This window comes from Aotus nancymaae, unplaced genomic scaffold (assembly GCF_030222135.1).
Source record: "Aotus nancymaae isolate 86718 unplaced genomic scaffold, 86718_ANA_hifiasm-v0.15.2.pri h1tg000002l, whole genome shotgun sequence".
Classification (NCBI taxonomy): domain Eukaryota; kingdom Metazoa; phylum Chordata; class Mammalia; order Primates; family Aotidae; genus Aotus; species Aotus nancymaae.
The window spans coordinates 49,605,167-49,672,051 of record NW_026988413.1 but is presented as its reverse complement, the minus strand read 5'-3'; the positions used below and the strand labels follow the sequence as shown (position 1 = coordinate 49,672,051).

Sequence of the window (66,885 nt, the reverse complement as noted above, 5' to 3'; positions counted from 1 at the left end):
CCTTGTCCAAATGTGGGTGCCTGGAGCAGACAGTGCATGTGGTATATTTGGTCCAGCTACAACCTTGCATGGAGTTGGCACCTGTGCTGGCACCTGGAGCTGTCTGCCCTACCACAGCAGCTGGCATGCCTGGCTGTGCTCAGTGGCCGGACCCTACACTTACTCACTCACACACCCCTTGCCACTCTGCACCTGGCTTGCCCTTGGCAGGTGTGGAATCTGGGCCCGTGAGCTGAGCATAGTCTGCATCGCAAAGTGGTCAGAATGAACCCAGTAGGTATGAGCAATGCTCAGGCAGAAGGGGCTGTCAGCCACAGAGGTTTCCACCTGATGAAGTGACACCTCAAGGATCCTGTGACACTTTTACTACACCTCTATACATATTTTGGTGAAATATCCTTTGGTTTTGCAAAATAATGCAATGAACTGAAACCGATGAAAATACTAACATAAATGAATAGTTAATTAAAGAGTCTTGCTGGAATTAACAAAATTTTTTACTTTGCATATATGCATAAATGAAAAATTACTCATCTTGTACTCCATGTAAACTTTTGTAATAAAGTTTCTGGTATGTGCCTACAAAATGGTCTCATGTTGTGGGATAACCTAAAGGATTCACCAAAAAATAAATTGTTAAAAAAGTGAGAGCAATGGAAAACACCAAATCTAGAAAAGCAATGAGTAGAGTTTTGTTGGAAAGAGTTGCAAAGAAATGAGCAGTATTTGGTGGGATAGTGGGGTCAAAAGAAGTTTCCTTACTAAGCAGTAATAATTAGTTTAACAGATTTATGAAAAATAACACCAGGCACTGAACTGATGGAGCAATGTCTTCAAAGATCTGAGAGGAAAATGCTTTTGAACTGAGGTCTAAACAAACACATTATTAATAGAGGATGAGACCAAATGGATGCATTTTGAACATGTAAGAACTCAAAGATTACCAACCACATATGCTTTATAAAAAAACCTAGCTTTTATTCTACATGACAATGTACAAAAAAGGGGACTATATTGAGGACGAGAGACAATGGCAGCTGAGTTATACATCCTCAGGAGAAAATAAAGCTAAAAAGAAATTGAGAGAATATATTAGAATTTGACACTTGGAAGTTTCTCTTTTGGGAAACAAGAAATACTTTGTTTCATGGATCTAGTTACTTAATTTACAATGAAGTTGTTTGCATTATCATAAGTGTTTTCCAATCAGTTTATAAACAAAGAAGAGAGGATTCAATTATATTTATAAGATAATCATATGAAATATACCTAACGTCGAGAAATGGAAGGAGAAAGGAAAGGGAAGGTGAAGTGTAAGCAAAGATTAGTGTATTATCTCTCATAGTAGGTAATCAATTGACTATGTCTAAAGTTATAAATCAAAGACTGGTGATTTAAGCATTTTAATGACAACCAGAAGATCTGACAATTGATACAGGTAACATGATAGCTTTTAAGGAAAGTGACTGGGAGTCAGGGGAAGATTTACTTTGCATTTTACTTCAATTTGTAATGTTCACATTTTTGTTTGTGAATGCATGTTTCCCATATTAGTGTGTGTGTGTATATTTCCAAATGGTTAGGCAACTGGAACACATTAGTATATTTTTAAGGAAAAAACAACAACAGCAAACTCTGGTGTTTCAGTAAGGATGCCTGCAGCATCAGGTAACAGAAAACCCTAAATTAAATTTAATAAATAAAATCAGCTGAGCAATAAAAGGCTTATTTTCTTCTCTAGCGAGAAGTACAGAGGAGGTCAGGCAGCTCCAGGAGTGGTATTCCAGGAATCTAGTTTTGCTTCGTAGTAGCTGTCTTGGCTCTGACCTCTCTGTGTGTTGGCCTCACCCTCAGGCTGGTAATAAAATGGTTATTAGCAATGAAACCTTTTCTAGAATGTCCTCAAAACACTTTCCCTCCCATCTTTATTGGCTAGAAATGCTACCTATTGTTTTAAGTCCATATCCAAACTAATCACTAATAAGGGGAATATAATGACCACAATTGATGTAGGTCAGCAGTTAAGAGCTAGCATGGTGGTCTGGTCTAGTCTTCTTTGAAACTCATCATCATCTGGGAAAGGATGGTGTTTTAGTCTGTTTAGTGCTACTATAACAGCATATCACAGACTGGGTAACCTATAATAAAGAGATTTTTTTTTTTCTCACAGTCCAGATGCTGGGAAGTTTAAGATCACTGCAAGACATTTCTTGCAGTGTCATAACATGGCAGAAGGTATTATATGAGAGAAAAAGAGAAAGAGAGAGAAGACTCATCTTCTTCTAAGAGACCCACTCCCATGATAATGGCATTAATCCACTTATGAGGACAGAGCTCTCATGACCTAGTCACCTCTTAAAGGCCCCACCTCTTGACATTGTTATATTGGGGATTAAGTTTCCAACACATGAATTTTGGGAAACACATTCAAATGGTAGCAGATGGATACATAGAAAAAAGGTATTATATTAGAGGGGAATGAGAGAAGGATGTATATCCTACAACCAATTGAATATTAAAACTTAAAAGTAGACTTCAGTGATTCTTAACATCTTTATTTTCTTCATGATTTCTTCTTTACTATTAGATTATTTAGATGTTTTTAAAGAGGATGGGCTCTTTATGTACCCATAAATGATTTTTTTTCCAGTTAGGAACCAACTTTACCTTAAATACTGTGGACTTGGCATTGGTAGATGACATTTTTGGTTCCAACTATTTGGGACAGATTCCAGAGTTCCATAATGTAATAATTTATGATTTTTTTGAAGTATAAAACCAAATTGCACGCCTTAATAGTCTACACTTCAACAGGTAGTAAGTGAAAATAGCTCCCAATTCAACATCTATGTATAAAGATGTCTTTGGGTGGTTTGCAAATAAAATTATCTTTATCTTTTGATAAAGATTACTTTAAGCATTGATAAATAGTGTTCATTATGTTAGCGATCCCAGTCTTTTTAATCAAGGTCAATATTATTATTATTTTTTTTGGCCTGGAGTTGGTTGTGATCATGGCTTCTTTACCAAATCAGATCTTTTACTGTCCACCTCTCTCCACTCTGCCTCATCCTGCCACAGTCACACTTAAATTTCTCTCATCAATTTAAATACTGGCTTTGAATTTGAAACTACTGGCCTTTAGGGAGTCAAATCTACACCTGGATTATTTCCTTTAGCCTTGGCCCTGGAAACTCCTTGGTTTCACTCTCTCCCAAGCAATTGATGCTGTTGAGGTCCCAAGGATGCCTCATGGTCGAGTCTTTTTGAGTTGTGACACATTATGCAATTATCGCTCACTAAATTAGCAGTTTCAATCAGTATTGCAAACACTTTCAACTGTTCAATTTTAAGCGTAATTTCCTATTATTTAAATATAATTTCACATAATAATTACTTGAAGAAGCATTACATGATTCATTACACATATTAGGGAAAAGTCATTAAAATTCCCTGCTGACATTTCACAATTTACTTTTAGTTACAACTAAATGTATTAATACGTAGGTAATAATTTAAAAGTATGACAACATTGTCTTGTTTAAGTAAATTTTACCTTAGCATATTCTACATGGCTATTCTAGGATAGGATAGGTCTTATATTACATATTTCATAATTAGAAATGGAAGGGATGATGTTTGCTAATGAATATTATTTGGTTCTTTCTATTTATTTTTATCTTTTGAGTAATACCGGTCTTATTCCCTGACACATAGATCAGTAATATAGACCCATATAGATCTGGGACATAAGATATGGAGAGCAACATTTTTCTTTGCTTCTCAGGGAGGGTTATGACCCATTCATCTCTGTTCCCTTCTCTGTGTAGGTAAAAGAGTCTATTGGTCAGCATCAGTTAATTGATTCTGTGATAACCACCCCAAAATCTTAGTGACTTACCACTATAAACTTTTTTTCTTATTCATACAAAATCTGCTGTGGGTCTAGGTTTCTTTCCATGGCAACTGTCTCCCACCTGATGAGACATCAGTGCTGACACATAAATTATGGCTCTACCAGCTTAATGAAAGCCTTTTTTTTTTTTTTTTTTTTTTTTTTGGCTATCAGGAAAAGAAATAAGAGTCTTCCCTTGTCAAATGCTTTGGCCTGGAAGTGACAATACACTTGACTCCACTGGCCAGGTATGGTCTTATGATGCTGTCTGAGAGAAGGGATCTGGAAGTATAATCTATGTGACTGAGAGGTAGACTAGAGTTGGGAAATGGTAAATGTTAGCAGTATCTGCCTCAGAGAGGTACTTTGTAGGCCACAGAACACTTTTCAGGAGACAGATGATCTCCAGTTTTGCAACACTCAATACACACATCATAGTAATTGTGTGAAAGTAAACAGGGCTACACCAATGGAATGTATACGTTTTCTATACAAGAACAAAATAGGTAAGGGCAATAGAACATACTGGAGTAAAATATTCATTTCCCTAAATGATGGAATAGTACTATTGAAATAAAAGATTTCTAATGATTTTATTATAAATAAATTCTATATTTTGTATTATTGCATAAAGAATAGCTGTAAATTAGCATTTTCCAAAGTGTGTTATATTTATGTTCAATGAAAATAAGAATTTTATAGGCAAGTATGGGAAATTCCATATACTTGCCTATAAAATTCTTATTTTCATTGACTATAAATAAGAAAGGTTTGAAAATTTCCTTATTACATGAAGATTTCTCAGAGTGTTTAATATGCTAATTTTCATTGGATGTCTTCAAGCAGATACAGTTTGAGGCATTTCTAAAATCTATAATCAAGAAACCTTTCTTCAAGGAACATCTTTCTGGACCAATTAGGTTCAAGAATAATTCTGTGTGATGCTCTTCGCAAACTCTCAACTAGACATACCTTTAAAAACCTAATTAAAGAACAAGCTTTTGTCATAAAGGCAAACTCCTAAAAACTTTACTCTAAAAGTTTGCCACAAACAACTGTTAGGATGAATGTTTCTTACAGAGGTACTATGAGGACTAAAGAAAATTTACTAAACGAGTGATTTGACAAGAAAGTCATGACGTTAAAAGTGCAAAGAATGTGTGCACATTATTACTTTGCTTTTGTTTGTTATGAATACTAGGAAACTCCAGATTAAAGTTAGATATTGGTCCTAAAGACAGAATACTTGTGATTTGAGAGACACAATATACATGCATCATAGTTAGCAAGAGCATAAAAGTCTTTCTTTTCTTATTCCTGGAGTGCTCATTAGCTTCTGTGTTTGTCTGCCATCTGGAAAATGATATAAAATTATGAATATAAAAGGCTAGTTCTGGGGAAATTAGAAACTTCACCTAGATGGAACAAAAGGGCAAAAGTAATTGCACTCACTCATTCATAGCTGGTGCTCTTCTTTCTTCATGAAGAAATTGAAGAAAGAACTAATCTAAAAAGAACTTCCCAAGTTTCCCTATCATACTTCAATAGCAGTGGCTTCACTTTCTCTGTCTTTCTGTAAGTCCCACTACCAGTAACAAACTCTTCATGTTCCCACCTACAGCCCATTCCTCTACTATACACTGGATCACATCACTCAGGGCTTTCAAGGGCATTGCTCCAAAGATTATTCCTTCTTCTCCTATGCTACTTTTTTCATTTTTTTTTTCCTATTTCTTTCCATTCAATAATTCCTCAGCAAACAAACCTGTTTCTATTTCTGCCAACAAATTTTTCTTTGGATCCCACTTATTCAACCAATTGCTGTCTCATTTATTTGCTCTCCTTTATAGCAAAACTTTTCCTAAGAGTTTTGAATCCCACCATGCCACCAAAACTTCCCTTGTCAGGGTTATCAGTTAGCTGCACATTGTGAAAGCAATGTCAGATAACAAATAAATTGGTAATTTCTCAGACCTAATCTTATATACAGTTCAACATTTTCCTCCTTGATATTCTTTCTTTACTTATATCCAAGAACACTGATCTCTGGGTTTTTCTTTCTTCCACTGGTTGCTCTTTCTCGATGTCCTTTGTTGATTCCTCTTCCTCTTCTTTGCATCTTCTCCGTCTTGGTTCTTTCTGTTTTCTCTCTCCTTAAGTTCTTTCTTATCTCCTCCTTTTCTCTCTTCTGCTTCTTGAGTCTCTTCCCCTTCCTCTTTCCCTATTCTCCTTCCCTTCCCCTTCCTTCCTTTTCTCCTTTTTTTACTTCCATTCTCTTCTACTCCTGGTTATACTCATTCCTTTAGTGACCTCTTTTCCTCCCATAGTTTTAACCATCAAATATGCACACCACTTCTAAATTTTTTTCTCCAGCTAAGGTTCAGCTAAAAACTCCAGATTCAGAGACAACAGATGCTGGAGAGGATGTGGAGAAACAGGAACACTTTTACACTGTTGGTGGGAGAGTAAATTAGTTCAACCGTTAAGACAGTGTGGCGATTCCTCAAGGATCTAGAGATAGAAATTCCATTTGACTCAGCAATCCCATTACTGGGTATATACCCAAAGGATTATAAATCATTCTATTATAATGCACACATATGTTCATTGAGGCACTGTTTACAATGGAAAAGACCTGGAACCAACCCAAATGCCCATCAGTGATAGACTGGATAGAGAAAATGTGGCACATATACACCATGGAATACTATGCAGCCATAAAAAAGGATGAGTTCATGTCCTTTGTAGGGACATGGATGAATCTGGAAACCATCATTCTTAGCAAACTGACACAAGAACAGAATACCAAACACCGCATGTTCTCACTCATAGGCAAGTGTTGAATAATGAGAACACATGGGCACAGGGAGGGGAATGTCAAACACTGGGGTTGGTTCGGGGGTAGGGGGCTACGGGAGGGACAGCAGGGGGCGGGGAGGCTGGGGAGGGATAACACTGGGAGAAACTACTGATGTAGGTGATGGGGGGATGGAGACGGCAAACCACCATGGCATGTGTGTACCTACACAACAATCCTGCAAGATCTGCATGTGTGCCCCAGAACTTAAAGTATAATTAAAAAACCCTCCAGATTCATATATCCAACTGTCCACTTAATTCAATATGTCTAATGTGGTACTATGGATGGTAGAACTCCAACTTGCTCCAGCTCTGCTGATTGTAAATCCATCTTTCCAGTTGCTTAGGTTAAAATCCCAGAATGATTCTTGATTTCTTTCATGCTATTAGCACTCACACTCCATAGGCAATTGCACTAGCTTTGCTTTCAAAATATTTTTGATATCTCATAGCTTCTTATCAACCCTAATGTTAATACCAGCATCATCTTTCATATGGATTATTAGGTAAAATTAAGTTTTCATTCTTTACCCCTTATTAGTCTGTTATCGAGTCAGCAATGAGAGTTATTCTCTTTAAAGATAAATGAGAACTTGTTATTTTTCTGCTTAAAGCCTTCCATTTACTCCCCTCGCCAGCAGTAAAAGCTAAATCATTAACAATAATCTACAAAGTCCTACGTAATCAGCTTACCTTCCCTTTATTTCACTGATTTTATCTTTGACTACTTTTCCCCTTTGTATTAGTCAGGGTTCTCTAGAGGGATAGAACTAATAGGATATATATTATAAACAAGGGAGTTTATTAAGGAGAATTGACTCACATGATCACAAGGTGAAGTCCCACGATAGTCTCTCTGCAAGTTGAGGAGCAAGGAAGCCAGTGGTGGATCAGTCTGTGGCCAAGGGTCAAGAGCCCCCGGCAAACCACTGGTATAAGTCCAAGATTCTAAAAGCTGAAGAACTTGGAGTCTTATGTTCCAGGACAGGAAGCATCCAGCACAGGAGAAAGATGAAGGCCAGAAGACTCAGCAAGTCTTCTCTTTCATCTTCTCCTGCCTGCTTTATTGTAGCAGCAATGGCTGCTGCTTAGACGGTGCCCACCTGGATTGAAGATGGGTCTGCCTCTCCCAGTCCACTGACTCAAATGTTAATCTCTTTTGGCAACACCTTCACAGAACATCCAGGAACAATACTTTGCATCCTTCAGCCCAATCAAATTGATACTCAGTATTAACCATCACACCCTTGTTTATTGTGTTCTAGCCAGACAGGAATCCTCACTCTTCCAGGAACATGCCAGGCAAGCTTTTGCTTTAGGGCCTTTGCACTAGCTGGTTCCTCTGTTTGGAGCATTCTTCCATTAGACAGCCAATACCTTCAGCTTCTTCCAGGCTTGGCTCACCTGTTACCTCTTCAGTGGGCCTCCCTCACACTCTCCATCCCTTCATCTCACTCTATGTTTGTTTTCACACAGCACTTATCACCTTATTTTATTACTTATTATGTTATTATCTGTTTTCTCCTAATAGAACATAAGCTACTTGGAGGTAGGGATATTTCACCGTTGTGTCTCAAGTGCCTTGATCTGTGACTCACATTGGGCAAATTTTCCATAACTGTTTAGTGAATAAATAATTTAGATGTCTTATGTGTATATCTCATAATTTGATTTTCTGAAACATTACAAAATCATTTATTTATATGATAAAATAGGTTCATCTGCATTGGGACATCTTCGTTATACCAAATAAATGATATCCATTCATAAAGATCCTGGGATACTGATTTAGTCATCCACGAATTTTTTTTAATTCCAAATGATAACATCTCTTTTTCTGTAACTTTTCTATCATTATTTTTCTTCCAGACATTTTAGTGTGAGAAAATAATTTTCTGTTTAGATGCCATTGTCCAAACTGTCAGCGATACTATCTTACAAAGAATTACGGTTGGAAGGAGGCAAAATCAGTTTATTTATCAACATTGGTGGAGCTTGAGATACTTAGAAAACTAGGATACATCTCCTCAGTTAGAAGATGAGAGGAGAACTCTGAAAAGAAGACTTTTATGTTGTTAGAAAGTTAAAATCAAGTGTGAACTCTTTTTATGTAGACACCATTTGTGTGTTTATTTTTTAAGTACATACATATATATATATATATATATTTTTTTTTTCTTTTAAATACAGGGTCAGCTGGGCAGTGGTATGATCATGATCATAGCTCACTGCAATCTTGAACTCCTGGACTCAAGCAATCCTCCAGCCTCAGCCTACTGAGTAGCTAGGACTGCAAGTCACATGCCACCACACCTGGCTAATTTTTTAATTTTTATTTTCTTCTTCCTTTTTTTTTCTTTTTTGTAGAGACAGAGTCTCACTATGTTGCCCAGGCTGGTCTTGAATTACTGGCCTCCTGACCTCAAGTAACCCTTGCATCTCGACCTCCCAGAGTGCTGGGATTACAGGCATGAGCCACCATGCCCAGCTAAGGACCTTTAAAAGAGCAACTCCTCCCGGTCTCAATTCTTCTGAGCTGCCTATATTGGCACAGTGACATCCAATTGAAATTTCATTTTCAAGCCATAATAAATGGTATATTGAAAGTTTTCCCTATTTGTTAGTTATAAATGAAGCAATTCTGTCTTTTCCTGCACTGCTAGAATATTTTCAAATTGATCATATAGGAAACCAAAAGAAATCTCTATGAATTCATGTTTAGAGAATCTATAAAGTATGCTTCAGCTGGGACTGCTAACAAAAGACTGATGTAAGCCTGATATCACCAATGGCTACTTTATGGGACCTGAAAAACAGCTTCACAAGGGATTTCAGAACCATTAAGCCCTAGATCCAGCTATGCCCAAAGCCATCTTTTCTTAACACTTCAGTTATATGAGAAAAAAAGTCTCCTTTTCACTGAAGCCAATCTGAATTGAATTCTAGCACTTGCCACTCACATGGACCTTTTATCAAGTGTCAGGAGCAGCAAAGAGTTACACTGAGGTTTCCCCAGAGAAGGAAGGAGGAATATGGAAGTACAAGGGAAGCTAATGTTTTTATAACAAGATGGAAATGTGCTGCCCAGGTGGAGAGAGAAATCTCCTGAGGTTGGGAGGACGCCGGGTGTCTGATTAGTGAATGTCAAAGGTTTCCTCCCAATCAGCTGCCCTGGAGGATTTCATAGAGATGGCACATACGTACCAACATAATCTGTTCCCTAAGTGCCTCAGCCTTAAGAGCAGTAGTAACCCCTGAGACCAATCCTGTGGTCAGTGTAGGGTATAGGGCTTCCCAAATATTGTGCCATATCCTAACAGGGTTATCCAGTTGCCTCAGTGTGCTGTAAAAATAGTTTCATTTTTACTGTAGTCCCCAATGTAGGAAAAGAGGTTGGAAAGCACTAGAAGAGAATTGCCATGTGAGATTTCTATCATAGAGCTTGTAGCAGGCAAATCATCATCCCCTAAAGATGTCCATGTCCTAATTAATCCCTAGAACCTGCAAAAATGTTTGGTTACCTGGCAAGGAGGAATCAAGGTTGTAGATGGAATTATGTTTGTTAACAGATGACTCCTGGAGGTAACAGATGATTGGATTATCCATGTGAACCTAGTGTAATCACAAGGGTCTTTAAATGGGAAAGAGGGAAGCAGAAGAGTTAGAATCTCTGGGAGATGGCATTGTCCTGAGAAAGACTGAAGTTGCCATTGCTGGCTTTGAAGACAGAAGAAGGGGACACTAACTGGGGAATGCAGGCAGTCTCTGGAAGCTGGAAAAAGTAAGAAAATGGATTATCTCCCATGGCCTCTAGAAAGGAACGTGGGCCTGCTTGACACCTTGACTTTAGACCAGTGTGGCCCATTGTGGACTTCTGATCTTCGGAATTGTAATGTAATAAATTTGTGTTGTTTCTGTCCACTGAGTATGTGGCACACTGTTACAGCTGCAATTGGAAACTCATAAAGTGTCCTATGGATGGAAGAAGTTCTGTGCTTGATGACAATGCAGGCAACAGCAAGAGGATCAGTAGCAATGATGACAGATGTGGGCTAAGGGTCAGACCTGGCTAATTTTGCTGTTATTGTGTTAGTCCCAGGATTCTTGTACATTTCTCAGAGGGATGACAGGTGCATCCATAATGATGATATTGACCATCCCATGAGTTGGTAGATGGGAGATACCAGATTTAAGTTGATTTGGAAAGTTAGGTTCTTGGACCAGAATGTAATGGAACAAATTTATACCCAATAACATGCCTTAATCAATTAGGTAACATCAATTTTAAACATTATTCACTTACACTCTCTAGAAATCACTTTTTGAACCAATTACCAATATCATATCTTTTTTTTTTTTCTTTTGAGACAGGGTCTCACTCTGTTGCCCAGGCTGCAGTGCTGGGGCATGATCTTGGCTCACTGCAATCTCTGCCTCCCTGGTTCAAGCCATTCTCCTGCCTCAGCCTCCTGAGTAGCAGGGATTACAGGCGTGTACCACCTAATTTTTGTATTTTTAGTAGAGCTAAAATTTTTAGACCCCCAGCTAAGTTTTGTATTTTTAGTAGAGACGGGGTTTTGCCACATTGGCCAGGCTGGTCTCGAACTCCTGGCCTCAAGTGATCCATCCACCTCGGCCTCCCAAAAGTGCTGGAATTACAGGCATGCGCCACTACCCCCAGCCTGAATATCATGTCTTTACAACAGTGTCTGTCTTTTTTATTCTGGAGAATTTCTACTACTTGAAGTTCATGCACTTCTCCCATTGGATGTTATCCTCAGCAGCAGCTACACTACTCCCTCCGTGTCGTTAATTGTTACTAAACTTTGGTGATCTCTTTTTCAACTTGCCTCCACTTTGAGCAGAACTCAATTCACTACAAAGCTCCTTTCTGCTCCTATTATTGACCACCCCTCCTACTTCCACGAATATTATTAGGCTCAAAATCTCCTCACCCCTCCTTCCATTCTCACTTCTGAGTACATTCTGTTGTCTTGCTGTCTTCAAGGCACAGAACATCCTAAAAGATTATGAATTTATTCTCTGTCGTGGTTATGACTGAACTTCTTTCTCTCTAAACTCTGATGTTGCAGTTGGTTTGAAGCTTTCTTTTTATGACATTCTCTGACTTTACTTTCTTCCCACTACTTTTCCACGAATTATAAGAACTACATTATTAAAAATAATTATTATTTTGTCATTGATGGCCTAAAGCTTTTAATGAGAAGTTGATTTGTTTATATAGTTGCTGCTGCATAATAAAAATCCAGAAACATTACATTCAATTTCATTTCAGAAAGAAGCATACTACTAATTGGGCTAGAAAGCTTTTACATTGGTGGTACCTAGTCACATATTCGCCAAAGTCTCTTTTATTTTTCCATTTACTTTGAGTAGTGATTGGAAACTGTAGACTAAACTGTCAGCTACTTAATTTTATTTGTTGACTGTGACTGGGTGGTCAGTGGCTGTTTTTCACTTATCTTGAAGTATTTTCTATAATAAACTACCATGGAAAGAGTAACTTTGCAGTCTTTAGTGCTATTACTTTTTATAAAATCACTTGGTATATATTGTCCTAATTGCAGTTTAAGATGCAGCATTTGTTTGAATCAGATGGATTAAAAAATACATTGCTCAAGGGTAAAAACTTTTTTTCAAAATTGTCAGATTCTTCATTTTTTTCCACTACTACCAGGAAAGAAGATAAAATCGCCCTTATTCTATTTAACTTACTGCCTGAGGGACAGGTTTTTTTTTTTTTTTTTTTTTTTTTCATTTAATTTCGCTGCTGCATTAGCATTTGTGACACAGCAGAAGCTGGAACATTACAAATGTCTGTAGTTGTTTGCATTGCTGGAGGGAATATAATGTTGTTAATATCTATTACTGGACTAAATGAATGAATTAAGTAGCCAGAAACAAATATGATTGTCAAGCATGATTTAGTTGGTGTATAGCTTTGGAACAGCTGCCAAATTTAATATGGAGGGTGGAGGAGGGTTTCACATTTGCAGATACCAATGTTAGACACCTCTGCTTCCCCACTAGATGGGGCCCCTGCTTTGCTGTAAAGCTGTGTACAGCCTGGTTGCTGCAGTGTGGTGTAAAATGAATAGGGATCTGGAGATTCTTTTCTTTTCCTTCTATGTTCTGTTGCTGTATTTCTATTGTTAACACTTATTTGTGCCTTGTGCAAGCTTTTGCCCTTTGGAGTGGACCATAAAAGAGAGGATTAAGTCAGAATGAGGGATGAGAAAGTGGAACCAGTGCTAGCCTAAGTTCCACTGTGAAAAGGCTGAGATTTTCCCTCCATTTTCCTCACTGGTATCCCTTGCCTTGCTTTTGGGTGTACATTGTGCCTGGTTGCCAGGGGCCTGTCTTCTTTGGGTGCACCTGGTATATTTTGAAATATACCTTTGCAGTGTCCTGTTTCCTCATAAAGATTCAGATTCCTGTTTGGGTTCATCAAATACTGCACTCATTGAGCAGCTTTATGTATTAGGTACAGTGCCAGGTACTTTCACATCAGCCATCTCATTCTCACAATTCTGTGGAGCAGAGGTTATGATCCATTTTTTAGCCAGGTGGCAGTTAGCTGTTCTGGAAAGGTAATATGCTGAAAATGTCTTCTAAACTGGCATGCTTGTGGGCATTTTCACAATATTTCAATATTGTGGCCCAATAAATTTAGAGTATGTGGGGACAGACATTATTAAAAAGGCCTATTTATTGAAGGGCTTCCCTGAATCTTTAACAGTGACTTCTGGCCATTGAAATTGCTTACCCACTCACTCATCCCATTAATGGTATTTCTGCTACCTTCAGATGCAAAACCCTTCCTTACGTGTCTGTGGTGTCTATGGACTTCCTACTATAGAACAAACATTTTTCTGGAAGATCAAGTGTTCGCATTAAAAATGCTACTCAGAATATCACTAGCTGTAGCTAGCATCTTCACAGTACTTATGGGGAAGAAAGAGATCAGCAGGGAAACATATCCCCAGAACAGCAGGTGAATTGTCAATCTTCTTGGCAGGAAGTAGGATGGAAGCAACCAACGATAGCATCTCGATTGTGTCACTTTTCTTTTCTTTTCTTTTCTTTTTTTTGAGACGGAGTCTTACTGTTGCCTAGGCTACAGTGCAATGGTGCGATCTTGGCTCACTGCAACCTCTGCCTTCTGAGTTCAAGTGATTCTCCTGCCTCAGCCTCTCGAGTAGCTGGGATTACAGGCACTCATCACCACACCTGGCTAATTTTTTTTGTCTTTTTGTAGAGACGGGGTTTTGCCATGTTGGCCAGGCTGGTCTTTTTTTTTTTTTTTTTTTTTTTTTGAGACGGAGTTTCGCTCTTGTTACCCAGGCTGGAGTGCAGTGGCGCGATCTCGGCTCACCACAACCTCCGCCTCCTGGGTTCAGGCAATTCTCCTGCCTCAGCCTCCTGAGTAGCTGGGATTACAGGCATGCGCCACCATGCCCAGCTAATTTTTTGTATTTATAGTAGAGACGGGATTTCACCATGTTGACAGGGATGGTCTCGATCTCTTGACATCGTGATCCACCCGCCTCGGCCTCCCAAAGTGCTGGGATTACAGGCTTGAGCCACCGCGCCCGGCCCCAGGCTGGTCTTAAACTTCTGACCTCAGGTGGTCCACCCACCTCGGTCTCCCAAAGTGCTGTGATTACAGGCGTGAGCAGCTGCGCACTGGCCTTGTGTCACTTTTCATAGTGTATGTATTAGGAGGTCAGTATCTTCTGGAGTTTCATCAGGTTTAATGACTCGCATTACCTGGAAAGTTCTCCATTATCAATTCTTAGATTATGGATTACGGCTTTCAGTTGTCCTGAATCTAACGGCTATATTTATTGGAGATCATGGATATTAACATACACTTTCTCATCTAAGGGCTGAATTGTGTGAGCTAGTAAACAATAATGTTTCAGTAAATCAAATGCTCCATTTCACAGTGAGGCTTATGGATATGGGGAAAACAGAGCTATGAGTCAGTTCTCCAAGGACAAGGGTCTTTGAAACTCTGTCCCTAGAAATGGTGGAGTCATTTTCAGATAAGACCTAAAATCAGTACCCTCATTGACTACCTGACTTGATGCTGGGCTTAGCTCATAGGCTCTTTTCTTCTCCCTTGGTCATTTTCTTTTTCTTTTTCTTTTTCTTTTTCTTTTAAATCAAGGGATCTTTCTTTGCCCCTTAAGTTTGGTTGGTACCAGTGCAGTTCACAGATTTCAGTGGTGAATCTTGAGATAAAGTATTGGAATTTTGATCCCTTCTTTCTTAGAAGGCCTCTGAGCTACTTATGTAAATTTGTTCACACCCTCAAGGGCACTTCAGCAGTCTCTCTTTGCCACAGCCCCATCCTATACATGTATATTATTTATTATATTTCTGCATCATTGGACATCTCATTATCAAAAGCCCTGGACAAGCAAAAACAACTTCTTGTAACAGGATGCTAAATGCAACGCTTCTTGTTGTGTCAGAGGAAGGCCAAGGCCACAGGGCTGGGAGCAATACAGTAGGGGGTCACGTACTCCCACGGTCTAAAGCAAAGGACTAGACATGCAAAGACATGTGACCTCTGGTTCTGGCGCCATTGTTCCAATGTCCACCTCTGGACTACAGAGGAGAAGCAAGGAAGATGCAGAGTTTGGATGACTCTGTAGACACTTAACTTGGTCCTGCTGTTCCTACCCAACATGCACTTCAGGAAAACTGAAATCTGACTAAAATCTGTTAAAAGATCTCATGGGAGAGGCTATAGCTAGAACTGCCCCGGGACTTTGGGGAAGGAGATAGACCTGTGCTGGGGATGGCCTCTTCTTTCGGGGTTTGGGGAGCAGGGGTGCATCAGTATCTGGCTCGATATGGATACTGTGGAAGGCAACTGGCCTGAGTTGCCTTGAGAGAGTCTCTATCCTAGAGGAATGCTCTGAGGTCAAAGTGATCCCTACATAAGAGCAGAACATTTGGAACCAGGGGGCTGAGCAAGAAGTCGAACAGCACCTGCTGGAGGAGTCCCCAGCATCAAGGGAACTACAGAGAAGGGATACTTTGAGTCATGGGGAGTGGTCTCTAAAGATTCTACTGAAGTCCTCCACAGGAGTTCTCTTGGGCCATTTTCTCAGCCCAGTGGCCCCAAAGCAAGATTACAACTGTACCCAGGTGTAAAGGCTTTGGGGACCTTCTCGCTCCTCTTTTTTCTCTCATTCTGGCTCCATCCAGGGGTCCCAGGGTGTCATTGCAAGGACAGCAAGGATGAAAAAGAAATGGGCCACATTCTGTGCTTCCCCATTGTTGGATTTCTGGCCTGAAGAAGGAAGAAGGGAGTAAAACTGAATAAAAGACTAAAGTGTTAGTAGTAAATTTGGTCAGGTGTTTTATTGCCTAAAATGCTCAGAGGGCTTTAAATTACCTGAGACTGACGTGAAAGTATACAGGACCTGCTTAGGATTTTTTTCAAGGACACAGAAGAGCAAGTCATGAGAGCTGGTGTGAATCACGGAAGGGAGTAGGAAGGGCTACATTCTGCTTGCGCTCTACACCCCATGGGTCCAGTTCATCCAACAATGAATTCTGAATCCTGTAGATGTTTCGTTCTACTGGGAGGCAGTATTCAGAAGGCATTCACTATTAGGAAGTAGCTGAGGCTGGTCCGATTTCCTCTGGCAACAACGTCCTGAGGAAAATCTTTGTGAGGTGCTGGGTCTGTCTACTTACTACAGCAGTCCTGGTATCATGGGGTGAGTTCAGCTGTCCAAACTCATCAAACAGCACACATTCAGCATGTGCAGTTCTTTGTGTATCTGTATCTCAAAAAGTGAGTAAATCCAGGGCCTGAGAGTGAATTAAAAAAATTCTGCATAGATTTATTCTTTCCATGCTTTTCAGAAATCAGAATGATAAGATTTAGAAACAGTTACATAGATAGACTTTCACAACTCAGTTTACCAACTGTCTTTTTTTTTTTAAATCAGAGTGGTTCCCCCTGCTTTTTATCATATAGCTAGTTTTCAAGTCAGAGTGAAGAGTACTAAGATTTGCAACTTAAAAGAAATATTCATGGTTTCTTTCTATCTTGTCCAACTCTTTCTTCCTTGGAGCGTCCCATGGAAAACACAGCAGTACATAGCTGCTGCCTCCTAGTTCCTCAGCTTTCTCAGTAGTGGAAATTAATTCTAATTTAGCCCTTTTAATGAACTTACTAATTTGTTCAGAAAATGTGTTCATAAACTTCTACAACCACAGACTACCCTTAAGCAATTAAAGATGTATAAAATGAACATGTCCTGGCCTATAATGACTGAATGAAGTAGCTCAGGGCCTAAGGGGAATGGGAGGCTCCCCAATCCAGGACTAACCAGCAATATTAATTGATAATCCTTAGTAGTTATCCTCAATTAAAGCTCATAACACTTTTTTGGGTAAGATGTTGTTATCTGTGTTTTTCTTTTTTTTGTAGTTGTTTTACAGATAAGGAAACTATCCAAAAAAAGCAAAATGGTAAAATACTCGCTTAAGCCTTCGGCTTTTTGGTTATGTCGCAGGAAGTATTGAAACAAATATGCATAGTCTCTCCATTCTACCCTTCCTTCTCCCAACTAAGAGGCTGCTTGGAATTTCAAAGACATTTTTTGAAACAACATTACTTTTTACTTTCTTTTTTGCCCAGGTATTTGAAGAATTTAGAAATCAAGAAAAATCTAGCCCTGTAATTAAAATGTGAAAACAAAAGCTATTTGTAGCAGAAAAACATCCCATTAATGTGATTTCCCTGTGACAGATTGACAAGTTCAAAGAAGTAACGCATGTTGCCATGGGCACCAGATTCTATTTGCTCTGCTGGTTCATTTTACTTAGCTGCTGGAGGAGGAGAGTAGCATTCAGCCAGGGATCACTGAGCATTGTAAGAATAGAGTTGCAATTTTTATGTAATATCTTCTCTTTATAAATCTATACAGATAACAACTGTGAACAGCTTACAGTCACTTTAGGGGCAGAGTTTTCAGAATCTCTTAGGAATACAGACTGCAAAAGAGAGGATGGGGGAGTGCTTTTTCTCCCTTCTCAAACATCTCATCCATAAGAGACTGTAAATAGATATTTGTAAAAAAGATGGGGGATGGATGAATGGTGACTCATTGTCATGTGCTAGCTACCTGAATTAAACTTTGGATTTATGGCGGCAGGGGGTGCAGGGTGTTGGGACAGAAATTGTGATGAAGTAAAGAAAAGGAAGGAAAAAGAGAGGAATATCAGAGAAGCAACCAAACATTCTGGAGTGGCTTATAATCATTCAGACACAGGGACACAGAATTAAATCTTTCTGCACAAGTAGAGGGAGAGAGGGCAAGAGTGAATAAAACAGATAAGAACCCTAGGACCACTGGAGACAAATACACAAAAGCAGTTATGTTGTTGATGTTCTGATGTCAACTCTCATCTCTCTTCATTAGGTGCTTAGTGCACCTAACAGGCAGTACGAAATAGGGGAAAAATTTGCCCTATCTGGAGATGCAGGCCTGGTTCCTTGGCGCTGAACCAAAGAATGAAGTTTTGCTTCATTTGTTTCGGGTTATCAGGGCCAGGTGACTTTCGCTTTGAATTATACATTTTTCCTTCCCTGACAAATGAAGCCTCCTGCCAACGCCTTCAAATCAGGAAAGGCTCCTGCTTCTCGCATGCAGCAGCAGGCATTTCACAATTTAAAATGATGGGTCCAGAATTGCAGTGGAAGTGGCAATATTTCATAGTGATTTTCTCCCTTCCTTCTCACTCCTACCCCCATGTTCCGTGTTGTCTAAGCAAATGCTGGCAGTGTCTTTTGTATCTGCAGGATGCTTAAGTAAGCAAAAGACAGGGAAAAGCAAATGTCTTCCAAATCTTCATTTATCATGAACACAAATTGTAGCTTCAGCTCTTTTGCTTGATGCAAATAAGCTGACAGATGTGTATCATTGGCAGTAAATCTTATAACTGACGTGGCCCCGACTGCTGCTGAACATATGTCTATATTTTTCCTGGGAAGGGATAAGATTGGGAAGGAAAATTAATTGGTGTTAATGCTCCCTGACCTCTCTGCTCCACTTCCTCCTTCTCTGCTTCATTCCTTCTACTCACCTTTTCAGAGCTCCCGTCCCCAAAGGGCTAATGGCTTGGCTGTCCGCAGGGTTCAGGGTACCTCTTCTCAGTTTTCCTGAATTTCAGGCTACTCTTCCTCTCCTTTATGCCTTTCCTCCTCACCACCACCTGCCTTTCCCAACCACCAACTGCCACCAGTTACTCATCTTTTTCAGTTATTCTCTGGCCCTGGTAGGTAAATGATTGATAATGATTTCGGAGAGTCTGGTAATTCACAAGTATTATGGACAAAAATAAAATAGGGCATCGCTCTTCAAACATTCCCCTAAAATCCTTTAATGATAGAAAAAAGTGAATGAGGGTCTCTAAAGTGGCTCAGGGAGATAGGATGGAAGGTGTATTAGTCTTCTATGAAGAAGTACCCAAGACTGTGTACTTTACAAAGAAAAGAGGTTTAATTGACTGACAGTTCTCCATGGCTTGGGAGGTCTCAGGAAACTTACAATCATGGTGGAAGGCGCCTCTTCATAGGATGGTAGGAGAGAGAATGGGTGCAAGCAGGGGAAATGCCAGTTGCTTATAAAACTGTCAGACCTCATGAGAACTCACTCAATCACGAGAACAGCAAGGGAAAACTGCCGCCTTGATCGGATTACCTCTACCTGGTCCGGTCCTTGACACATGGGAATTATGGGTATTATAATTCACGATGAGATTTTGGGTGGGGACACAGCCAAAATCTGACACAGCCATATAAGGAGGCAAGGGAGTAAGTTTGGGGGAAGGAAGACTTGAGGGAAAGTTCTTAAACTCTGTTTTAAATTGCCTACCCTTTTAATTACTTGACCTCACCCTTCTACAATTTCCAGTAAAGTTCACTTTGTAGAAAGACATGCCTTGTTCATCCCGTGCTTTTGCAACACACCTGGCACACTGCCGTGTACTTCTGAAGGTGTGCAGATGTAAACCTTTGATTCAAACAAATAGATCTCTATTTATTATTGATCCTAGGCTTTAACAACTTTTATTAGTATAAATTTATACCACGAAGATCATAGTTGCTTTTTTTCTTCAAATAACACAAAAGAGTGTCAAGAAAAATGTTCTGTCTTCTCAATTCCATTCTTTTAGAGATAACCATTAATAACAATTTGTTAGTTTTTCTTTCAGACTTTAAAAAATGCTTATCATTATATGGTCTATAATTTATTATCAAATACTGAAGTATCTGTATTGTAGCTTTAATGAATACCTTAGGGCTGAATAGTTAACCTCTAACATGCCCTAGTCAAGAAAAATACTCCAGAGATGCTTAGTTACTAATGAAATACTAATTAGAAGGCCACACTCTAGAAGAACCTAGAACACACTACAAGCTTTCCAGTTATTTATTTATTTAGTATAATGGATATTAGAAATATTTTTTACTTAGTAAAATTACTAGAGATTAAGATGTGCGAATTGGCTAGAAATATTATATAGGCACTCCTGTCCTGCGTGAATAGGGGAACAACCATCTAGTTAAGTCCTATTCTATATACTTTGCATGGCATGTTTGGTCTAAGAGTCCATTCTGTCCTCTGTGCATCTACAAGAGAGAATTTGATCATTCACCTCCAACTAGGTTTACTGACTACCGTAGGTAGACCATTGTCACAAATGCCTCTGATGAACCTTTCATACAAGGTCAGTTGGAGTGTGTAAAGGAACAGAGAACTGGCACTTGGTCTTACAAGAGGAGATGGTGACTATGTTTCTGCCTGCCAGCTAATAAAATCTTTTGTTCCCTCAGCAAAAGTCCATACGAGACCTGCTTTCATTGCACTGCCTGATGAGGAGTTGTAGGAGAAGACACCATAACTATTCCCTACTTCTAACTGTTAGAGGCAACAACTATCTATTAAAAACAATCTGAGGATTGTGCACAAATTGACTTGGGTCAGTTTCAAACACATGTATAATAATAGAAATAAAGAATAAATAAACAGACATGAAAATATATGTTCATTTAAAAACAATGAAAAATAGGATTATACAATATATACTGTCTGCTTAAAATCTGTTGTGGAGTAAATCTCTAATTGTGGGAATTTTGGGTGCTTGCAGGATACTGGTGAAAGTGATTTTTGGGTAAGATGGACTTTTATGAAATCTCAAATTTCTATTACCCAAGTGAATGTTTGTTCAGCCAGTGAGTTGAATCATCTCTTCACAGTAGGCCAGGCATTTAAAAATTTTGTTTAATTTTTGAGATGGAGCCTCACTTTGTCACTCAGGCTGGAGTGCAGTGGTACGAACTCAGTTCACTGCAACCTCCACCTCCTGGGTTCAGGTGATTCCCCTGCCTCAGCCTCCTGAGTAACTGGGATTAAAGGTGCAAGCACCATGCACAGCTAATTTTTGTATTTTTAGTAGAATGGGGTTTCACCATATTGGCCAGGCTGGTCTCAAACTCCTGACCTCCAGTGATCCATCTGTCTTGACCTCCCAAACTGTTGGGATTACAGGCGTGAGCCACTGCACCTAGCCTGGCATTTAAAAATATTTTTTTATTTTCTGATTTTAATAGTACAACACTTCACGGAAAGATTAGAAAAATAATCTTTCTTTAAGAAGAAAATTAAAATCATTCATAACTTCCCCACTGGGAGATATGTTATTGACAATTATCCTGGGTATTGTTTGGAAAGTGTAGTTTTCTATAACCTCTTTCAACCTGCTCATTCATCTATTATCCTCCAAAAAATCAACAGAAAACTGTGACCTCATGCTCTGCCATTTAGAAATATTTGAAAGTTTTTTAGAAAAAAAAATTAGGATGTTCTAAATAAGGGTTGGAAGCTATGTTTTTTTTTTTTCCCAAACAAAACAAAGAAAAAAGGCTTTTTGTTCTCTTTCTAGTTCTGTGAAGTGCTGGCTTTCTATTGCAGTCTGACTGCTACCATGGGAGCTTCTTGCTCAGGGTTCTGTTCTGGCTCCATTCTCTCCCTGCCATTATAATGCCATCCACTGCAGCACTATGTCTTCAGTCAGTGAGTTCATCCCTTCCTCCCTCAGTTCAGTTTCCTTGAGAGAAAATAAGCATTTTTTTTTTTTGAGACAGAGTCTCGCTCTGTTGCCCAGGCTGCAGTACAGTGGTGCGATCTCAACTCACTGCCACCTCTGCCTCCCAGATTCAAGCGACTTTCTTGCCTCAGCCTCCTAAGTAGCTGGGACTGCAGGCGTGCCCCACCATGCTGGGTTAATTTTTGTATTTGTAGTAGAGAGGGAGTTTCACTGTGTTGGCCAGGGTGGTCTTGAACTCCTGGCCTCAGATGATCCACTCTCCTCGTCCTCCCAAGGTGCTGGGATTATAGGCGTGAGCCACTGTACCTGGCCAGAAATAAGCATTTAATACTTATATGTGATGCCCAGCAGATGCTAATGGAGAGTCCCAGTCCCAAGCTCTACAAAGTAGGGGTGAGGTAGAGCTAACCTGTTTCACAGAGAAGCAGAGGGATTCACAGCTGTTCTCTGCCAACCCTCATGTCTCATGAGTCTGTGAAGTGACAGTTTCCTTGGGCTCCAAGTAGATGTTGCAAAGCTTTCTAGAGTCCTCTGACCCTGGAAGCTGCTAATTAAAGTGCCACCAAGATGCTTCCAGCGACTCTGAGCTAGTTACACGTATGTTTTAAAGTGCTGACCTTCCCCCTTCTTGTCTCTCGTACCCCATTGTGAGTGCTGTGGGTGGTCAGCAAATAATAACAGTTAATAACTCTCTCCTATTCTTTCAAAGCTCTACAGAAATGCAAATTGCTGCCTTCAGAAGGGAGCACACAGGCCTATGAATTTTATATCAGCAGGAATTACCAATGAGTCATGCTTGATGTTGTAAAAACTATTCAGGTAGGAAGGCAAGCGCTGCAATAAGAGAATAAGATGGGGAGTGCCTCCCTTTCCTGAATGTTCAATTATTGAAGTGCACGCGCTCGTGGGTACACACACAGCCACGCATGCCCAACTCACAAAAAATAGACAATTATTTAAAATATATGCCATAATCTCCACAGGAATGAAAACTAAACTCTTTAAAACCAAATGCTTATCACGATGCTGAAGAGAAGTAAATCTGTAAGGTGGTAAGCAGTGTTAATACGTGGGCTAGTGCCAGAACACATGCAGATGTGTGTTATTTATGCCTTTAATTGTTATTTCCAGTAGGTGTCTGGCTGTCAGTGCACATGAGTTAAGTATTGTAAAATAACAGATGTCACACATCTCACAAGAACAACAGGGAGTCAGTATACTTGGCAGTGTAAATCTGATTACCTTAGATAGTACAGAAAAGAGAAAGAACGCAAACCCAGATGAGCCTATGGCTGTAATTTAAAAAACAAATTATCCCATTTGAAAATGTTCTATAGTAATTATATATCTACACTGAATACACTAAGAGAAAAGCCATCCTGGAAGAACAGAGCCTATTTGGGTAATTGCAGTGAATTCTTACAATCTTATGTTGTGTTGGCATCCATTTTGTATACGAATTTAAGTTTGTTATACTGGAAGCAGGGCTTGATGACACAGTTTCTGGTTCTCCACCACACCCAAGTGGCTCAAGACGTGGCCAGAGATAAGAAGCTAAAGGCAGCTCTTCTGCCTACTAGGGCTCCCTGCTTTCTCACTGATTCCTTTAAATGAACCAGTCAAGCACTTGCCTGTGAACTGAAAGTACCCCACTATCTCTCTCTCTCTCTCTCTCTCTCTCTCTCTCTCTCTCTCTTTCTCTGCGCCTGACTCTTCGTTCTTGAATGACCTGACCCAGGGATGAGGACTGCCTCTTGACTCACTGTGCCCTCCCTATTCAGTATCTGTAAATAAAAATCTTGGAGCTTGTTTCCTATGGTGGTGGTATATTGGAGTTGAATCATCCATCTGAAGAATCAGGGGCTACCCCAGGCTGGGTTTTCCCCAGGAAGCCAGGGAGAGCTCAAGGTTGGGCTCCCAGTGCCAGAGCAATGGTTAGGCAGGCATAACCTGGACACAGGTTAGACAAGAGCCAAAGGGCATCTGCTAGCTTAGACAAGTTTCCCATGTGAGGGACCACCCCTCCACCCACTTTTGGGCACTGGTCAGACTACCAGGCACTAGGCCATCAGCCAAGTATAAGAAGTATCCCCTGAAAGGCCCACTGCAAACACCCTCATGGAGCTTCCCTCTGTTTCCCATTAGGGCAGGCTTGCTAACTGTCCTGGTGCTGGAACCCCATTTTAGCTGGGGGATCTCAGTAACAAAGTTTCTCTTAATTCTCAGAGGAACAAAGAAAAGGGGAGAACAAGTGAGAGAATGAATGATAATGAAAAAAGGGATAGAACCAGCCGGCCAGTGACATTTTCCAGTGAAACACATATGGGATGTAAGAAAAAGACTCAGAAAAGCCTTGGATGTAAATGTTAAAAGGATCTTGAATGACCTGGCAGAAGGTGTGCCAGCAGGGCTTACCACATAGCTCCGAACGATGGTGATGAGGACACCACAGACTGCGCATTTACAAAAGCTTAGTGGAGCTCAGAGATTTGAGAAAAAATAATAAAAAAAAATCACAAGATTCAACTGAGAAAAGTGAACACAAACACATCTGGGGAAAGTAATCTTAAATAAAGATACTCAGTTGGAGAAAAAAAGTGTCAAGCCTGGACCTGGAGGAAAAGCAGATAGAAAAATTCTGAGTTGCAAGGGATTACAACAGCTCAGAAAGGTGAGAATTCCCTTCTGTGGTTTTAAACGCAGAGGTGTCTCATTATGAAACTTTGATAAAGGATTTCATATCTCTTTACAAACACAATGAGATCCTCATTACATATCTGAATAAATGAACCGTGCCCACAATATAGAATGCATTTTGAGGTTTGTGAATATGCAAAATGTAGCTGAAACTGTTCTAACTCCAACTATCATTTCTAGTCAAATAATTTCATAGAAACTTATTTATTCCAAACTGTAATTTTCAGATGGTAAAGAACTATTTAATAACAATCATATTTAGTATGTGCTGGGCACTTTTGTAAACACTTTACATAGTTAAGTAATTAAATTCACGTGTCAAACACCCTCAACAGGTGTAATTGTCCCCCCACTTCCAGCAGATGAAGAATCCTAGTTACAGAGAGCTTAACAACCTTCCCAAGGACACACATTGAATAAATGCTGATTCAGGGATTCAAACCCAGGCAGAGGATCTCCTGAGTTCATGCACCTTTATCACTACACTAGACTCCTTGTTTGTGACAGAAAAGAAGCCTAACTAGGTAATTCTCTTTAGTTTGGAGGACAGACTTGATCTATGAATGAGACTAGAAGGGCGATTGAGATACCCCCAGCCTCTACCATTCATCCGGGACTCTAGCTTCCTGTCTACGCACTTCCAAATATCCAGTTTCCCCTTAAAGGTAATCTGTGTGGGCTGCAGGACATGGGGACGTGGGGTCTCATGTTATATTTTGTGCTCTGGCACCTGAACATGCATCATTTTTGGCCCATTGAGCTGGAGTGGTCATGGAGGCGAGTTGAAGACTGTGAAGAGCTCATCTAGAGCTAAGAATTCTTGATGACTTTTGTGATTTGATTCAGAAATTAGAACTGCAGTTAATTTTAGGAGAGTGTTTAAAGTGACCACAGAAGATAGTTTCTGAAAATTCTCTGTGTAAACATGAGTACCATGTTACTTACAAAATATTCATTTCTTTGGGGACACTATTTGTCTTCCCAAAATCTCGAAGCACAGGTGATTGCTCACGTTACTGTGAGGAATACATAAGACAATGATTACATCAGAATACATTTCTCACTCGGCTGTCGTAGTGCTCTTCGTTTTTCCTCTCTGGCTGAAGTCTCTTACAATTAGAGTCACTACTTTTGTTAGGCAAAAAAGCATACTGCCTCTGGAAGATCATTGTTTAAATCCATACTCAAGGTAGCATGAGTCACGTAGCCAATCACATTCCCCTCTCTGCATTGGCAGCTACGAGCCTCCGAGCCAGAGTTGTGACCCAATCTTAGTAAGTATATCATCACCCTTTATTATCTCAACATCTCTCCTATCCTTATCATTTGCCCAGTTTCTTACTTAATGTTTTACCATTATGTGCTGAATTGTATCCCTTTAAGATTGATATGTCAAAGTTGTAACCCCTAGTACTTCAGAATGTGACTTTATTTGGAGATAAGATCTTTAAAGAGGTAATGAAGTTAAAGTGGGCCCATTAGGGTGGGCTCAAACCTAATATGACTGGTGTCTTATAATAAGAGGAGATTAGTAGTCAGAGACACAGAAAAAAAGACCACGTGAAGACACAGGGAGAAGGCAGCCATCTGTGAGGCAGAAAGAGAGGCCTGACTGGAGGCAACCCAATGGCACCTTGATCTTGGACTTATAGCCTCCGAAATTGTGAGAAAATAAATTTCTCTGGTTTAAGCCTCCCAGTCTGTGGTATGTTATTATGGCAGCCCGTTATGGACTAAATTACGTTCCCCTCAAATTCATACGTTGAAACCCTAACCTGCAGTGTAGACTGTATTTGGGGATAGGGGCTTTAGGGAGGTAATTAAGATTAAATGAGGTCAGAAGGGTGGGGCCCTAATCTGATAGAACTGGTGACGTAATAAGAAGAGGAAGAGACACCAAGAGAGTTCTCTCTTTCCATGCAGAGAAGAAGCCAGGTGAGGACACAGTAGGAAGGCAGCCACTTACAAGCTAGGAAGAGAGTCCTCACTAGAAACCAATCCCAATGGCACTTTGATCTTGGTCTTTCAGCCTGCAGAACTGTGTGAAGATACGTTTCTGTTATTTAATCCACCTGGACTGCGGTATTTTGTGTTAGCAGGCTAACATGCAGCCCTAGCAAATGAACACTTTTACCTTATTCTATTGTTTGGATTTTTTTAGAGGTGCCTTAAATCTTAGTTGGAGCAAACCGTGTTTGTGTTGATCTCATTTTTAGATATGAAGAAAAAGGAGCAAGTGTTAGCCTGGTTTAAACTGCAAATGCAGCGATTTTAAAAAAGGTATCAAAATGCACAAGTCAGCAAAGTGTGGCTGAAAAAAAGTCTTTATCCTTTGTATTAATAAAGTTCATTCTCTTAAACAAAATTAAGTATTAACCTCATAATGTTAAGCTTCCATTTTTCTGAGTAAAGCTTATGATTAAATAAGCCAATCAAAATGAATCCTGCCTTTTTGGGGAAGATGGACCAGAAAACTGAGTTTGAGTCCCAGCCTGGCACTGCTGTGTTTCTGCCTTTCAGAGAAGCTGACTGGCCTCTTCAACTCCTGCACGGGAGCCTTAGTGGTGGTGACTCAGCCCAGGGACAGTCCAAGAAAAATCGCTTTAATGTGAACTTGCTGCTAACCACATGTATCCTGAGGGTGGAATGTCCCAACCATAAGAATTACCTTATTTGGGACTGGGAGAGTTGGAAATGAGATGGACTAAAGGTTTGGTGTCTATTGATTCCTTTCTTTGATCTAAAATTTAGCCTTTTTCTCCCTTTCAAGAGATTGGAATAGAATTCTCAGTTCAATAGGCCCATGTGATGAGGTCAAGAGAGTTGTGTTCAACATTTTATCTTTGCTTTACCTCTCCTGGGTCACGCAGGGACCATCCAAAAAATGAGAGGCTGGAAGCAAACTGATAAAATTAAAATGTAGCACATGGCATATCCAGACAGAAATAACTTGTGCTTAGTATTGTGTCTGGCTTACCTGGTTTTGCCTGCCATGGACATCTTCAACCAACCAGCTAAGATAGCTGGTATAGGTATTCAAATATAGTTTTCATATATGTGTATGTGTATGCATGTGTTTGTATGTCTATCTATCTATCTACCATCAATCATCTGTTGATCTGCCATAATCTCTAAAGGCTATAAAATGTACCAACCAGAATTCTTTAGTTATAGGTAACCTAAGCTAATTCTTGTTAATGCTACCAAAAAGAAAATTTATTGGAGGTATTCACCATAGAATGGATAAGCTTAGAAATGTGTTGGCTTCCACGCTATCACAGAGCAAGAACAGAAACCAGAGTAGCTTGGCAGGTCTCTAGGCAGGGGAAATTAAATTATCTGACCATATTTTATAGGCTCTGGTCCTGGAATGAATGTGTCCTAAACTTAAATTTTTGAAAATGATCTTTGTATCACTTCCCTCTGTGTACAAAGTCCAGGGAAAGAGAACTTCATTCTATGACTTGGTGCCGAATCTCTGGTTAGGGTAAGGCACAGTTTGACTATGGCTGCATGGAGAGGTGGAGAAGTAATTCTCCCAAAAAGGACTTGGTATCATACTAGGAAGAAGGCAGCAATCTTGGTTGGCCAAACGGTAATGATAACAATGACAATAATAACATCAAGAAATGTTCATTGAATTTTAACTCCTTGTTTCTGATTTGGTGATCTGATGAGGGTGGCTCCTCTTCAGTGTGTTTTAAGATGTTTTAAATTAAATTAAATTTGTTTCCTTTTAGAGACAGGGTCTCACTCTGTCACCCAGGCAGGAGTACAGTGGCACAATCACACTCACTGCAGCCTCAAATTCCTGGGCTCAAGCAATCCCCCAACCTCAGCCTCCTGGGTAGCTGGGATTACAGGCATATGTTACCATGCCCAGGTACTTTTTTATTTTTTGTAGAGATGGGTATCTTACTATTTTGCCCAGGCTGGTCTCGAACTGTTGGCCTTAATCAATCCTCCCTATTCAGCCTTTCAGAGTGCTGGGATTACAAGCATGAGCCACTGTGCCTGGCCCTCCTAGGCTATTTTTGGCACCCCTTATCTGAAAGAGAATGTCTATCTTTTTTGCTTTAGGATCCATGCCATTTATCACAGAAAGTAGTTAGCCTTTATTTATACTCTGCTCAGAGTAAGTTTAAAGTACAGAATTATGATCTGCTAATTTGCAGGGTATAGTGTCCTTCCAGTGTCCTATGAAAGCTGCTGGATGCCTGCTGTGTTAGTTTTGGAGGAGGCATGACAGTGTTAGTCCATCCCTCTTCATCCGGCCCCGGGAATGTGTGCTCTTGACTGGCTATCTTTGTGGGACCATGAGGCTACTCTTCTTCAAGGCTGTGTGATAAGGGCTTCTAGCTCTTCCTGTTGGAAATGACCACTTTGGCATAGAGGCTAAGCTCAGGCCACCTTTGGTTTAACCAGAACGTGTCCACACCATGTAGGCTATCATACATTACTTGGGAGGGCAAGAAGATTCTGAGGGTTCATATAGTATGAAGAATGTCTTTCTCAAACTATCTCTCTGAAGAGAGGGCATAGCAGTGAGAAACTGGGTGCATAGCAGAAAGTACAGAATGTACAGGAAGGCCACCTGGAAGGGTCCCCGAGCAGCCCCAGGAGTGCAGGGCTTTAGGATGGCAGGCCTTCCTTGCCTCACTGTCAGAGCATTTCTGTTCATTCTCCTCCCACATCACATCGCTACCCTTATTAAGTGTCCAGAATCCTTGTGCTTTCTCTCCCAGTTCTTACTAGAGTGAATGGGAGGTAGTCTCATAAACATATATCAAGGTGTTAGGAACTGTGTGGGTTGTCCCCCTTCAAAGGAACATTTCCTTTGAAAGGGGTTAGGATGAGTTATAAAACAATGAAATCAATACTTCTGGTGGGATTTTTAGTGACCACAATCATGGGGAAAATATTATTGAACAACAGGGAACTTCATATCCTTACAAAACACAGGATATTGACCACTTCCTAATTCTGCCCATGTACTACCTTACCTTGAGGGCATTTCCAAGCTACCGTGGAGAGAGGAAAATAACGTGAAGCAAGAAAAGTGGCCAAGCTTCATTTGGCTGCACAAGAAATTCTGTGCCTTTAGGGAAGAGCTTGTGGAAGGAGCTACTGAAAAAGTTGATTCAGAGGTCATTTAGCCAACAGAGCACCCTCTGTTAGATCCATTTAAAGCCACAAAAGGCTAAACCAATATACACCAGGGTATAAGAAGAAGGGACAGAAATTGACCCAGAAGCATTTACAAATAAACTGTAAACTAACTGAAGGCAATGATTATACTTTCAATGCCTCTGTATCATACCATTCAGCCTAATTTATTCAATGCATTTAGCAAACATTCCCTGAGCATCTTCTATGTGCCCAGATGCCATGCTGGATGTTGGAGATTCTAAATCATTAAGATGTAGTTCTTCTCCTGAAAGAACTCAGAACCTAGTGGAGAAGACAGAACTTACGGGCACACAGTAGTTACAAAATAACGTGAAGTCCATTCCTAGTTGTAGCAATAAAATGCCGCTATGTCACTCAGGAGAGAAAAAAATTAATTCTGTCTGGCTTTAGAGACACACTGGCATTTGAGCTCAGCCTTGGAGGACTAGCTATCTCATTAGCCTGGCATCCTGAATATAGCAAAGACTTAATAAATGTCATTGCCTAATAACCTCAAAGACAGAGGAAGCCGGAATTCCTTGAAATTTAAGTCCATTGTTGTTTTTTCATTTTCTGCCTGGATTGAGGTAGACCCATTTCATGTTCAGACCCCTACATGGTGTGGCATCATTTGACTCATATAAATCATCAATGTTCTGAGATTATCACATGGACGCTACATAGGACACAGGAGTGGAAGCTTGACATATGATGAATGACAAATCAGCTGTTGAAATTATCATCTCTCCTACTTCTGTCCATTGGAGGATTTTATATTGTCGAGTTTTTGACCTTGACACCTGTCTTAGTCTGTTTTGTACTGCTATAAACAGAAGACTCGAGACTCAGTATTTACAAAGAATAGAGATTTATTTTTTACAGTTCTAGAGGCTTGGAAGTCCAAGGTCAAGGGACTCACATCTGGCAAGGGCTTTTGTGCTGTGTCATCCCACGGTGGAAGGCAGGAGGGCAAAAGATCATGAGAGAGAGAAAGAGTGGGGCAAACTTGCTGTTATAACAAACCCACTCCTGCCATAATGACATTTGTCCACTCGTGAGGGCAGAGTCCTCATGACCTGATGACCTCATAAAGATCTCACCTATAAACATGGTTGCAGTGGAGATTACATTTCCAACGCATGAATCTGGGGGCGCATTCAAATTGTAACAGCATTACATTCATGAGCCCTAGTAATTCAACTCGAAGTACATTCTGATGAATGACTAAAATTTATTGCTGTGCTGACACTTAATCTGGCACCAGTGATAAGTCAACTCCAGGGCTGTAAGCTGTAGATTTATAATGAAATTTTGATTAAACTGGGCTTTTTAAAAACAGTGATATTTATTCTGTGGACTAGCTCAGTATGTAGAAAATAAATGGTGAAAAACCCACCACAAATCCTTCTGTGTAGTTATTAAGGACTCTATATTCCACAGCAATAATTGCATTATCTTGATGTATTTAATTTCTGTTTTCAGGCACCCTAAAAAAGTAAACAATTTAATGTTAGAGAAAAATGTGCAGACTACTTCCACGGTTCGTCTGCCTCTAGATAGTACTATACGCCTGAATGAAAGAAAACAAACTCTACCAACCAGCAGATATTTCAAAAATATCTGAATTTGGATGATATAGAAAAATCAATGAAATGATCGGTGGAATTTGTCAATCTTTATTTAAACTTGACACTACATATAAATAGCCTTTGCTGTTCATTGTCAGCCTTTGGAGTTCAGAAAGAGTGAATTTCTAATTCTCTCCACAAGGTGGGAGTACAATACTAAAAGTGTTTTGAAATGGCACTCATGAAAAGGTGCCACGTTTGTGTTAAGAAAAACTATATTCTGTAGCAAGAAATAAGACAAAAGAATTTAAAAAAGTCTACTAAAAATTAGTAATCTTTGTGTCCTCATTAATTTCAGCCTCTTTATGGTTTGTAAATCTTCTACAAATTTCACCTTCAAACTAAATACAGGGTTTAGAAAATGAACAAAGTAAAGAAACAACAATTGTCAGTGAAGGGAAATACTTCATCTTGAGTGATAATATGTGAAGTCTCGAGTGTTTTGGGTGTGATTATGAATTTTCTCAAGATGGTTGGCTGGCTGGCTGCCTGGCTGGGGAATGTATATTTTAGGCTTGAATATCAGTAGAAAACAGGTTGGGCAAAGTCGTTGCATGACATGGTTTAGCATCCAGACAGAGTCTAAACTTACATGAAAAGGTAAATATTTAATCTGTCTTTCTGGTTTTGTTTATAGAGCCTTTTATCAAGAGATTAAAATCAGGTCAGTCTTCTATTTCAAGTCTAACTCAAGATTCTTTTCCTTTAGAAAACATTCATGATCTCACTCCATCTGAAGCAGGTGCCTCTGTCACATGTAGCAGAATCCTGCGGAGAAGTTGCAGAAACACAAAATGTTGGGCTCTACACCCAGAGTTTCTGATTTTGCAGGTCTGGAGAGGGGCTGGGATACCTACTTCTAACAAGCTCCCAGGTGATGCTAATGTTGCTGGTCTAGAGACACATTTTGAGAGCCACTGCTTTAGAATGTATTCACCCAGCTTATGCAATCACCTACATTCACAGCAAAGTCTTAAGAATGCTCCTTGTTATACTGATATTTGGCTTGGCTAAATATTATTTGAAACTGGGGAAACTGGGTGACTGTTGATAGCGGCTAAGAAACTGTTTTCTTTGTAATGCTGCAGTTGGATTTATTTATTGAAATTTGACCTGAATGTCATCTCACATTTTGGTTACATTGGTTTCTCAGGATGTTTTATGGGTACATGTTGTCACTTTCTAAGTGCACTGTCGCTTGAGGTGGGCCTGGGCCTTTTGATCCTGTGTTTGTCCTTACTCTTCTAGCGCAGTCTCCGGCATAGGGGTGCTCGGTCCTCAATAACTGATGACTAATTAATCTTCCAGTACACATGCTATTTTAGTGAGTAGTTTTTGCCAGAAATACTAGTACTCAGGTAAAATAAGAATCAGGGAAGGATTTGGCCTGAATAATTCAATTCATATGTATAATTCAGGGTTCTCCAGAGAAATAGAATCAATAGGGGTGTGTGTGTGTGTGTGTGTGTGTGTGTGTGTGGGCGCGGTGATGGTGGTGGTGGGAGTGCAGGGACAGAGAGAGAAAAAGACAGACAGGGAGGAAGAGAGAGGGGGACAGAGAGAGAGAGAGAGGCAGAGAGAGAGAGAGAGAAAGAGATTTATGAGAAGGAATTGGCTCACACGATTATGGAGGCTGAGAAGTCCCCTAGGATCTGTAGTCAGTTAGTTGGAGGCCAAGGAGAGCTGACAGTATTGTTCCAGTCCAAGTCCAAAGCCCTGAGAACCAGGAGAGATGATAGTGTAAGTTTCAGTCCAAAAGGTGCCAAGTTCAAGATCCAAGAAGAACTGATGTTTCAGTTTGCCTCCAAAGGCAGGAAAAGACAATGTCTCAGCTCAAGTATCAGGCAGGAGGAGTTCCCTCTGACAGAGAAATCAGCCTTTTGCTCTATTCAGGCCTTCAACTCATTGGATGAGGACCACAGGCATTAGGGAAGGCAATCTGCTTTACTCAGTCTGTGCATTCATATGTTAATCTCATCCAAAAACACCCTTACAGACACACCCAGAATTATGTTTGACCTAATGCCTGGGTACTCCACAGCCCAGTCAAGTTGACACAAAATTAACCGTCATGTTATATATGTACAATCATTACATAAATGGAAATTGGTCCATTGTCCAAATTTCTCTACCTTTTGCCCCAGTAAAAGAAAAAAATGGGCCAACACTGTTATAGGTGTCCCCATATGACTTCTAACTGTTTTGATCATCAGTTTAGTGGGTGAATTGTAGCAATGTGATTTTCTTTAATCTTCAGGAGTAAGATGAAAATATCCATGCTCACCTAAACAGATAAAAAAACTCTTATAAACATGAAATGCTATAGATATTTTAATAAAGGCAATCATTTCCATATCATGATTTATACTGGTCAGATGTATTTCTTTTCTTTTTTTTTTTTTTTTGAGACAGAGTCTCGCTCTGTTGCCAAGCTGGAGTGCAGTGGCATGATCTCAGCTCACTGCAACCTACATTTCCCACGTTCAAGTGATTCTTCTGCCTCAGCCACCCAAGTAGCTGCGACTACAGGCATGTACCACCATGCCCAGCTAATTTTTGTATTTGTAGTAGAGACGGGGTTTCACCATGTTGGCCAGAATGGTCTCTATCTATTGACCTTGTGATCTGTCCACCTTGGCCTCCCAAAGTGCCAGGATTACAGGCATGAGCCACCGTGCCCAGCCTAGATATATTTCTTTATAAACCACACTTCTAGAAGTAAAAGAAGTGTAAGCAGAAATGCATCGCTCCACTGAGGACATTATAATATAATGGCAACCATTTAAAGATACTGAAGATTAAAGCTGGCTATTTATCGGCATGGCATAATGAGTGAAAGACTTTATATGATACATGCTCCAATTATTTAACGAATCAACTCGGGCAAAACAACCTGGTATGCCCCATAGGCTCTGCCACCGACTCCCTCATTCCTACGTATGTGTAATTTCTATGAAACAATCAGAGAAATTCCAATTTCTAAATCATAGTCTTCTCTCTACCCCAGGTGAAAGTGCAGAATACTCCACAGGGCCATAGAAAGACACTGTATTCATTTGTAGTACTCTAACCATAGCTTCGGGGCACTGAATAATAAGCACTATTATTTATTTATTTTTACAATGGCTGTGGGGAGAGTGTTCATAAAATGTTTTGAGCTCCTCACATAAAATACATGATATACTCTTTTCAGGTGAGATTTTCAAATAGATTACAAAATAATGATTTTTTTTTCTAAAAGTGAGGAGAGAAAAAGAAGATTAAAAAAACACAAAAAGTGAGGAGAAATGAAAGAATTCTATTTGACTTGCAGAATTTGCGTTTGAATTATTTATACTTACCAAGATGGCTGTGTCCAGTTACACCTGCCTGATGGTGGCTTTTAACTGCAAATGCTTAAAGATAAACAGATCATAGGTTCTGGACGAGGCGAGCACAGGCTTTAAAAGTCACATCACACACCCACCTGCTCATCCTGGCTTTGGGCTCTGTCCCTTGAATGTTTCCCATCTGACTCCATTTGTACCTCCCGCGCTGCTTCCCTGATTCATTTCAGTTGCATTCTCATGTTGGCTATTTCCTCACTTCTAGTTGGTGCCCTCTATAGTTTTTGGCAAAAGCATGGACTCTGAAGTCAGGCTGCCTGGATTTAATTCCTGTTCTACTGCTTGCTCTCTGAGTCTCAGTTTTTTTCTTCCTAAAACAGGGATAGAACCCATCTCAGAAGGTGGTTGTCAAGATTCACTGAGATAAGCATAATTTCTGACAAATATTCATGATCAATACATGTCAGTTGTTATTATTACTATTATTTTTCTAGGTGTTTTTGCTTTTAGCTCAACCTTACGTTACCGTGGCTCTGTGACCTGGTGCTGCTCTCTTCGGCTTAATCCTGTGACAATTGTCCTGTCTTACCTTTCTTCAATCTGAGTGTACCCTCTGCTTCTCTCCCTCAGTTCTGCCCTGGGAAACAGAGGGTTCCTGGGGGTTAGAAGAGCTGCTTCAATATCATTACTCTTCAATCTCAGACAATAGCAAACACCCTTCGGATCTTTCCAGGTAAGAGATCAGGTTAGCAGTGGAACTGACCTGTTGGTTTTGTCATCTGAATAAACACTATAGATCACCTCCTGAATGATTCGGCTTTAGAAATCCATATTCATCATTGGTGGGACTCGCTTGGCTACCGCTGTATTCATCACTCATTGATTAATTGAAGGTATGCCTGCAGAATTCATTATTCTAATGCCAGCAATGTGGATATTTAAGTTCTTTTGTTTCCAGCCAAGTTTTAGGTTGACTGTGACTTGTTTTAATCTTGTATGCCATCTTTTAGGGAACTCTCATTCAGTCATTAGCTGGAAATATTTACTGTCACCCAAAAGCCAAATACTTTTGTTGTCCTGTAGGTCGGAGGTCAGCCTTCTGGAGCCTGAACGAGGAAAGCAACAAAACGAAGAGAATTTACTTCCTGTTCATACACAGCAGCTGGATGGAGAATTTCCTCCCTTGTAAGACTTTATAGGACACATTTTGGTTCTCTGAAGGATTGGTAAAGAAAAAAGTAAAGTTAAATAATCAAGAACATAGCATACTGTGAACCAAAAAGCTCAAAATGAGTTTTTTGCCTATGGAATACGGCATAGTAAAGCAGCTCTGTTTTTAGATGAATCAATCTTAGCCTATCCTTTAATAAGAAATAAATGAGGCATCTAACCGTCCATTTATTTTGAATACCTGTGCTACATCACTGTAACCGGTGGTATGTTCTTTTGTCCCACAAATGAGCTGAAGTCAGGGCCTTACTTTAATATGAAATATACTGATTTTGTTGGGTTCTATTACTGTTTCATGCTGCTAAAAAGTCTTTTCATGTTCAAATTCCACTGTGTTTTCAATGTCAGGTTTTTTTCTTTCATAAGGAAAAAGGTCCCCTGTGGAAGTTTATGAAACTGACACATTTTCTTGTAAAATATCCTTCTGAGACCATATGGTTTATCAGTAAGCACATATTTTTAGAACTTTTAAAATGAGTATTATGAAATTAACGTGAGATGTTTTTAGAAAAGTGAATGCTATTGACTCAGTAGGGCAGGATCCCTGTCTGCTTTGAGGTTGTTATTCTTTATAATTCCCTGTGAAAGACATTTTCAGATAATTAAAAAAGGTATTTGGTCTGTGGAGTAAAAAGACTTATGAAAAGAGGTTATATAACACATGCATGGCAGTTACTTGTCAAAGTTAAATATACCCATTTCTTTACCCCCAAAGCCATTAGATCTATTACCACCTAATTGCTTGGAAAATTCATTTTCTTTTTCTCAAATCACAGCCTTAATTGAGGTCTGAAAGCTCACCAAGGGCCTCTTAAATCAGCAAACCCAACTTAAAAATAATTCTCCTATAATTTAACTTTGTGGCCAGGGCTATATTTTTTTCTTTGAGACAGTTATGGCAGTCAGTACTAGTAGAAAAACCTCTTACTTTGAGAAATCAGAGAACTGGGGAACATGTCTTACTGCTTCTGATAATGCACACTGGGGCCAAGCGTTCACAGCAAAGTGAATAGATATTAATGCAAACATATTATTGAATCATGCTGAAATCAAAAGATTTAAAACCAACGTATGTGGATGTTTTATTCTTAATGGTAGGACTGGAAACACAAATCTATTCTACAGTCTGGCTGTGGAAATCTGCCCTCCATGTGGCCATCTGCGGGAGTACCATATGTGTAGTACCAACTTTATTCCTTCTTACACAAACCCTAAAGTTTGCATAACAAGAAATTATTTTCAACTTTGGTTTATGACATGTCAAGGTGCTTTCAAGCATAAACAGTGACTAGAATATCTAAACTGATGTTTGAAATCAGGATTAGTTTTAATTATATAAGAGAACTGAAAATAAATGTGATTTAAACAAACGAACATAGATGCAACCATTCAGGTCGGGGTTGCTATTTCAGGGAGTCACCTTGGGAAGCTATGAACGAATATGAACAATTCTACCATTTCTCAAAATGTTTTGGAAACCCCTCTTTTGGAATTGCCTCAGAGTTAGTTTTTCATCTGCGTCTCCTTCTCACTTTAGAATTACATTTTTGTTACAGATGGTGTTGCCTTGTTGGGGCACTTTATTCACCAAGCTTGACTTGGAGTGAATTTTTGTGTTTAGAAACTTACAAGGATGTAGTACAAGCAATTCCAAGTATTTTGTGTGACATCATCTTCTCTGGATTGGCTTGTGCCTCTTCTCCCACCCCAGGATATCTTAGATTTAAAATTGAAAAGGAGTAAGCTGGGTGACTCGTATGCATTAGTTTCATTGAATCTTCACAAAGCCCTATAAAGCAGGTATTATTCATGTTGTTCAGATGAGGAAACAGACTCAAAATGTTTAAGTAATTTAAGATCTCTTTGAACTAGTGTAGACTTGGGAGTTATCTAGTACTAAATTTCGATTTTTTCTTCTATACCCAGTCGTCTCCATCCAAAGTGGCAACATCATTTTGGAATTACAAGTCCTGTTGTGCTTGTGAAAATTTACATTACTTTTTAATTGTGTTGACCGTGAACATACCTATGTAAGCTTGGCCCAGTACATCAGAGATATATTTAACATTCTGTTAGTGATTACGTAGTTGTGAGAGCTGAGGATAGGTGAACAAATGTCATTTGTTTGTGCATAGCAAGCACCTTGATAGGAAAGCCAAATAATATTGGGCACTGTTGATAGTGATAATGTTTTACCTCCTAGTGTTACAAAATTTGCCTCATTAAACAAGATCAAGCAAATGAGCCAATAAGAAGAAAGCCCCATTTCTGCTTCTTGTAAGCAGACCTTAAGAGTAAATAAACGAATGAGATATGAGCCTACGATTCTAAAGTAAAAACCTTGGGAGAGACGGACCAGAGATGATTTAGGCCTCTTCTTAGGATGATCTGTTTGAAGACAAAAGAGCCCATAAGCTAGGTGCTTGGTTTAGGAGGTATGTATGCATCCTGCTTGCTCAGATGACATGATTCTGAAAGGATACAGAAATTGGAGATGTGTAATAATCTAGTTATGGTTCAAAAGAGGGTACCGTCTTTCCATGTATCACCAACTACATCTTCAACAAAAGCTTACATAGAAATATCTCTTACTATGTGCTAGGTAGAGTTACCAATATGCCCTGCTTTGCCTGGGACCGTCCTAGTTTCAGCACCGAAAGTCCTGCATCCTGAAAGTGCTTAAGTCCAAGGCCAGGTTCTGTTTTAATGCTTTATGTTTGGTAATACATTTAATCTTCACAACAACCCTGTGAGGTAGGGGCTATTATTACACCTATTTTGCAGATGAGGAAATGTTTGCATGAAGAGGTTAGGAAACTTGCCAGGGTTCCATAGATATCGGGTAACAGAGTCAGGATTTGAAGTCAGGTAGTTTGATTGAGTGTCGGGCTGTTCTTAGAAGACTGCCTTTAGGAGGGCTGCCCCTAAGAGTGTCCTACTTTGTACTAAAGGGAGAAAAAGGGATTGTTGAGAATAGAATGATGGCTTAAAACATCGCCTTATTCTCATGGTTGATACATGAGATATAAGGCAAGAAAACAGGCAATCACTAGGTCTGGAAAGGAAGAGAAGCTCTTGTCAAAAAGTAGAGTGAACTATTTGAGTATGTCAGAAGGTTAGTAACCCAACTTGATTAGTCAAGGATGACATGAAACAACATGTAATGGACCCAGCCTGTTGCTTGATATGTAGGGACTGGTCAATAAACAGAATTGTGTCATTAGGCTTCAATTCTGGCAGCTGTAGGAGAATTGACAGGGATGACAGTGGCTGCGTAAAAGTGGAAACGATTGTTAAGGAAGGATGTGAGTCAGTTGGAACTTCCAGGGAAGCAGAGGACAAGATGGGGAAATCTGGATAGAATCAGTCACATTGTGATAATCCCTAAGGCCACAGTATTGTTGGTCTGCAAGTCTATGTGGTCCGTGGAGTCCTGGGTTAAGTGAATACATGTCACTGAGGATATCTTGGTGGGAGATTCTTAGGCATATTCATGATAGGATGCTGATATGTTAATACTATCATCACCACTACAACAACCCAACAAACAGACACAAATCAAAATAAAAACATGAAACTTGGAATGATTTTTCTGGAGAGTATGAATTATGCTGTGTTGTTATTATGTATAGGGATTAGCAGATTTCAGAGCTCTTCCCTGATGTGGAAAACAGTAGTACTGTCATTCACTACATATCTGATCAATAAGCCAGTAATATGATTAACACCTGTAATGCTCAGGATGGTCTTGGATTTGGCATTGAAAATCCCTCAGGAAACCTCTTAGTCTTGAGCAAACTGGCTGCTCTGTCAGTAGGAGTTACGAAACCCCAACGCAACAGCTTGCTCTGAGCTATGTGAGCTTGGGAAAATTACTTTACTTCTTTTTAGTCTTAGTTTACTCATCTGTAAAGTGGTCATGATAAGAGTAACTACTATAGAGTGGTTGTGAATCTTAAATAGTACTTGTCTGTACTTACTGCAGTCCATTGCACATAATAAATGCTGAATACATTTTAGCCCTCATTAGGAGATACAAAAATTACATCATAGAGAAGGGTTTGTCTGCATTGCCTTGCTTTGTCCATATCTCTCTAGTGAATTAAGTAGTCAGTTTTTCTATTCACCAAGTCTTTCTGGCTTTTTGTTTTGGTACACAGTAAGATTCATGTTAGGTGTGACCACGTGACTTGCTTTGGTTAATGAAATAGGAGAAGTGAGGTGTGGTATATCTCAGCAGAAGCTTAAAAAATGTTCATGTGGCACACTATGCTCTCTTTCCCAGGATGTCCCAGATAATGGCTGCTCTATTATCTGGGTCATTCCTGGGAAATGGATCCTGAACTAAGGATGAAGAAGCAAAGCTCTCAGTTGAATGGTAACAGATGTGATGCATTACTGAGAAGTAACTTGTTGCTTTAAGCCACTGAGGAATTTTGGGTTGGTTTGTTACCACAGCATAAGCTCACCTCTATGCCAAGGAATTGACTGATGGTCCCTGAGCAATGCCACTCATGGAGAACTGTCGTCAGGCTGAAGCCAACTGACTTAACCCAGTTACTTTCCAATTGACTGTAAACTGAAGTTTATTTTTGGCTTTTCAGGTTTTCCATTTTGTTAAACAAAGAACAAAATGCCTCTGTGCATGCTTTCTCGTGGCTGACTTATGATGGCAGTGATGTTGATCTGTGGTACACTGTGCTGTGCTCTCTGCGGCCTTGCATTTATTTGCTGCTGATGTGTAATGCCTTCAGTTGGACAGTCATTTACAACCCTGGCTGGATATTAGACTCTTCTGGGGAGTTTCTAAAATATATCCATATCCAGGCTGTACCCTATATGCTGACTGTTCTGTAGGAGGTCCCCAGGTGATTCCAATGTACAGTAGGGGTCTCAGCCTCAACCAGATCATTAACTCGGTGGTGAGGAACTATGACCTGAAATTGCTGGGTATCTTCTTTATGTCTATTGTAAGCAGGAGGCCAGGACACAGAGGGCCATGGGGCATCATGAAGAAGAAAGCATGACGTGACTTAGTGGAGGGCAGCAGACCGTTGTCCCACACTTCTAAGTGGTATTTGCCAATTCAGAACAAGCATTCAGTGGCCGCTGACATGATCTTTCCAGAAGGGTAATTCAGGGCTGCAGGTGCCAATGAAATTGTTGTGGAATTTAGTGTTTCAAATGTCCACATCATTATTAAGATGTGGTCTCCTTAAGAAAGAAGAAATCACGTCTTTGTAGGCAAACTAAGGGAAGTTCTTCCCTTTTGTAAAAGGGTGCTGCTGATCTGCAAGCACAGTGGACTCGGCTCATTCTAGGAGGTGACATCTTGTCTGCTGCTGTTTCTTTGGCATCACTGTGGCTGACCTTGATTCTCTCATTGTGGGATCAACTGTTCATTACCTTTTTGATACTGCCTTCCTTCAATTGATGTGTAGACCCTTGTACTGACTTTAGGATTTCATTTCTGTCTCTTTCCTCATTTGCACAAAGGAATGCCCCTCTGTGGTTTGGATCCTCTGACTCTGAATCCTGGTGGTCACATGGAGCCAGTGTTTGCTGAGTCTGGGGAGCACTGTTCAGGCTCTTCTCTGTGTTGCTTTGCTAATCTGGAATATTTCTATTTTCAGTTCAACCTGCCAGCTCCTGCCCACCCAGGTGCAGTGGAGGCTGAATAAAGGCAAGATCACTCTGCTTTTTGCGGCTTTGGTTGGCCTCCTTGTCCTTTGATCCACTTATTTTTCTAAGCCAATTAACCAGAGCTCTTTTATATATAAACATACAACACGTATAAATACACAGAAGATTCAGCACTTGTAAAATTCTTCATTTGCCAGTTTTTTAATTGGATTACTGACTTCAGGGTGGAGTCCTTGGGGGGAATAGGGCCAGGAAAACATGCATTTGTAAGGTCAAATAAACAGCAAATAAGCAGCTGAAGGCAAAGACAAATCCCCAAAATTTAGGGTGCCATTTTATACTGGGTCCTGGCTCCCCAAAAGGAGGGAAATACTTTGGGAGAAGACAGTGCAGTGCTTCTACTCTGCATTTCATTGCAAGGCAACCCAAAGCTAGTCAGCCTGTTTTGTAATCAGTCCTTCTCTCATGGGAGCCTCAACTCCCAGTGGGAGGGTGGGGATGCTTCCTTATATTTCAGGTAGCCAAGAGCATGCTTCTCTGATCCAATTGTGCAAAGAGTCAAGTATCCCTCCGTAATAACTATTAGCCATCCCTTAAAGTATATTTCCTACCTCGTTATTACACACCAAATCTCTCTCATAATGCAAAACAATTTCTGATACCCTCAAACTCAAAAGCATAAAATAACACAATGCAGAACCGAATAGGGCCTTTGATTTTGAGAGGGATCTATCCGCTTTTAATTCCTGGGGTTTCATAAGGAAAAGAGAGGTTTGTTTTTTTTCCTTCCAAAATGGGATCTTTGGCACCTCCTCTGTTTTTCCCAATGAGTCCCAGATTACCAGAAGTTATCTAGGGCCTCTCATGTGCATGAAGAGTGGCAAGACAAAAAAAAAAAAAAAAAAAAAAGGAGAAAAATAATTCAGTGACTGAGAGGAAAAAAACCTTTTTCCAGAAAAACAAGTTCCAAGAAAGGAAAAATAGAAAAATTTTAAAATTATATCTATAGCTTGTTTAACCACTTTTAAGCTGACTTTTAACCATAGTGCTCTTTAAAAAAGAAATCTAGCCAGGTGCAGTGGCTCAGGCCTGTAATCCCAGCACTTTGGGAGGCCGAGGTGGGCATATCATGAGGTCAAGAGATTGAGACCATCCTGGCCAAAATGGTGAAACCCCGTCTCTACTAAAAATACAAAAATTAGTTGGGCATGGTGGCAGGCACCTGTAGTCCCAGCTACACGGGAGGCTGAGGCAGGAGAATCACTTGAACCAGGGAGGTGGAGGTTGCAGTGAGCCAAGATCACATGAGCCTGGTGACAGAATGAGAGCGTGTCTCAAAAAAAAAAAAAAATTCTTTCAGATGTCTTATTACCCGACTTTAGCCATGTCAAGTGGCCCATATTTCTAGCTTCTGAACTTTACCAGAGGTAGCCTCCTAATGCTTCAAAGACATAGTAAGCAGTTTCTTTTTTACAAGATTTAGAATCTCCATAAGGTCAGAGAAAGGAAAATTTAAGAGAAGAAATCAGAAGCTAACTAAGGGAGGAAAAAACCTCAATAAATGGCAAAATTACACAAATAACAAACCAGAAAGGAATCATTCCAGAAACCAACAATTGAACCCAGGCTACCACTGTCAAAAGATAAAGGCTTAGCTACTGAGCTATACAGCATTGGACAGTTTCTATTGCTTTTCCCAGATGGAGTCTAGAGAAGTCAATTTCAAGCTTGCAAGGCTTTTAACTGCTCAAGAAAAATTTTTAGGATCATGACACAAACCCCCAAATTCCTGTCCTCTGGATGGTGGAAACCAAAAGAAAGTATCCCCCATGGTCGTAAGGTTAAGCTCTTAAGGACACAAAACAAGACAGAGCGATTTCACACAGTATTGGTTTCAGGGTTCCATAGCAAAGTTTGTAACTGACCAGCTTGCCAAGCTGGCTTGAAAAGCAGGCTTACAGGGGTCCTAAACCCACGTTCTATCCGGTGATACCCCTTTTTGCATTACAGAACACAGAAAGACAAATTCTTAGCACAAAGTACACCAGATTTGCTGCAGCCTAAGACTAGTCTCATAAATCCTTTTTTCTATTAATCACACCCTTGCAGAGGAGACCAATAGTTTACTCTTTTACCCAGACAGAGAAAGAGAAAGAGGGAGAGACCAGAAACTTGGCTGGTAAGAGTTTCTTATCCTTTGTGCTGGTATACCAGGTTTCTTGACTCCCTTTCTCTGCAGCTTCCAGAAGAACAGAGTGGCTTCTGATGACCTTGCTTGTTTGTGCTGTAGCTGTGGGATTCAAGCCACTGTGGAACTGTGGACAAGATGCTTAATTTGTAAGATGCTGTGCAATGGGCTGCATGGGGAACCGAATTAACATTTTCCAACCCAGCAAAATATACATAATAAAACAAACATTAATCACCTTGTTTAGCACCCAATATCAGCCTGGCAAAGCTCAAACTTTTCCTCATTGGTCCCTGTTGTCTTTGATCCACTCCAGGTGGGTACAGACGACCTCCCAGTGGTAATTCCCAGTGGAGTCTGTGGGCAAGGGGAAGAGCAGATAGTCGTCCCGTGAGACAGGCCTGTTGAGCCTTCTTTAGGGCTCATGAAATGTGACCAGAACCTCAGGAGGGTTCTCTGAGTTAGGCCTGCTGGACTTCCATCAACAACCCCTCTGAGATGCTTTCTACATATACAAACACACACTAAGACGAATCAGACAGAGGACCTTCCAAATCCGATCCCTTAACCAGGAACTCCAAGAGTATCCCTTCCAAACTATCCTCCTGTTCTTTGTCTAAGAAACCTCCTCGAAATCTTCCTGATTGAGGAGAAGTCTCCCAAACCAGGACTCTTCCTACTAGTTAGAAAGACCCAACCAAGACCTCCCAGGAGCTGAACAAACACCCTGCAATGAGGCTATAGACACAGATATCCCATGGTGGAGCTACAAATAAACACCCTACAATGGGGCTACAGATACCCCACTACAGGGCTACAGAACCAGTCAGGAAAAGGAAGCAGGCATTGGCAGTACCTAGGATACTCACCAATTCAGACATCCCACAACGGGGCTACGGACAGACACCCTACCATGGGGCTACAAACAGACACCTGTGATAAGGCTACAGTTAAGGGACGTCTCCCCAGGACTATTTCTCCATTACAACTAAATCTATGCACATTGGGTTGGCAGCGTCCTGCCAGTAGAAAGAGAACCAGAGTCAGCCCCCAAGTCCAAGAGAACTAGGGAGCCACTTGGGCTGGCTTCTGGATCCATCGCTGGAGTCAGGGACCACTGAACCATGGATAGGTAGCCACAGGGGCGATCCAGGGTGAGCCCCCAAATTTGTAATGGACCAGGGGGTTCACCTTAACCACTGCCTAGACAGAGTTGATTCATCAAGACAGGGGAATTGCAACAGAGAAAGAGTAATTCACGCAGAACCGGCTGTGTGGGAGACCCTACCTTAATTATTACTCACATCAGTCCCTCCGAGCATTCAGGGAACAGAGTTTTTAAGGATAACTTGGTGGTTGGGGGGCAGCCAGTGAGCTGGGAGTACTGATTGGTCAGGGATGAAATCATAGGGAGTCGGAGCTGTCTTTTTGTGCTGAGTCAGTTCCTGGGTGGAGGCCACAAGATCAGATGAGCCAGTTTATTGATCTGGGTGTTGTCAGCTGATCCATCAAGTGCAGGTTCTGCAAAATATCCCAAGCACTGATCTTAGGAGCAGTTTAGGGAGGGTCAGAATCTTGTGGCCTCCAGCTGCATGACTCCTAAACCATAATTTCTAATCTTGTGGCTAATGTTAGTCCTATATAGGCCGTCTAGTTTCCAGGCAAGAAGGAGGTCTGCTTTGGGAAAGGGCTGTTACTGCCTTTGTTCAAACTATAATAAACTAAGTTTCTTCCAAAGTTAGTTTAGCCTACACCCAGGAATAAACTAGCACAGCTTGGAGGTTAGAAGCAAGATGGAGTCAGTGAAATTAGATCTATTTCACTGTCTCAGTCATAGTTTTCCAAAGGCAGTTTCACACTTTGCCTCTGACTCCTTACCTCTCCTCAAGTCTCTCAGGGTTTAAAAAGATCATAGGCAGAAGTTAATTGGAGATAACAGTTTACAGTTAAGCAGGCAGGTTGTAGCACAGTATCTGTATAATCTAAAGTAACCGAGGCTCTCTCAGGGTCATTGAAATGTACAAAGGTATTCTTCCAATGCGTTTTTAAAACCTAGATAAATTGTGTGTCATATAAAATGCATTATAAAAGATTCCAATTGAGTCATTGGATTAAATGAACCTTTCAACACCTTCCAGAGGAAAAGAGATGATATTTGGTGTGATAGAGTAGTCAATGCTTGGCTTCACACTTACATGCTGCAGCAATCTTCCAGGAAAGCTTTACTTAAAAAGAGAAATAAAAAGGAATAAACCAGTGAACTCATGACTCTGCATTTGATATAAAGTATCCTTCTTTTTTTAAAAAATCAAGACTTGCAGAATATTCCCAGGAAGGAAAATGATATCTAAAGCTTCTACCTTCCTTTGACCCACTACTAAAAGGATACCTAATTCACCCCTCCCCTCATCCAACCTTTAGTACTGCCCACTAAATGGCCGATTACTCATATGCTAAAAGCTGTCTGGATTTCTCTCTCTCCTTAAATAGCAAGTGTGGCATTTTGCTAATGTCACAATTAACAGGAAGCTGGAAGCCAATCTCTGAGCAGTGAACTAATACAGAAGAATAAGAATAGATGCAATCAACCTATTAATCAGGGTTCAGTGTTCTTTATTCTTCAATTATTTTTATTCTGAACCTATGTTTTAGAAAACTACTTAACAGATTCTATCAATTTGGAATCCATTTATTACAGATAGTCACCCTTAGAGATACTATTTTCATTTGAGTAACATTGTACTGTTACCTTTATGGAGCATAATTAATGAGAGAAATGTTCTGATTCTTCATTTCACAAATTCCAAATTCCACCTCTCTTACGCCCTTTCTTCCATCATCTCACTTTTAGACTTTCTATCTGTCAGCCTGCCCACTGATTTGTCTGAGGTCCTCAGTTTGTTTTCCAATTTAAAGATAACATTTTGGCAGGGCACGGTGGCTCACACGTGTAATCCTAGCACTTTGGGAGGCCAAGGTAGGTGGATCACTGGAGGTCAGGTGTTCAAGACCAACCTGGCCAACATGGCAAAACCCCGTCTTTACTAAAAATACAAAAATTAGCAGGGCATGGTGGTGGGCTCCTATAATTCCAGCTACTTGGAGGCTGAGGCAGGTGAATTGCTTGAACCCGGGAAGCGGAGGTTTGCAGTGAGCCGAGATTGCCCCACTCCACTCCAGTCAGGGCTACAGAGCAAGATTCTGTCTCAAAAAAAAAAAGAAGGTAATATTTTGTTCAAGAATTCTTGTCTGCTTATTTTCCATTTATATATCTTGTATTATGATTATTTTTCTTAAAATTTAAAATATCTGGAATAGGGTCCTTGGTCTACTAAAATGATGCTTTTGCTTGTTCCTCATTTGTATATCTATACCATGATTATTTTTCTTAGAATTTAAAGTTTGTGAGGGTAGAGGATTTCCCTGTGCTGAAATGATGTTCTTGCTGGTAATGGTAAACTAAGAGAAGGAAGAAATCAATTTTTTTATGTGTTAAAATCATTATAAAAAACATTAAAATCTTTGAATAAAACTTATATGATCATTTATAGCATGGCTTCTTGAAAACAAGATCATAAGCACTGATAAAATTTATAAAAATTATTTTTTCCTCTTGAAGCCCTCCATTCAAATTTTTATTGAGCAACTAACTATCCTGTTCCTTATACCAGCTTTAGCTCTCCCAGCTGTCTTTCCTTCTAGTCCCACTTGGACAGAGTCCCAGATTTTCTTGCAGGACCTGGAGGGGAAAGGGGAAGAGAAAATAAGCTGGGATTCTGGGATGCAGAGGGCTGCTGTGGCAGAGTAGGATGGCCCTGTAGCTGAGAGTGGCAGGATAACCCCTCTAAGCCAAGACCAGCTGCCTCAGTGAGACATAAGATAGGCTTAAATCAGACCGCAGGGTCTTATGAAACTGAAAAAGGACAGGCCATGAATCCTCCCAGCTTCCAAGTTTAATAGCAGTTGCCAGTACAATGCCCAGGAACAGGCCCAATGGCACTTCAGTGACTGCCAGTCCAGAGAGAAGCTTAAGGATGAAAAATGTTAACCCTAGACTTCTTCTCCCTATTGTCAGGAGGATACAGAAAACATGCTTCATAAAAAAAGAGAGAGAACATCTAACCAAAAAAGACTGAGTTCTCTAGAGAGAATTAGATTACTTTACGAAAGAGAAATGAATGCAGTTTTTATCACTGCTCAGTAGGTGGGTGCTAATGAGAAAGATTAGATTGCTTACAGACAAAATAAAAGAAGCGGAATTTCTTCTGCACATTTGTGTGAAGTGAGAGAAAATTTGGAAACCTCTGCTATGAGTGGTATGTTTGTGTAGTAGGGATAGGTGGGAGGAGGGTTTGTCTCAAAATACAAAGAGGAAGTAGGAACATAGAAGGAAAAAATTAGAATTGGTTCTTGGAGGTTCTGGCAAGTAGTGAGCAGCGTTTCCACCTGCAACTTGTTCCCATTATACATGCACACTGCCATCTATTAGACAAACTGGAATGAAATGGAGTTAACTAGAAAGATAAGCAACAGACAAAGAGTGCACAGAAAAGTTACTGTTGACATTGTGTTGGGACTCAGGGAAAACTCTACTGACGATGGAGATGTCTTCGAGATGTACCCTCAAAAGTGAGTAGAATTTCAAAAGGAGATTGTGCAAGAGCTCAGAAGCAGGGGAGTATAAAACACTCATAAGCAAAACCAAAATGTCCACTTTGCCCTGGGTTTAAAACCATGGAGGGAAGGAGCCAGGAGCTGGAGATGAAAAGGCAGGATGGGGCCAAGCAGGGACGGCAGGACAAAGAGTTTGCACATCATTCTCTAGGACGTTGAGATCCACATGTAGAGTTTCTTCACCTTACTCTTCTGCTGAAACTCCTCAATGACTCCTCTTAGACAGCAATTAGCATGTCCTGCAGGTGTTTCATGAGAAAAAAAAAAAGAACTCCCATCGTATAGGTTTGGAAAAATGTCCTACATCAAATTCTCCCTATCATATTCTTGGAGATTCACAATACACATTTGCCTAGTAAAAGCTTTAAAAAATCCTATAGTAAAGAAACCTGTTATCAGTTTTCTTCATTTAATCCAGCATTTCTTGGAACAATAGATTAAGAAAATTTTTTTATTTAATTAAATACATTTACCATCATTAACATCCCCTAAAAGTAGTTCTCCTCTTTGACTCAGAATACTTGAATTCTTTGCATGGGAGTTGGAATTCTTCATGATCCCATACGCTTTGTGAAATGAACTCCTCCTTGAGCATTTTCTGAGCTACTGTGTTCCTCCAAACTCACTTTCTGCCTTCTCTTTAGAAACGTTTTCATTTTCTAACCAGGGAAGTATTTATTCTTCTTTTTTTTTCTCTAATGAACCTTTTATAGCATATATTTATGATGATTGGTTTTCTCTACTGTTTTTTGAGCCTCTTGAGGTTAGAATACATATCTTGTAAATTTCTGTATTCTCATTATCTAAGACAGTGTCTAGCACATACCTGGGTCCTACAAATAACTATGGTAGAGTTGTGGGAGATGAATTTGAGGAGTAAGACTGTGGAGGCAAGGAGACTTGTGGAAATCTATTGTAGTTGTAAGAGAAGACTTAGGCCTGTACTGGTGTAGTGGCAATGGAGATCAAAGAAGAGGGGCTAAGATTTACTGAGCATCTGTTACAGGCCAGGCACTAGACAAGCTGCTATAAGTCTTATCTTATTCTCACAAACACCTGTACTGGGCAGGTTATGTAAGTGAGTCTTCAGCTACACTAGCTCTTTGTGATAAACCCCAGAGCACTTGCCTGTTACCAGCTCTCTTTAGTAAGTTCTCTGTGCAGATGTAACCATGTTTTGTCCTGTGTGATCTCAGCACTTTGGCCACACTTGAGTATATTAAGGATGAGCAACATCAATCTCCAAGGCAGCCATCCGCAGACTGGCCAGTGTCAAAGGGATAGCCCCAAGCTCTGTCCCAAAGACAGAGTTCTATTCGGAGTAATAATCAGATCTGACTCTGTCTCTCAGACAGTTTAAAAAGGAAACACACAAAAAAGGGTGTAGTGGGGAGTGAAAGCAGAAGAGAAATACACATAGAAAAGGCAGTAGGAGGAAGGCAATAGGAGAAGGAAGTTAGCAGGCATCATAACATTAAGAGTAGAGGGAAGTTAGCTGGTGTGGAATAGAAAGGAGCAGCTATAAGAAAAGCAGAGAGAGAGAGAGAAAGGGACCATTTAGGTAGAACTGCTAGTGTAGGGAGTAACAAACTCTCATCTTTAAATGGATGAGTTTTGGTCCTGCGAGGTCATCAGAGACACATCTGCCCTGTTTTGAATCATGATCAATGACATCTGTCATCTGCATGGTGACTGTTTCCTTTTCTTCCTGTTTATTTATATTTTAAAAATTGTAAATTTATAATTGTTAAATTTATGGGGTCCAAGTGATATTATGATTTTTTAGTACAATGTGTGCAATAATTAAATCAAGCTAGTTAACATATCCATCACCACAAATACTTAACATTTTTTGTGATGAGAAGTTTGGAAATCTCTCTTAGCAATCTTGAAATCTCAATAGTCTATTCACCACACTGTACAATAGAACTAAAATAAATCATATTCCTCCTGTCTGAGATTTTGTACCCTTTGACCATCATCTTCCCATTCCTCCCATGGCCTTGACTCTCTAACCACCATTCTACTCTCTGTTTCTATGAGTTAGATTGTTTTTATTTCACATGTAAGTGAGAATATGAGGTGTTTGTCTTTCTGTGCTTGGCTTATTTCATTTAGCACAATGCTCTCCAATTCCATCTACTTTGTTGGAAATGACAGAATTTCTTTCTTTTTTAAGGCCAAACATATTATTCCATTGTGTAGGCATACCACATTTTTTTTACTCATTCACCCACTCATTGATGGTCATCTAGGTTGATTCCATAACTTGGTTATTGTGAATAGTGCTGCAATGAAAGTGGGAGTGCAGGCATCTCTTCAACAAAATAATGTCAGATCTTTTGGGTAAATACCTGGAAGTGGCATGCCTGACTCATATGGTGATTCTATTTTTGGTGTTTTGAGAAACCTCCATACTGTTTTCCATAATGACTGGACAAATTTACGTTCCTGCTAACAGTGTACAAGGGTTCACTTTTCTTTACATCCTCGCCAGTGCTTGTTATCTTTTGTCTTTTGGTAATAGTCATTCTGACAGGTGTGAGACATATTTCATTGTAGTTTTAATTTGCACTTCCCTATCGATTGGCAATGTTGAACCTTTTTTTCATATGCCTGTTGCTCATTTGTATGTCTTCCTTTGAGAAAGTCTATTTCGGTCCCTTGCTCATTTTTTTAACTGGGTGCTTTGTTTTTATCCTATTGAGTTCTTTGGGCCCCTTATATATTTTGCATATTAACCCCTTATGAAATGTATGTCTTGTAAATATTTTTTCTTCAATCCATAGGTTGTCTCTGCCCACAGTTCTTTCCTTTGCTGTGCAGAATATTTTTATATCATACATAATATCTTGATAATATCCTGAGATAGCTAGAAATGTCTGTCTCTTCCTTGATAGAGCCTGGCATAGCACTGTTATTTTTATTATAATTTTTAAGGTGAGGAAACCAAGACTCCTTGAGACTAGGTGTTTTGCTCAAGCTCATAGAACTAGTAACCATGAGACTAGAGACAGAAGCCAAAGCCAGATTTGTTTGACTTATGCCAATATTATATCTGATTCAATATAAACTTTCACCAGCTGGGAAGCAGAGAATGGATTCAGAAAACACTGCAGAATTAGAGTCCATGAGAATCCATGGTGCTTGGTGACCTAGTAGCTGTCTCATTTGCATATCACTAAACAGAAGGTCTTAGAATGTTTCTTCTTTTCTCCCATTTTTTTAAAACTGCCATTTGCACTGCAGGAAGATGATGCAGAATTATGGACTCAAAGGGCTGTGATACTGTTGAGTACAGTTCTTTTCGTTCTTTAAAAAAATTTCTGAATCACTTGCGAATCTGCTTCAGCTTAACAGCAAGGACTTAATAGCAGAGACTACTTAGATATAGTACCTGTTGATTTTTGGTACTCATGAAAGAGAAAGCTTTTCTGCTCTTCACTGGTCTACGTAGGATAAAGAGGCAAAGCACCTGCCTGCACAGAATTCACAAAAACATTTCTGTCTTTCATCATGGCAACACAGCATTCCTGTTGACGAGTCTTGGCTTAATGCTTCTTCTGTCTTCAGGGAGGACTCCACTTCCTCTTCTTGTTGCCTTTAATTTCCAAGCAAATTTTATTAACTCAGCCTCCACAAATTTAAAGACAGATGAATGAGACACAAAGTGGTCTGAAGTTTATCCTTTATAGGTATACAAAAAGAATTTTTTTGGGGGAAGAAAACCACGGTATGAAGAAGACTGGGGTGACCATTGTCTCTTCTATAGAGAATGCTGTTTGTGAGAAAATGTGGATGCATTCAGTGTCTGTTCTGCATTGTAAACGCCATGAAATCAGGGACTAGGTCTTTCTTGTTTGTTACGGCATTTCCAGTTTTAATTTAGTGTCTGCCATGTAATAGCTACATGTTACAGACTGAATTGTGTCCCCATAAAAATCATGTTTTGAAGCCCTAACCTCCAATGTGACCCTATTTGGAGATAGAACCTTTAGGGAGTTAGCTAAAATTAAGTGAGGTCATAAGTGTGGGGCCCTAATCTGATAGGACTAGTGTCCTTATAAGAAGCAGAAGAGAGATCAGATATCTCTCTCTCCACACATGTACAAAGGAACGGCCATGTGAGGATACAGCAATAAGGCAGTGTCTATAAGCCAGGCAGAGAAGCCTCAACAGAAACCAACCCCAAGGCATCTTGATCTTGGACTTCTTCCTGGCTTCACAGCTGTGAGAAAATAAATTTATGTTGTTTAAGTCATCCAGTCCATGGTGTTTAGTTATGGCAGCCCTAACAGACTAATACACTACCCCCTAAATCTTTGTAAAGAAATAAATGAAAGAAGAAAGGCAAAAAATCGGAGAAGAGATTTATCTTTTCTACTGACTGTATTGTGAGGCCTTGGGCAAATCACTGAATATGCCTCTATTTCTTAATGGACATGATACAGTTGAAAATAAGACTGCTTTCTCAGGTTTTTAGCTAGGAGTAAATAGGAGAGTATCTGTAGACTACAAAATACTATTAAAATATTAGCTGCTCACTTCAACAAAAGCACTCATTCAATGACTTCTTATTGTGAATTAATGAAGAATTCTTGCTAGACTACGGGGTCCAAAAACAATAGTTCTTATTACTGACTGCAGAAGTAATAAACAAATACTGAAATCTGTATTTTAGGGAATAAAAAAAAAATGATTGTCATTTTTCTTCAACTTCTGAAGCTGTTTCTTTCCAGGCTTTTTAAAGATAGTGACATAAGATCATCTCACATTTATATTTCAGTTGCTTCACTTTAAAAATCTGTGGAACTCTCCCAGCTTTTCTAAGTTAAACGTCGTCAGCAATAAAGATAATGCATGCCATTCTTTGCAATCTGGTATTGATGTCTTCCTTCTGTTCTGAATCCTTGTAAAAAATAAACAAACAAAAAGGATTTAAAACATTGCCAAGAGGCACCAAGCTCTCCATGGAATTTTAGGGAAGCTTTATGAAACAAGGCGTGGTGAGTTTCGGTTATGCAGGATGATTAAATTGCAGAGATCTGCTGTACAGTATGGTACTGACAATGAAAAATACAGTATTGTGCACTTCAAAATATGCTAAAACAATTGATCTCATGTTAAGTTTTACCAACACACACACACACAAACACAATACATTTTTGGAAGTGATACATATATGTTTATTACCTTGACTGTGTGATGACATCACAGGTATAGGTATATGTCCAAACTAATTACATTGTATACAGTAAATAGGTGCAATTTTTGTATATAGATTACATCTCAACAAAGCTTGAACAACGACAACAACAACAAACCAAAATGCGTTCTGTTGGAACTAGTTTGCACTGGCTTGTGAGAGCCAATTGTTATATTTTCATGAATTTTATGAGCCTAATATTAAGCACAACTATTATTAAAAACTAAATGATATAAACTTACAATTAAAAAATTAAATTTAATATATAGGTTATTACTCAGAACATATCATTTTCTAATTACTGCTCTCCATTTCATGATTATCAAAAATCTTGGAGTTGTTTACATCTGCTGTGTCTGCCCGAAGGGAATAAACCTAATGGTGAGAGGCTGCATAGCTCTTTCCAAATGTGTGTGCAGTGATGTTACCTTAGTAGCTGGAAATAGGATGGAAACTGGCAAACACTACAAACCTGAGCTTTCCTGTTCTCTCCACTGGAGACCTGTGGTTAGACATTTGCTCACAGATGACTGGTGGCAACAAGCAGAAGTGACTGCAAGTGACCCTTCAAGGTGCTGTCAGGGTTGGTTTCTCATCCAGGATGACCTGGGAAATAAACCAGCCAAGTCCTGGAAGAATGCTTTTCCCAGTGCAGGATGGGAGTGAGGTTGCATCAAACACAACTTTCCATGGGACCAGGTATATCTCTCCAGCAGGTGGAAGGCAACAACCCACGTGCTCCAAAGTCTCTAGAAGCTGGGCAGTTGGTGTTTCCAGGCAAACACTGTAAGGGCTGGCTCCCCTAGACAGACTACCTGGGGCAAGCCGCCTGTGTACTCCCCAATGACAACTCTATTTTCTCAGCTGGCTTAGTAAAGAAGGCAGAGTAACATGTTGAAGGCCCATGGGAATGCAAACCCCGACTGTGGGCCCAGCAGGGCCATGGCCTAAGTATGCATCGTTCTGATGTAATGGCAGAAATGGTGGGACCCAGGACTTTACTTTCCTTTTGCTTCTCTGGCCTTCTTTTTTCCTTAACAAATACAAGAGTCATACTATGTAATAATGTGCTATGTGTCCTGAATTGTGGTATAGGTGAGATAAGACACAAGACCAGCAATAGAAAGAAAAAAAGTGAACAAACCCTAACAAGTCTGAAAGTGATGTTAACGAGACTTAGGCGTCCGCATAGCACCCATTTCATTTTTTGGGTCATATCCTAAACCTTTCTTGCTTATTACATTCAAAAATTTGTTTTTACCTCATATTATTATTAAAAGATGGTTTGCATAAATATATACATGACATCATATTGGAATAAATTAAAAATAATTGAGGGAATTTGGACAAAGGGAATATGTATAATAGAAGTAGAGGAATTCCAGAATATACAAATGCTAATTATGATATCATAGATTCTTGCAAGAGGTAGTCAACAAGTTTTCTCCAGCAGTCATCATGAAGAAGAAAACACAAACATTTTATTCACAGGGTCCTTAAGGCACCCACAAACAGATGTTTAGGAAAAGTACAACTATTTCTGATTCTGTGACAATAGGACCCTTTTTGAGGTTAGTGATTGATGTCCTCAACAACACCTTACAATTAATATAATGTTTAATTTATTTGTGCTATTTAGTACAATGGCTTGATGTAAGCTGATATTAATTTCCATTATTCTGCATTAATGAATTCATGAACACCTTAGCTAGATTTGGTTATAAGTGTTATCTCTGTCAAATTTTCCTTTCTTTATCCAAACTGTGATTGACCTTTTTTTTTGTGTTCCATTGTTGTTTTGTGTCCTCATTTGGTATTTGCTGCAATAATCACTCTCTTATATTATGACATTTGTTATTAGTTGCAGAAAATTCATGGTCTTCTAGTCTACACAATGATTAATGTTTAGATTCAAATTAATGAAATTTATATCAATTGTATTAATAAGAAAGCTTGATGTAACCAATATGTTTTACAAAATTTTTGGCCTTAACAACTTATTACTTGGAAATGCTTTTTTAAAATCCAAGGGCCTGGTATTGCAGTCTGCCATCTCTTGCTCTTATTTCTGTGTCCCTTAGCCCCTCTGAGAAGTCAGAGAAGATATATTCTTTTTGGCATGAAGAATAGCATCTAAATCAAGTCCAACATCACAGGATTCACTTTGGGCAGAATATGGCAATTACTGTATTAAGTCTTACTATGTGTCAGAAACCTTGCCATACGCTTTTTGTATGTTACTTCATTTAATTCTCACAGCACTGAAGGTACATATTTATTACCTCCATTTTACAGATAAAGAAGCTGAGACTCAGAGAGAATAAATAGACTACCTGATGTCGCCCAAGGAGGAGCAGCGTCAGGATTTTAACTCGGTTCTCTTTCATGCCAAAGTGTGTGCTTTGAACTCCAGGTTGCTGTGGTGTCAAAGGAGGGAACATTCGGGCTTTCTTATTAGCTTGCCCTGATGGGGCAGTGGGAGAAGTGATGATACTTGAAAGCTGTCAACAGTCAAACATCAAAAATGGCATCAAACTCTATTACAAATTACAGGCCAGACATGTCTCTTCATCAGTGCCCAACCCAGGCACCCTCTAGGCTGGTCTTTCTGAGGTGGCTGAAATTCACTAATAAAGTGGTACTGAACCCCTACAGAAAAATGATTTCATATTTCCAGAACAGTTTTAGGTTCACAGCATAATTGAATAAAAAGTACTGTACAGAGAGTTGCCATATACCCCAACATGCTCAGTTCTCCGACTGTCAACATCCCCCACCACAGTGGTACATTGGTTAAAACCAGCAACCTACATTGATTGACACATCATTATCACTCAGGGTCCCTAGTTTACATTAGGGCTTACTCTTGGTGCTGTACATTCCAGGGGTTTGCAGAAATGCATCATGGTGTATCCTGTGTGTTACTTTTTACCGTTTCGACATTTGTTCAGGCTGAGTTCTTTTGCAGACTGATGAAATTTCCATAGGTTCAGAATCCAGTTTCAAGACACTTATTGCTATCAGTTCCCTTAGGAATGATGAGCTTCTGGGGATTGACTTCAGGCTAACAAGGAACATAGATAGATGTATAAACAAGTGCCAACATTAATATTCAGTGGGGATTTACTTTTCTTGTCACGAGAAAACCTTATCTCATGTAGCTCTTCCTATTATCAAGCTTCCCTGGAATCCAGGTTACTAACCAAGAAATTGTGAGGCAAACATGAATATATGAAATCATGATAAAATAAACTGAGTAGGCTTGAAGAATATTTCTTTTGGGTTATGGCAGAAATTAAAGAATTATACCTTTACCACGTAGGACGTATCTCTAGTGATTTTTATCACGTAGATTCCAGGTCTCTGGATAAACTCTAACGAATGGTTATTTTTCAACTCTGTTTTCTAAACTTCTTGCAGATTGCACATCATTTTGTTAGCATTTATAAGCAAAATGTAGTCTTCCAGGTTATTCAAAGTCAAAGCTTAGGCTGTAGTTACTTAATTCTTTGAAGAGAGTTGGGTATACATCAGTCTCCTGCACTACTCAGTTCAAAGGGGCTGTTGTGGGTTAATTTGCAGAAGGCTAATTAGAAGGCTCTGTTAATTAACTTCAGTTTCAGAGGATGACTTTTCTGATTTTGTTTCTAACTTTCGAGAGTGACTCTTAGTCTTCGGAGTTTATTCTACACTGATTATTTAGGATCTGAAATGAAGGTGTCAAATATATTAAGTACAAAAAATACCACTTGACAGAATGGAAGTCTTAGATAAATACAGCAAATTATAAAAAACATAAATTCCATGGTTTTCCTCAAAATCCCTCTTGTACCAACCCCACTTGTGCCCCCAACTTAGGTTGCCTATGACACTTTGACAAAGTGAATTCCATGCTGACTCAGCCTCCATCGTGTACCTGTTACCAGGACAGTTTTATTCTCTTGGGTTCCTAAGACCAGGATCTGCCAAATTAAGTGTCACTTTCTATTGAGCTGCTACATTCAAAAAGATACTGTGAGAAGAAATTTCCCAGCTTTCCAAGTGACAAGGTTTTGGCTTATTAGTATTACATTAACAAGTGCAATTTCTGAACATAAACAAAAGAATATAACTAAAACAAAGCAATTTATGATGCTAATTTACAATTAACATTCCTTTAGTTACAGAAGATTGAATCTAAAACAAAACAATGTAACTAATAACTATGGCCTTGGCTCCAAACTTCAGTGGGTTTCTCTCAAGGTATTCTTTAACAATGATAAAAAGCTATTGAAAAATTAAAAAAAAGAGAGACATTAAAACTCACCTTTATCTCCTAGTTTAACTTTAGTTTGATACTTTAAAACTTATGTTTGATTCACATCTCAAGATTATAAATCTGATTTATAAAACATCTGATTTTTTTAGTACATTGTAGTTTAATGCAACAAAAAAAATCTATCCTAGAAACCTTCTTTCTCTTTTTCTTTTTCTTTCTTTTTCTTTCATTCATTCTTTCTTTATGTTCTTTCATTCTTCAGCTCTTTTGTTCTTTCATTCTTTCTCTTTCCCCTCCCTCTCTCCCTCCCTCCCTTCTTTCTTTCCTTCCTTCCTTCCCTTCCTCTCCCTTCCTTCCCCTTTCTTCTTCTTCTTCTTTTTTTAACACATCCTATTTCCTTCTAAATAGAAGTCTATTTTTTAATAAAAATAATTTTGATTTTGAGCAACAGGACAGGACAGTTGGAAAGGCAGTCTACTGGATTTCCCAAGCATAATGGTACAGGTTTCCTTAAATATGTCCCTTTGGAAATTAATGGCAAAATTGATGTCTCCTTTTCCTAATCACTAAGCCAGACTGGTAGAGACAAAAGGGTCTTGTCTTTGTATGCCTCTCCCCTTTTCCTTAAATGCAGGGTCATATTGGAACTGTAAAAATGATAGTCAAGAAAGTAATTATACCCTGTTCCTTGTTCTTGCCAGAGGAGGAGTTTTAAGTAAACAAGGATGAGCCCAGTACTTCCAAGCTATGAAAGAATTTTCCCTGGTGCATTTTTCCCTCTTTGTGCAGATATTAGTTAAGGTAAATCCCATTTCATTTAATGACTGCCAGGATTAAGGAGACTGTTTGAAGGGACTAATTTACATAAAGTAAGCTGATTTGAATAACTGGTGCTGGTTTGAATATTAAAAACAAAATGTGCACCTGCAATTTTGTAAAAGAGTCTGACTTGATTGGCACTGCCTCAGGTGTTTCTTCTGGTATCAGTGAGGTTAAAGTTACCACTTATGAGCATCAGTGAAAAGAGCTAAAGAGAGATTTCCATACAAATAAATTCTTTGGCAACTAATTACTGGGCGCTTTGCCTAAAAGTTTGTACTGCCTTAAATTACAGAAACATGAAATCAAAGGTAGTAGAAAAAAATTAATTATTCTGAAACTAAAGACTTAGTGTTTACCTTTTTAAAATCCTACACCATGGCTGCCAATGTTTAGTTTCATGAAAAATGGATAAAAACCAATAATTTCTTTATATTTGGAGGTTAAATACTTTTTGTAATACCCGAATAAGTCTTTATAAAAAGGTTTTCAGTTGAATTTTGCAAAAGGGCCAATATATAATAGCAAGGTATAGTTTATGTTTCATTTCATAGCATTTAGGCAGAGGTTCTTGAACTTTCTCTAGCCTCAGTACCATTAGTGTCTAGTAATATTTTTACAGTTTCTAGGCAAAAGAAATACCCAATGGATCTGTTTATTAAGCAGTTAGGCTCAAACAACTTAATAACTATTTATACCCTAAAAACATGAATGAAAAATAATATATATAAAGACAGAAATATCACGTCCTTCTGAACTAAATGCAATTATTTTCCAAAGGTTTATCTACATTTGTTGGTCACTGCCAAAGTTCTCAAACCTTGGAAACAGATGAACATTATTGCTCTCATTTCTTCTTCCACAGTGATTTTCATTTCGTACTTTTTTTCACTTTGAAAATGTTTCAGAGGCCAGGCGCGGTGGCTCACGCCTGTGATCACAGAACTTTGGGAGGCCGAAGTGGGTGGATCACGAGGTCGAGAGATTGAGACCATTCTGGCCAAAATGGTGAAACCTCGTCTCTACTAAAAATCCAAAAATTAGCCAGGCATGGTGGTGCGCGCCTGTGGTCCCAGCTACTCAGGAGGCTGAGGCAGAAGAATCGCTTGAACCCAGGAGGTGGAGGTTGCAGTGAGCCGAGATTGCACCACTGCACTCCAGCCTGGCGACAGAGCAAGACTCCGTCTCAAAATAATAATAATAATAATAATAATAATAATAATAATAATAATAATGTTTCAGAATGATATGGTGTCATCACAAGGACGGTAAATCCATCTAATGCTGACACTGAATGATCTTGGAGCTAGCAGTTTGAGTGGCGTCCGACAGATGTCACTGTGTTTCTCCTGAAAACCAAACATCCTGTGGCACCTTTGTAAATTTGCTGTGGTCCCCTGGGGGGGCTTCATGCAGTTTTAGAAGGTTTTATACATCCCTTGTACAGTTAATTATTAAGTATTTAAAGGTGAATTTCTTGTCAGTGCTTTCACTTCTTGGTATTGTTATTAGTCATTAACTGTGGAAGAAGTACTAGCTGTGTGAATACATTTTACAGTGATTTCCATCTACTTCAGGAAAAACAGTAACTCTTTTCAAGTGAAATATGTCCTGTAAACATTGATTTAGTTTAACTTTCCAGAAAAGCAGTACATAAGCATCCTTCGAATATATCAGAGGCCAGGATGAACCCAATCATAGATGGGAATAAATGGCCAAACAGATGCAAAATGCCAGGAAACTTCATTTTCTAGAGTGTTTGTCTGACTCACTGGCACAGCAGTCCTGCTTTCTGCTTTGTTTGGAATTCCCATCCTCTGTGAACCCACGAAATGCAGGGCATGGGTTCAGAAGATTAGTGCTAAAATAAACATCTCATCGTGGAGAAGAGTAGAGAACATACAATGGGTTTGGCCTTCCCTGTATTGTTATATGGACTTGACTTTCAGATTAATAGTCTATTATCTAGGGAAGAACAGAGTTGTGAAGACTAGATGAAGAAAGGGCAGGTAACATTTAGAGTGCAGAATGAGTAGGCTTGGAAAGGGCAGGACTGAATCAAACATGAAATATGTATGAAGCAGCATGACGGTAAGATTAAGATCTGGAAGAGATAAAGAAAAAGTGGGATCTGCAGATTAAGTGTACCCATTCAACTGGAGAAAGCTGGACTAGTAAGGGGTCAGCTTATTTCCCATTGCTTGCTGACCAATTCTGTTGGTTAGCCTTCAGATTTTTCACTCTTACGACTAATAGTGTACTAGACATCCCCTTACGTAAATCTTCATGAATATCTCTGATAATTTCCATAGGACAATTCTTAGAAGAATTGCTGAGTCATAGCGTGTAAGTATGTTAAGACTTTTGGGACACTTTTTCAAAGCATTGCACAGAAAGGTAATAGCAACTGAAAGTCCACCATCAGTGAATGCGAATGAACACTGAAAATCACACTGTAATCATCTGGCAAGGTCCACCCAAGACAGTTATATCTGGACCTATAGCAATAACAAGAAGGATTCTACCACCTCTTCAAAGGCCAGAAATTAAGAAATATTACATTTACACTAAAAAGTAAAAACTAAGTAAGGTTTACTACTGATGTCTATTTTTAAATACTTCCAAGCATCTGCAAATACCCCAAAGTGAGATGTTGGCAGCAAATTCTAGTTACTCCTCAATGGTGAGGTGCTAATCCAGAGTAGCTGAAGGAACGCTGTCTTTTTGATTTGGTCTGGATACTTTTAGCTGGCTTAAGCGAGCCTTCAGAAATGACTTCATTATCTTTACTCAAAAATCTGCTCTTCTTTGTGAATTTTCCTATCTTTGTGAATAGAACTGCCATCCACACATTTGCCAAGCCAGACCTGGGAATGATCCCCAAATACCACAATTAGCCCTCACCCAGATCCAGCTGCCAACTGGTTATCAATTTCTATCAATTCTATTTCTTTAATATCTTCCAAACATATCCCAATTCTGGTGCCCTAATTTACACCTTTGTCATTTCTTGTTTCCTTATGTTCTTGCTATCTTCCACCTTATTCTTTTCCAATCTATCACACTGACACTAAAGTGAGATTTCTAAAACGTGTATCAGGTCATGTCATGTTCCTGGTCAGAATTTTAAACAGATTCATCTCGCTTACAGAATAGAACCTATGCTTATGTTTAGTCTTATGTTGTCCTTTCTGCCATGGAGCCCTCTGCCATGTCACACAGCTTCTGTCACAGAACACACCTGTATTCCAGTCATGATTATCATTCTTAAAACCTTGGTTTTCCCTTTGCCCATCTGAGGTGCCATATCCAGCTTCAGTCTTATCCCTCATGCTTTGATTTATGATTGATCTTCATAGGCACAGCCTCCCTTTAACCTTCCCATATTATGCTCAGCACTGCGTCTCTGGCTTTGATTTCTTTTGTCCTGCTCTAACTATTATTGAGAATCTTCCTTTGTCCTTGTTGCCATGAGCTACCACGGAAAAAGATATCTAGAGTTCTATTAGAATCAGAGCATCTGTTCAGAGTGAAACTGGAAGTAATGCTGATTTGATACCTATCTGGTGATTTAAAATTCACCTTCACCATAGGCGGAGCTGGCCCAAAGCCTGGGGACAGGCTAAACTTGTCCTGGGCTCAGTTTCCTGAGTGTCAGGATTGACAGTCTGCAGAACCAGAGCCAAGGCCAACCGTGGTTCTTAGAGGCAAAACTCTATCTAAAGCTTTTGTCTTATTTGCAGATTTTCCCTAGAAAGGTACCATAGGAGTGCTGTAGAGACAATTAAGCTTTTCATAACAGAATGGTTTAGAAAGAATATTTTTTATTTGTTAAATTATTTTCAGTTGAAAAATGGTTTAGAATTTGAAAAAGCAAGAAAACATTATTTTCTGCCTGATATCTTAGTCTATTAATAAATTATGTTTGAGGTAAACTGGCTATTCTAATTTTAATTTGTCATGCAAAAATGCAATTGGTTGATGAAAGGAAGCAAAACCATTGTTCATATAAATAACATTTATCTCATTAAAATACTTCTTAATGTTTGTAGTTAAAGAAAAATATCCAGAATAAATGCATTTTAAGCAATTAAAAAATTGATATTACTGTTATTTATCTTAATATAAATATTTATAACTTACCTTTTGAGTCAGAAGGGCTTTACTGCCAGTTTCTTTATAAGAACTTACTTTTGATTAGCTTTTGGTTGAAACTAATAAGATATTCAGTTTTTTATGTACACAGAATATTAATTTAATATTGAAATAAAATGCATAATGTAGGCCTTAAAAAATCAAATTTGTGGCTGGGTGTGGTGGCTGATGCCTGTAAACTCAGCACTTTGGGAGGCCAAGGCAGGCGGATCACCAGAGGTTAGAAGTTCGAAACCAGCCTGACCAACATGCTGAAACCCTGTCTCTACTAAAAAAATAGAAAAATTAGCTGGGTGTGGTGGCAGGCGCCTGTAATCCCTGCTACTTCGGAGGCTGAGGCAGGAGAATTACTTGAACCGGGAGGCAGAAGCTGCAGTGAGCTGAGATCACTCCACTGTACTCCAGTCTTGGTGACAGAGCAAGATTGTGTCTCAACAAAATGAAAAAAAAATCAAACTTATGATAATATCTTTGTTATAGTTTAAAAACTTGTAATATATAATACTTTAGGGTTGGAAGGGCTTTTATTGGCATTCAGTCATACAGCTTATAATGTGTGGATGAGGATGACTTAATTGAGAAAGTATCTGGAGTCCCAAATAGGATCATAAGTTTACTTTGTGAAGTAGGCATGAGAAGCCAGAAAGGGGTCACTGAATGGACAGAGAAGATCACATAGATACAAATTCCAAACCAGTCACACTAAAGAGATGCTCTCAAATTTATGTGAATGTACCATCTCCATTTTCACTGAGTATCAGATAAATATTCACCAGATTAACAATTAATAAAACACCAAAGAGTAAGAGATCGGAGGGTACAAGAGTCAATGCTAAAGGGAAAAAAAGAGAAAATATTTATGTTTAGGTGAACACTGATTATCAAACATGCTGTGAAATTTTTCCAGACCAAAATAATTGCCTTGCAGTAAGAAAAGCTTTCACTGACACCCCATCTTGAGTAATAACAGATACATTATAAAACTCATCTAACTGATTAGTAGTTTTTGGCTTTTAGGGGGTTTTTCAATACGATAAAAAGACTGAAGTGGAGTAGAAGGGAGACCATCTGTTTCAGTGTTGAATTTTAATTTTTTATTTTTAATATAACAATTAGCCATTGATAGTTATTATAGATAAAAGCTTTTTTCATAAATAACACAAGACAAGAGGGTGGTTGGGTTGGATGGCTTGGAGGAGATTTGGATCTACGCAACAGAATTTAGTGGTTATACGGTTTGTGTTTTTTGTTAAATTCTAGAATGGCACAGGGATATAGAACAGCATTAAATTAATTTCTTTTTTCACTCTCGTTTTGTGCAATTTACCACATTATACCCTTTCCTATAATATGTGCCATGTTCAATTATGGTGTGCTAGTATGTTGAAGTATTTTTCAACAGTTTTGTTGAAGTCTCATGAATGAGGTCAGCTCACAGGGTCAAACTAATACATGCTAAATGCTTGTATGTAATTTTTTAGCTTGAGACAGGCTGTGAGGCATTTATTTGACGAACTCCCAAGAATAATTGGTTCTCCAACAACCTTGACAGAATAGGCTTTTTGAGGATAAAATAGGTCCTTTTTCATTTCATTTTAAGTAGCATCTTATAACAATCTCAATTTTAAAGTTATTTCTATTCATCCAATGAAAGTAACTTGTTTCTTTTGATCCTTTTGGTTGCTGGCTCTTTAAATTGCTTAAAGCAATTCTCTCAAACTGTCACTGTTAATCATGCACATTTGTTTTGCCTTATGCTATTAGTAGGATGGAATTTTCTAACTTCTTTGCATGATCCTGTTATACTGATACACTTAACATCTGCCATAAATGATTTATTAAGATTTAGTGAAAATTATATTTGAACACATTTCAGATGAAACTTTGTTGAAAACATAAATGGTTTACTCACATTTCAGAACTTGCCAAACCTTTCTAATTATGATTAAGATATAATTTCATTTTATTATTATTTTGGAGCCCCAAGCTGTCACAATTTATTTTTCCCTTTATGTAGCATTTTCCCTTTAAACACATTCATAAAACTTTCATTTTCTCTAGGTGAGTATAGGCCTTTGGTTGCAATTTCTTTTTTAGATTTGATGCATGTTTTAAAGTATGGAAGAGTTTGTGATTTTCAGAGTAATATAAAAGCCTAGGCTAGAAATTTAACTTAACAGGTGGAACACACACACAAAATGGAATTTAATGCTTTTTTTAAACAAAAAAATATTGCTCACACCAAAGGTTATTTTATTTAAATAGGTCAACTCACTTGGGTCACCAAAGCTAATGTAATAAGCCTGGCCGTTTATGTTAAAACATTAGCTTAATGGATTAATATGTCTCCTCTGAATAAACAACCCTCTTGAGATTGTTTCAGCTTGTGAGTTCAATAAATTTACCACCCCTAAAACATTAGGCTTAAATAGAGTTCTGCTCTCTTGGGACTTTAGCCTCGCCAACTCAGAATCAAACTTTACAAGGGCTTCCAGTTACATTTCCTTTCCTATGCCACCTTTCCTTCCTTGCCTATGCTCTTACTCATTTTAGGAGACCTTGGGACTAAGGACACACTCTTGTATCTGTGTACAGACTTGTAACAATTTATAATTAGTGGCTGCAGTGTGTGGCAGTATCCCAAGGTAAAGAGCATCGTTTCACTTTGGGTGATTCACTTCATCTCTTAGAGCTGAGTGACTTCATTCTTATGATAAGGATAGGCCCTATATGTTTTTGTGGGTAAAATGGTTAAAAGAAACATCTCCAGAGCTGCTAGGGGGAAACAGGTAATGAGAAAAGGCCTTTTCAGCTTAGATGATGCCAGTTGACTTGCCTCCTGTAAGTACTTAATAAATACTAACTAATATCATTATTACTAAAAAAAAAAACAAAAAAACAAAAACCCTTATAACGACTTTTCATTTGCCAGGGTATGCAGAGCCCCAGTTGCTACAGCAAGCAGAACACAGGCAACACAGGAAAAATGGGCACATTAGGAGGAAATTTCCATTTCCATTTAAAAAAAAAAGTGTCACAGATTTGGCCTGAATACTTCTTTTTAAGGAGCACATTGGAGCAAACATCCATAGACATCCTTCAATGAATATTTGTTGCCCTAAACATATTTGAACAATCATTAATCAGAGACAGAATAACCTACAAGGAGTGATATAAACAAACAAACCAGGGTTGCAATCTGGAGGTCCATGAGTGACATTTGCCCCACGATGAGTTTTGCTTGACTGCCAGGATGGTTTTAAAAAATAAATGTGAATTACTTTAGGCAAGACAGTTATCCTTCAGTTTGTTATAGGCTCCACTAACTCCCTAATGCTTTGAAACTGTGAAGGTTTATGTGGTTATATAGCTTTCTGGGCGTTGCAGCTGATTGAGTTTATGTTCTCTGATAATCAGCCATTTGTATTAAGAATCCTTTTATACCATCAGATATATATAAGCAAAGAGTGAGGCTGAGCCCTAACAGGAGTCTCTGTTAAGTCAGGTGGAAGTTCCCTGACAAAACCAAGAGCGACCCTTCCTTTAACTCTTTCTTGGTATTTCCATTCTTGAGGAGAAACTAGAACTTACTGCCAGAATCTCACCGTGGAATATTCACAGATGCTTAGAACTATTTATAAATTAACATTATTAGTAAACCCTACTTCTTGTTTTTTAGTGTACATCTGCTATTTCTCAGTAAATTAATTTTTGGCCCTTGAGGAGGGGGCAGAATCCTTCTTGTCATTGCTATGTACAGATATAATTGTCCCAGTTGGACCCTGTCAGGCAATTACAGCACCATTTCTGCTGTCCATTCTCACACACTGATGACAGACTTTCGATTGTTAGGAATCTTCTGTGCAATGCTTTGGCAAACTGTATAAAAACTCATACATACTTGTGTTCTATGAGTCAGCAATTCTTCTAGGAATGTGTCCTGTAAAAATTATCAGAGATGTGCATAAAGATT

General features: G+C 39.2%; 1 long non-coding RNA gene across 1 annotated transcript; it reads left to right on the top strand.

The window, feature by feature from the left end:
• Positions 1-17,626: 17,626 nt before the first annotated feature.
• LOC135269714 (uncharacterized) lies at positions 17,627-56,332 on the top strand. The gene is made up of 4 exons (XR_010337985.1): positions 17,627-17,678; positions 20,646-20,791; positions 21,755-21,885; positions 55,976-56,332. It is a non-coding gene; the product is annotated as an uncharacterized LOC135269714 (long non-coding RNA).
• Positions 56,333-66,885: the final 10,553 nt, after the last annotated feature.